This window comes from Lytechinus pictus, unplaced genomic scaffold (assembly GCF_037042905.1).
Source record: "Lytechinus pictus isolate F3 Inbred unplaced genomic scaffold, Lp3.0 scaffold_19, whole genome shotgun sequence".
Taxonomy (NCBI): Eukaryota; Metazoa; Echinodermata; class Echinoidea; order Temnopleuroida; family Toxopneustidae; genus Lytechinus; species Lytechinus pictus.
This window is the reverse complement of record NW_026974140.1, coordinates 16,631,753-16,693,423: the sequence shown is the minus strand read 5'-3', so window position 1 is coordinate 16,693,423 and position 61,671 is coordinate 16,631,753. Positions and strand designations below refer to the sequence as shown.

The window sequence follows — 61,671 nt, the reverse complement described above, 5'->3', positions numbered from 1 at the left end:
GGGGAAAAACTTTAGTATATTGCACAGATCTGTCCGAACAAGTTATGTCCGATCGGTCTATGTGGGACAAACAAAATTAAAGCACGCTTAGGTATCATGCATGTTGCAATTAAAGCATTCACATGCACACTATGATGGTTTCGATCTAACTTTAATGTGAACCTCATGGGCATGCATATTGCCTGTGTATGTAATTACTTTTCGCCCATTTACCGAACATCTGCAATGCGGATTAATTCTCAAACTTTGTTTTGAATGTGCTTCCGAGCTTTGTGTTCAAATTTCACGAAACATTATTTTCACCAAAATGGACGTTTTAAAATTTTGGTAGGTGGGCCTCCTGGGGGGGGCCACTTCCATTGACGAGTGGATACCATGCGCGACCGTGGGGTCCCGAAAAGCACCCTAAACGAGTATTTTCCATATTCTGAAAATGCACCCCGATACCCTTGGCAAGTATTCCCTGAATTGAAACCCTAAAGAAGTACAGCGATATTTGTCATGGACGTCGGTTTTACCTTTACCTAAGTACATCATTGGGTTTAGTACAGCCCCACCTCCCACACCTCGCACAAATTGGACTCTAAACACGTTGCGTTGACTGTTGGGGCAAAAAGTACATCCCCTATACATTTTTAGTTTTTTTTTACCCTCACAAATTTGATCATAAGCACGTAGATTTCATAGCGAAATAGATACCCTTTTTTCATTATTTTAGTGTTTTTGACACGTACGCAACATGCCTTATCTTGAAAAAGACATCCTTTTTACGTGTTTTTTTGGTCACGCATGGTATCTACTCGTCAATGTAAGTGGCCCCACCCCCCCCCCCCCCCCCCCCCGGTGGGCCTCCAAAAAAATCTGAGAGTCAAAGTGGTCCTCAACTAAAAAAAGGTTGAGAAGCGCTAATTTAGATCTTATACAAATGTAAATAGACAAATTAAGTCATAAAATGTCATCTTGAATTGGTTTGGAATTCATATCTGACCAAAACAGGCAAATGATCAGAGGGGAAATGTTCATTGGGACAAGCATGTAAAGGTTTAATCAGGTCTTTGCTAATCATTTTCAAGATTCCTAAAACAGAGAGGGCGTTACAGTTAAACCATTGATAATCTAAAGAGACTTCACAATAGAGATCCATGTTTGGTATCTTAGGAGGCCATTCAGATCCGTTGAAATCATCATAGTTTGTGAATGGTGTTTCATCACCCTGCATGAAAACAATATAAGAAGACAAAAATACTTTATAGTAAATAGTAACAAAAGAGAAAGTTCCCTTTTAAAAGTTTAGAGCAAATTATTTGGTCAGACTGCTCCCATGGACAAACTTCGGTGTGAAAATAAAATTGATGTTCTGTCATACATGAGCAAGAGCACATACATGTACTAATACAAATGGTTGATTTTTAATAGTCACAATAGTCGTTTTTCATGATGAACATTTATTAGAGCTATTGGATGTTTATTAGTCATTGCTAGACCCAGTTACAAATATCTCATTGCCTATAATTCCTGATATTCTACCCTCCTAAGCCGTACAGAATATTGATGGGGGAAACAGATTTTGCAACATTGTTTAAGAAAGAGGCGATTGCAACATTGTGAAAGAAAGAGGCGATTTCAACATCATGGCTGAATGAACACACATTGAAGTTATCAGCAAGGATTGCCAAAATCCACTCTTAATAGTATGGAATAAAAACAACTCTTATGAACTCTAAAAAGTGGCAATCTTTACTATAATGTGGTCACTCAACCATGCAACTGTATGGCTTGACAGATCAGTTTCTTTTTACACAGAAATTAATAAGTGTAGAAATATTTCTATTTTGCTAAAAACTTTCCATTATAAATCTAACCTCATCTAGAAATTGGGGAACTCTGTGTTACATTTTTTTTTTTTTTTGGGGGGGGGGTGTTATAGAAAAAATAAAATGAAACTCCATGCAACAAATGCAGGATACAGCTACACAAAAAGCATTAATAATAATATTATCATCCACAGCGTTGCTACATACAGGACATTGACTTTAAAGGGGTACTCCGGGCTGAAAATATTTATATGTAAATAAATATAGTAAAATGCTGAAAATTTCATCAAAATCTGCTTACAAATAACGAAGTTATTGAATTTTAAATGTATGCAAAGTTTTGTGAGTTATATGCATGTCATGAATAGTCATTAGTTGAGCTGATGTCACATCCCCACTTTAAATGTTATGACATGAAATCATACCCATTTCTTTTTTTTTCATACATGTGTGAATGACACATCTCCCTTATAAATGAAATCAGTTGTAGCAATGAATATTGATTGCACTATTCAGTTGTCAATTCCTTTTTTTAATTGGAGAAAAAAATTTGAATAAACCTAATTTCATATAATAAAATACAAAAGAACAATTGGGGATAGGACATCATCAGTTTGCTCATTGAATATTCATAAAGACATGCCAGGAACTGTTTCAACAGAAAAATGCAAATCTTTAAAATGATACGCATGTAGCTTTGTTATTCCTTGTACAACTTTGTTCAAACTTTTTAATGTTTTTTTTTTTCTGATTTTTCTTTATCTATTCTTTTTCTGTTAAAATCACTTTATTTTCAGCCTGGAGTACCCCTTTAAGTTCCTGATCCTTGATTGTATTGTCTGCAGACTCAGAAATTGGAGAATTGGAAGGGAATCAAGCAGGATATACTTGTTATGTTAGATTGTAGCTTCAATTTAACCATAGCAAACATGGTCACACCCACTTGCCCTCCATACCACTCTCTTTCTCTTTCTTACACACTCTCACTCTGTCATCTTTCTCTCTCTCTCAAGCTCTCTGGCCTGTATTCTGAAGTTGGGTTTTATTAAAACTCTGGTCTGAAGTTGTGGTATAACTATGGATAGCCAATTGTGACATAAATCTTTAACGGCAGAGGTTCAGTGTATCAGCTCATTTGACTTTCAAATCATTCCTGTCTGGGAAGGATAAATTAGATAATTGTCTTCACCATTAAAGAATTAGGAAAGAGCGCACAGTAAACATATTAAGAAACATACCGTGTGACAAATTTTTATCATGTTTGGCTTCCAATAATTTTAGCAAAGAGACCACAGTCTAAGTTAATCCCAACTTCAGAATGCAACCTCTGTCTCTCTGCCTGACTCTATCTCCCCCTCTCTCTATTATTTCCTCTTTATACAGATCTGGGACCTGTTTCATAAAGAGTTACAACTGTTGTAATTTTGCCATAATGGCAACTACCATGGTAACCTCGATTTTGACTGGCTGCTGAGCCCTGTTACCATGGTAGTTGCCATAATGACAAAGTTACAACTGTTGTAAATCCTTTATGAAATGGGGCCCTGAAATGCCAATTGTACTAACATTATATGCAAGCAGGTGGGTATGCATGCATGAATGACAAGGGGCTCAAATTAATATTTTTCTTTCTTATTGACTTGAAATTTGAAAACATGCTGAGATTATATTGTACATTCTTGAAGATTTCTCATATATCCTTGAATTTCACACAACACCCCCATCCACTATTAAAGTTCGAGTCAGAAAGTAAAAGAATTTAGAAATGACAGTTGATAATAATTTAGTTTACATTTAGCATTTTTAAAACAATTATTGACTGGCCTAGAGGGGAACATCAAACTTTTCCCTCCCGATATTCAGAAAATGTAGGGCAATACAGTCTTGTAAATGACCAGCTCAGATGTCTAATACAGGTAATAATTACTGTATATAATATTAACTGGCATATAGAATCAGATACAAACCTATATTTCCCTCTCTGAATCCAATATTGCCCAAGCCAAAGGCGTGGGCAATATTGGATTCAGAGAGGGAAATATAGGTTTGTGTCTCATTCTATGCCAGTTAATATTATTATTATTACCTATATAGTGAATTGATTCAAAACTTCATAATATAAACATCTTTGCAATAGTCTAATAACACAGTCACACCCGCTATATATTGAGAATTTTTACCACACATTTGACTTATTTTTTTTATAAAGGCTCCCCTGAAAAAATCATCCATTGTAGGCCTACTTGTAATGCAGCATGCTCCATTAATGTGAGTTAAAATAGATGCAAACAATCATGAACACAGCAAATAAAATTCGTCTGCACCATGACTAGCGAATCTCTTAGCCATTTTCTCACGTCACATACACACTGTGCATACACAATTTTCATAGTTATTTGTCTATGTGCATGGCATGCATCGCACTATGCGCTGCGCTGTATAGAGCCGCGCTGCGCTACAACTGCGGTCTCTTCACAAACTGGTTCCAACCGGATTTCGCGAACATTGCCCGCTGTTAAATTTACACACAAAGTCAATGGGAAACCCGGAAGAGAGAAAATACGGCACGATATTGACCGCTGCGAAATCAGAGAACGCAAAATATGGATGATTGCCACGGAGACACCTCGTATAGGTAATAATAGTTTATATACTTCTGTTTGTATAAACCTAAACTAATATATAATTGACAAAATATAGGTAAGCATACAAAACAAATAAGTGTAATAAAATATTTATTTTAATAGCTTTTATACAAAAATAGACATTCATATTAATTAATCATTAATATACAATTTCACTAATAAAAAATATTTAAAAGACAAAGTAATCGATCAAAATGTTTCAGAATCGTAAATAGTTATTTAATGAAAAAAAAAAGAAATGATTGCAAATCTGGACATCATATCCAATCAACTTATTCAATCAGGATGCTTTCTCCTTTTATTCTTCATCCCATTCAAACTGTTAGGCTGAAGTCAGGTTTAACTTTATAGACCACGGTCTAACTCTGTGCTAAAATTACTGGGAGCCAAATGTTAAAAAATTATGTTTATATTGTATATTTCTTATGTTTACTATTTTGTTTCCTTTTGCTTTCATTATGAAGAAAATTACTTCAGTTCTCATTCCCAGATTTGGGTGTCATATAAATTAATAAACTGAATGTGTACTTTCAGGGATTTGTGCTCCTATTGGCTCTTCATAGTTAAACCACAACTTTAAACCAGGGTTTAATTTAAACCCGAGTTCAGAATACGGGCCTTAGTATTTAAGAATCATAGAGGTTTCTTTTCATATCATCCACTTATACGAAAAAAGGTCAGTTACAATATTCACACACAATAGTGAAACATATTTTACAACCAATTGACAGATATACCCAGTTGATTTCCACAATATTCATAGAAATGGCCTCCAATCCAAAAGCAGCAAAATAGCTGTGTAATAATTTGAAATGAACAGGAGTGGAAAAAAAATTATGTTCAAATGTCTATACATGAAGAGAATGTATTTTTAAATTGCATTAATAATTCTGAAAAGTATGGCTTATGTTGGTGGAGGGGGGGTCACACTTAAAGCATAATTTCAAAGAGTATCACTTGACAAATAATAATGGGTTAGGATGAAGGAGTGAATAATATCAAACACTAAATTTATTTAAGTTGTCTTTCGTTTTCAAGTATAACAAATTAATCTAAAGACTAACCCTTTATCTGATTTACAAAGTGAACCAAGGGAAATATCAGATAATGTAAAGAAGGTACAGTATGTATATATGCAGCTATTTACTATGTAGAAAAAAATACATTGAAGATTATACCAGAAAAGGAAAAAAGCAAGAAAGAGGGGCAAGATACAGTGCCAATGTGCGATGTCGCTTTATGTAAAGCACCCGGGTATCCGGCTATCCAGTCTCTTGGCCATGTTAATTATCAATAAACACACTTAACTTTTACTCCGACTGATTATTACCCCTTATTTATTTGTATTGTCTTGGCGGCTTGGCACAGAGATGGACAGTCGGGAGAGGAGAAAAAATATATGAAAATAAGAACTATTAATATCAGATGTTCTTAATAATGATGAAGTGAGAAAGTGATTGCAATGCAAGCCCTGTAGAATTCAAGTCGGGACTCGGAATACCTATTTTGGGGGCTTGGCTAATCGCATCAAATCTTTGCTTGATTATTGTGCAATGTCTCTTGAGAAAGTGAATAAACATGATGAGAAGCTTGAAAATATGGATTTTCAAATGATAAACCTCCTTATGTCTGTGAAGCAGCTTCAAAAAGAAAACAAGGACCTATATAGAGATCGGAAGAACTGAGGAGAAAGAACTTTGTGGTCTTCGATATCCAAGGAAGAAAAAAATTGTGTGTTATTTTTTTTATGTTTCTAGAGATGAAAAAGTAAAACCATTTTTGTGTATATGTTTGCCCTTCTTAGTTAAAGGCTCAAGGCAAGTTATATATGTCTGTGTAGTGTGTTAATTTCCATTGGTTGGAAATAAATCTTTACCAAGTGAAACACTATGTAAGGGTTTTTATTCAAGTTTCGTTGGAAATTTCCTTTTTTTTTATATGATGAACTATACATTTTAATGTTTTTTAAACAAGTGTTAGGGGATGTGGTAGATTTTGATATGAGCATGGATATTATTAATGCTACATCAACAAACTTGAGAAATGGAAAGCTAGTATTCTCCCAGAAGTGATAGCTAACTGGACCAAGTTTAGAGGTAGTAAAACAAGAACTTACTATTTTCAACGACTTATACTGTGGAAAATACCTTCAGTATGCAAGAACTCCAGGAAGTGCATTACACGAGTGAGAAGTTATTGAAGCTGATGGGGGAAAGTTTGAGCAAGAGAAGAAGGGTCCTGTGGAATAAAAGTAAAACAGAGTCTAGGTCACGAAGGAAAATGGTGGAAAACCGTTAATTGCCAATCAATTGAGCTGCTGCACCTGGCCTGATACCCGAATATCACTTATCAACCAAAGTGATCAAGGCATAACTCACTTCTTCATTCATGCAATATTCTCAAGAAACATGGAAGAATTAGAGATGAAACTACAGAAAAATATCTGGGACCGACCATCATGTAGCAGATCAGATCCCCAGAAATGGAAATCACCTACATCCACAGCCTCATCGACAGTGACAGTTGACGATCATGACCATGATGACGGTGTCAAACGATCGAGTAGTACCAGTAACGTTGTCATTAGCAAAAGCAAAGTAGATGCAGCAGGAAAAGAGTTGCAGGCCCATTTTAACAATGGGTTGAACAATGTGTCAACAACGAAAAACAAACATGAAGTGCTGGAGCTATCTAAAAGAACAGGGGTGTCTGCATCACAAATAAAGCGGTGGATCCATAACAGAAAGAGAAAGGGGAAGCCAAGGAGTAGTGGAAGCGTTACCCAATATACTAGAGCCTATGATGCTTATTTGAGTACTGCATTTAAACCATTGTTGAGGGAGGAGAATGAAAAGTCATGAAGCAAGCACCTCTCACTTGGAAGAGGGCTGTCAAAGGACAAAGTTGTGTTTGCAATGTATAGAAAAAAGAGCAGAACAAGCCAAAGAAAAGATGACCAATTTCACTGACAAACAGAAGACAAACATCGCCAACAAACTAATGGACAAGGAGAAAAAAATTCTTTGAAGAATTCGGTTAGGCGTGTGTAATTCTAGCCTCTGATGGTGAGAGAATTCTGGATGGGTACTCCTCAAAGATACATTCTGTTACACAAAAACAGACGGGAACCCACATGTTACATGAAAGTTTCAGCGGAACAACAGATGACAAACAAGAATGCCTTGATAGGGATAGCCTCCGCACAAATGTTTCAAAAGTATTTTAAAGGTATTTCAGGATGCAAGAGGGGAACAGTGCCAGACACCAAGATGATTACTTTTATGTAGAGGGGATTCCAGAAGAGGTCTAGTTTACAAGAACTTGCCTTTGTGATAAGAAGACACTGGTTTCATTGCTGAATCACATGTCTTTGATAAAACTCTGCCAATCAAGTTGTACAGGAATCGAACATGGAAATTGAAATGGACTTTACAAGATGAACAAGACCAACCATGTGATGGCCACACGAGAAGCACCAGAAGCCATCCCCCTGGCAGATATAGATGAGAGTGATAGCGATGATGCCCCACTTGCCCATCTCAAGTCCATCAACCAACCAAACAGGACAAACTGCCATGTACTAACAATTCTAATGCTATCCCTGATGTTAACCCTGTCTTTGCTCCTTCAGTTACCCCTGCTGTTATCCCTGCAATTATCCCTGTCAAGTACAAGGACCTACTGCAAGGCAATGATACTCTGCAGCAAAAGCAAAAATCAGAAAGAACATAAAAAGAAAAGAAGAGTGGTACTATGTTGAAAAACTTCTGGAGAAAAATGGCAACAGATATAAAGTGCAATGGAGAGGATTTCCTGTCAGCGGCAATGTGGGAACCTTGTGAGAACCTGCCCAAGGCACTAGTTGACAGTTTTGAACACAAGGAAAAACACTTAATTACATGATTAACAGGGTACGTGCAATATAGTGCTAACCCACACTTTTGTCAAAAAACTTTGATACTGAAAGTGGAATAAGAGAGATATACAGTTTCACTGGAAAGAACTGTAATTGTGCCTTCAAAGGCAAGGGAAGGATTACTCCACTGAAGAAGCTTGAGTGGAAGTAATGGTATCAAACTTGCTTCGCCAAAATTGGAATGGACTGGGATGTAACTGATTACCTCCTGACTTAACTGGAGGAATTTGTTTACTTCATGTATGAATTCCAAAGAATGGAAAAGGCTTGATACTGTCCAAATCCTGATGGTGAATAAAATTATTAGCAAAGGGAAATCTATCAAGTCCTAATTAAAAAGTGGATATATCTCAAATACCCCCAGGCAGAAAGTGTTTGATTCCTTGGATCAAGCGAGTTAACTATAGAGCAGGAGAATGGAAATGATAATTCAAGCCAGGAGGAAACATTTGGACCAAGTCAAACGGCTTTTTAGAGCCAGAGTGGTCCAATGGCCCAATCTTGCTTGTAAACTTGATGATTTCTTGGGAAAGTTTACAGAGACCTAAAACTTACAAGATGCTTGAGGTTGAATCTGATTAATCTTATAAATCTTGAAAGTTCCCCATCTTTCAACAATGACTCTGAGCAAATGTATCATCATAATCATGATTCTCCTTATTCCTTTTCCAAATGTTGACATACAGAAGATATAGAATAAGAACTAAAGAGATAATATTGGGTAAAATATTGCAGGCAAAATTACACACGAACAATACATTGCTATCGACTTGTTAAGAGAATAAATCCCACACCACCCTCTAGTGCCAAAACTAAGAGCTAGAGAAAGACCTTCAAACAATGATCAGACTACCTATGATCTGGCTTTTGAAGTAGAAGCATTGATACCCTTTGGCAAAGCTTCCTACTTGGCAAGGGAGAAGAAGAAGACAGAAGATGGTGGAATAGGTGCCAACACTCAATCTACTTTTGGAGTGAAAGGCATAAAGTAAACCAATGAAGTATCTAAGTTGATAACTTTTAATCAGATCAAATGACTGAGGAATAGAGTGATATGGGATAGAAATAAAAATTAGAGAAATGTTAACTAGCAGCAATACAAATAAATCATACAAAAATAAAAACTTTTGTGTGAAGCTTATCTAAACTGATGAGGATGAACATTCAATTAATAAAAAAAAAAAGGTATTGATATTTCTGAGACAGTCTTTTTCAATTACTAGTAAATATACCCATTCGGCCTTTGAGACTGGGGAATTTGTTAACATTATTCTCACTTAAAGGTATAATTCAGTATTATTTATTATATTTATCACTGTTGACAAATTAAATAGTTTTTTTTTTCTTAAAATTTGCATGTAAACAAGAATAAAAACATTTGCATGATTTTAATAATTATTGCACCACTTCAGAAACATTGGCAGTTCTGAAATTTCTCAAAAATATTAAGAAGTCAGTTCTTTTAAAGGAGAATGAAACCTTTGGAACAAGATAGCTTGTGTGAAAACAGAAAAATCAAAGAAACAAATCAATGAAAGTTTGAGAAAAATCGGACAAATAATGAGAGAGTGAAAAGCATTTGAATATTGTGATCACTAATGCTATGGGGATCCTCAAATTGGCAATGCAACAAAGATGTGTGATGTCACTTGTGAACAACTCTCCCCATTTTTTTGGTATATATTTCACTTAAATTGCCTCGTTTTATCACATCTATCAGTAGATCATGTGTTCTTTCTATAGGAGGGCATGTAATGGAGATATGATTTTTAAAGAATACATCATGGATAAAGAGTTTGTATCACCATAAGAAAAAGCAAAAAGAGACATTTTGAGGGTATTTTATAGTCCATCAAAGGGAAAGTTGTTCGCATGTGACATCACACATCCTTGTCACATTGCCAATGTGAGGATCTCCATAGCATTAGTGATTGCAATATTCAAATGCTCATAACTTTCTCATTATTTGTCAAATTTTTCTCAAACTTTCTTTGTTCTTATTCTTTGATTTTTCTGTTTCGACACAAGCCTACTTGTTCCAAAGGTTTCATTCCCCTTTAAGCACCAAACTGCCATGTATGAATGAATCAAGGTACTGTTAGATAATTTATTTTCTGATTTTGAAACGGAAAAGGCAAAAACAAAATATTGAGTGAAAATTGATTCTATTTTCGAGATTTAAAAAAGAACAAGTGGAATGCCTCTGGCGGTCTCACCTGCATCACGCGATTCAATATAGCAGCAGTGCTGACTTTGAAAACTACTATAACTCGCACAAGATGTTCAGTGATACTTGGTTACTCTTATGTCCACGTTTTATGATCTAGACCAATACACTTACAGAGATATGATGGTAATTCAACAAATACCCCCAACATGGCCAAAGTTCATTGACCTTACATGACCTTTGACCTTGAACATGTGACCTAAAACTCGCACAGGATGTTCAGTGATACTTGATTACTCTTATGTCCAAGTGTCATGAGTCAGATCTATAAACTTTTAAAGTTATGATGGTAATTCAACAGATACCCCCATTATGGCCAAAGTTCATTGACCTTTGACCTTGGTCATGTGACCTGAAATGCGCACAGGATGTTCAGTGATACTTGATTACTATTATGTCCAAGTTTCATGAATCAGATCCATAAACTTTCAAAGTTATGATGGTAATTCAACAGATACCCCCATTCGGCCAAAGTTCATTGACCCTAAATGACCTTTGACCTTGGTCATGTGACATTAAACTCATGCAGGATGTTCAGTGATACTTGATTAACCTTATATCCAAGTTTCATGAACTAGGTCCATATATTTTCTAAGTTATGATGACATTTCAAAAACTTAACCTTCGGTTAAAATTTGGTGTTGACGCCGCCGCCGCCACCGCCGTCGGAAAAGCTGTCATTTTTTTTTCAAAAATGAAATATGTAAAAACGGGAAAACAGAAAAATTGTTAATTTTTCTGTTTTTACATATATTAATTTTTAGTTTTTCCTTTGAAAAAACAAAAAATTGAATTGGAATTTTTGTTTCCTAATCCTAATCGTACCATGATGGCGGTATGATCAGATAATTTGTGTTTCTGATTTCTAAACGGAAGGCGCGCTCAATTTTCTGTTTTGTGAAGGCGAAACAGAAAAAGGAAAAGAGATTTAAATTCAATTTCTGTTTCATGAACACAAAACAGAAAAGGAAACTAGAGTTTCGATTCAATTTTCTGTTTCGTGCACGCGAAACAGAAAAAGGTTACAAAAATTTCAATTGTTTTGTGTTTTTCAAAGGAAAAACTAAAAATTGAAATATGTAAAAACAGTAAAACAGAAAAATCAATCATTTTTCTTTTTCCCGTTTTTACATATTCATTCTTGAATCAAAATATTGAAAAATTACAGTTTTTCTGTTTTAAATCTCGCAAATAGAATCAATTTTCACTCAATGTTTTGTTTTTGCTTCTTCCGTTTCAAAATCAGAAACATATCACTTATAGATACATATTTACACTTACCTTCTTCTCTTAGTTTGTTTAATGCTTTATCATATATACTTATATGTCTTTTGCACATTATCAGTTGTTCCCCATTCTTTTCCTTTTTTCCCCCACTCTTATGCACCAGTTTATTATGCCTTTCTTTGTAACCTGTTTGACCCACCTCTCACTAATTCTCTAGTTATTCATCCCTCTATCACTGTTTTGTTCCAGATCCTGTTTGATGTTGCCTGCCTCATTATCTTAATCCCTCTTGGCCTTACTTACACTAACTTCCCTTTGTGTCTGCCTACTCCTTTTCTTTCATCCCCTTCACTAACCTGATTGGTCTTCTCTACTCACTAATGCCCCTTTTGTCTCCTTGTTTCTAGTGTTGCTGTAGCTTGTTTGTGGTCTATATTATGGTTGTTCCACTTTATATGTTTGTCATTTTGCCTCCGATTCTGCTAGGATCGAAAGCTTAGGCCCCTTTTTGACTTTCAAAATCAGAAAAACGAATTATCTAACAGTATCTTGATTTGATTCACACTGATTTACATAAATTTATATCTGCACATGACTGACAAGTGATCTGAAGAAAAATACTTATTTGGACAGGCATAAAATGGAAAAATTTCTCTTTCATCCACCATTTCTAGAACACCATAGCAAGACAAACTATGAGAATCAAACCACTGGTAATCCAAGGGAGCTATATACTTCTTCTCGCCATACTTTAAAGGGTCCGTTCTGAAAACCTTGCGAGGGCGTTTAGGTGGAGGTGGTTCAATGATCTCTGCTGGGTCTTTAATCACATCTGACCACTCCACCCCAAGATAATCATCTACGTCTGAAAAGGGTATTTCTTCGCCCTAATTTTTTTTGGTGAAACAAAGGGAATGAAATAAGAAATAATAAAAATATGATATGGAATTACCAAAATTATAAAACAAGAATCGTCTTTTAAAAAAATATATGATCATTGATATTTAATTGTGATGTGATGTAAGAGTTCTTCATATTTGACCCTGATCCTTCATATTTGACCCTGATTCAGCCAAGTATGCTGAATTTAATAACATAAAGCCCATGCTAAAATTGTTAAGGAGATATATGAAAGGAAATTAAATTTCCACCATCCTTACATATACATGTACATGTATACGACCATACATACTCATTGCTGTACTATGAATTACACATTAAACATGTGGGGAGAGAAAGTACTTTCATCTTGGCCCTCCGGATCACCAATATTCTTTTTCTGTGCAGAAATTTGAAGATCTTTTATGGAAAAAGACAATGAGCATTCCTGCTTTAACTTGTGACTGCAAGTGGCTCAGACTATAGAGAGAAAGACATAATCTCTCCTGTGCCACATTTATTTCAGTGCAACCTTAAGAGGGGTTTTGCATAGACTATGCTAATTCAAATCACAATAACTTTTAGTAGGTTTAGAGTAAAGAAAACCTTTGTGTGTACAGTGAACAATGCAATACAGGCATCACTATAGTGTATGTGTGTAATAACATACTTTATACACTCTGTGTGTATTGTGAATGAAATGTGACTTGAGTCAAATGTGGCAGCCCCCTGTATGTTCCTCTAGTCGAACAAAGCGGGCGAGTTAAGGTGCCTTAGATAATCAACAAATTCTCAGAAACTCATTCTAAAAATGACAGAATCAGGGTAAAGCTAATCCTGTTTTCTGCAGGCAAAAGAATTTAAACAACCTGCTATTCTGTCAGGATTTACCTGCCAATCAACACCTAGTACTCTCCCTTTGTTACTGTCTTGCTTCCAATCCTTTATTAATTTTACTCATGATGCATGAGTGCACGTAATAAAGCATAATCCTATCCCAACTGATGAATTCTTTAATAAGCCAGTTCGTAGTTCCTTTCTGCGCATGATCAAAAGATTCTACGTATGATCAGAGGAAGGTCATTTGTACTAACGTGACATGGTGGTTTAAAATCTAATGAGATAAGCACCAACTTTGATGTCTTGATTATTCATCTATTCTTTTGAATAGTGGTTTTCATTTACATCCACAAAAAACAACAAGGCGTCCACGAACGACTGGTATTTCACAGTTTGCCAAGTACATTGTGCAACATGCTATGATATGCATTCAAAGTAGGAATGCAACAAATACCTTCATAAAGTGTTCATTGGTGTGCTATTCTAGTCACCTGGTCTATTCAATTTCTTCATCCTGCTATGTAAGGCAAGCTTACGTAACATCTTGCTTTGAAATCTGCCTATCATAATGAAAGAAATGAAAGGTCATTTGACTAAAATTGTCCATGAGTAACTACGAACTGGTCTATTCATCCGTGCAGATAACATCGGGTTCCAGAGGGCAATTTAAGCAAGTATTTGATGTGATAATGAAGAGATTGAAGAATATTCAATGAAGCAATCAGAGGTATTAGTGGTAGGACAAAAGGGGGTGCTTTCAACATTCAAGCTTTAAAGTGTTAAAGGCAGCAAGCAGCTATGATTCAAAGATGGAATATTGCTCACTTAACCACTTTGTAAGATAGTACTAGCATGTACGTATACGGAATTATAAAAAACACGATTACTTACAGCAACTGTTTTGTAGGCACTTTTCAACCCAACCGAGTTATGCTTGAAACACAGAGGCAAGACATCAAGTAGACTCTGAAAAACATTTAAAAGGAAGATGATGAATATTCATTCCTCCAGAAATAAATTATTATAAAATATCGGACTCAAAATTTCAGTAATAACCTTGTCATCTATTTGTCGAAATGAGCCGTCATATATTCGAGAATGAGCAATACAATGCTCTGGAAATTATTGAAATCTTTTACGAATTCCATAGGTTAACAACAAAATTGTGTGGAATTGAACTTAACTACATGCTAGTGGATTTCAAAAATTTTACCATATTAAGGCAAATTGTTTAAAAAGAAAGCCCACTTATCTCTGATTTGTCATTTTCTGAAGTTTTTAATACTATAATTTATCATGACTTCATACATCAGAATAAGACATAATTCTTTGTATCCAGAAATTATTTATATACGGTATATATTAAAAAAATAATAATTGGAGGCATATGATAGTATGTAGGCTGTCATTCTAACATGCTCGTCAGGAAAACATTGCATAAAGTGATTTCACACTCAGATAAATGTAATTCACAACTGAAATCAAATTTGTATGAAACATACATCCTCAGAACGTTTCATTATCATCATCACATTGAGAATACAGCTCTTACTTTTCTTTTGTTTCCAATCTTGATTGGGTATTGACGGATAAATTGCTCTCCATCAGTATTGAGTTTCCCATCATGCATCAGCTGATATCCAGTCATATGAGGTTCCTGGTTGAAATCTCCACATAGGATGTGGGCGTGGTCTACACCCCCAGCAAAATCTATCATGGCGTTGATAGCTAAACCTGCCTGTAGGAGATATGAGAGGAAATACAATGACACAAGGTGACAAATATTATCTATAAATGGTGAAAATCTACTGATCAATAACACAAAATTCAATCTAGCAAAATCTTTAGTTCCATATGTTACGGTATCATAATTTCTAAGATAATCTTTAAAAAGACTTTTTTTAATTACTGTATTATGGATATTACAGAATTTCTAACATAAATGTGTATATGATTTTCTGACTTGAAACACTGTCCACGCAATCTGTCTGACAAGAACATGTTTGAATTACTTCAATACAATGTTTGCATATATGATTTCCTTCATTGCATCTTTTTAATTCAAATGTATAAAGCAGTGCTGCAGATTCACACAAATTCTGCTTCCAATTCAATGCATACATGGGCCATTTCTACACACTTGTTTTATGATGCTAAAGACAAGGTTTCCACTGTTTATTATAATATATTCATGTATCAGACACCACAGATCTACAAATTAATAATAATACTAATAAAATAAATTGAATAATGTTGATTTAACAGATATACATATCCTCTTTTATTTAAATCTTGGATTTTTTATATCAAAACTTGTTCACATTTGTTCTTCATACTTCACTTGGTGGGGGGGGGGGGGACGGGGAGTACATTTATGAGTTTAAAGTGTCAATATTTTCTTTCAGTATCAACGACAATTTTTTCATTTTGTTAGAAGAACTCCAAACTAAAGGGAAGGGGAATGAGGCCATACTCCTGTACCTGTACTGTTATAACATCAATGTTCTTATAGTCATCAAACAGTAGATGTGTATTTCCAATGCAGACTGTTTTCTTTGTTTTGATATCTTGTAGCTTTGTAAAAAGAACCAGGTGATCCCGTTCAATGTAAGACAATACACTCTCCCGGGCATCGTTGGAAAGGTTAGCCTTTTCACATGCCTGAAAGAAATTAAATAAAAAAAAGTAACCAAAGCTGTTAGATGTAGAGGCAGAGATATCAAATTATAATAAGGATAGCAGTTCAATGAAAATTTGAACAAGAGTGTCGCTAAGGCGAGCACATATGCCCGCCTGTATCACGGAAAATTGAGTTATTGGTCATTCAAGCAAGAAAAATGGAAGGTGGCAACTTCACCTTTGACCTTCTGACCTCAAAATCAATAAAATTCCTGGGATCTATGCTAGTATCATAGGGCAAGTCCAAGGTATCTTGTTATGGTAACACATGGGACATCAGAGCCCAAAACACGCTTTTTTTTACAAATCCCATGACTAAACCATAGTTCTTGGGTATAATTTAGTAGGCGGTCCTCTATCTGAAACTGGAACTAAAAATGAGATGACTCATTTCATAATTAATTCATGGTAATATATTTGTATTTTAACCTTGACTTTATTCGCAAAATGCTCTGAATTCATCATGAAAATTAAGACTCACACTGTGACATCTCCTTAAGCATTAAATTAGTATTGGAAGTGCAGAATTGCATGTTTGTACAACTTTCAGTTTTCTGTCAAGGTCAAGTTGGATGAAGACATACGAGGTAACACGTGGGACAGTAACACATGGGATGATTATTCTTTCATGCATTTTCATTTTAAAAATTGTGTAAACATGTTTTTTTTTACAACTTTACTTACGAAAAATCACTCTGACTTTAAGAATGAAAGAATCAGCTTATTATTTAAAGCAATATTTAAAAAATATATAGATAACAAAACACTTGTAATAAAATACTAATCAAAGAATGATGTATGATTAGCTCTAGATAATTAACTAAATAAAGCTCCAAAGCTGCTGAATTTCTGTTGAGAGTCTCTTTGTGATCAAATGTACTTTTAAAAAAATGGTATCAACTTTGTTTTCTTATGTAATCTATTAATTTTTAAATTTCTTATGTATTTCTTTGTTTTTTATACTTCTGTCAGGGGAAATTGTCTGTGACACTACTACAATCGCAGACAACATAAAATATCTTATTTGAAGTCTTTAAAATGTGAAATAATGAAATATTCATCAATTTTAGATAGAAACATGATTTGTATTGGTTTTGTACATTGGATCACTTTTTTAGCAATTCTGGGACTGACACTTTGAACATTGCATGCCTGCAATTGGGAAATGCATGCACTAATGGGGCAAATTTGGTTCCAATTTAAGTTACATGAGACTTGAGAGAAAAAAAGGCCATGAAGCAGTTGGATCCATGTATAAACATACAGGAGTCATGATAGCATTCAACTTTCCTGCATCCGCTCTCAGCTGGAGATGTGCTAAATACCTCACATGTACAAAAGCGTCCCAAGTGTTACTGGTAATGTCCCGTGTGTTACCAAATGTAATCAGTCAATCACATTAATTATATGAATCCAATGAAGTTTTGATGTGATGTTTTAGACATGCCCTAATATAAATTAGATCTTTGAAAAGTTTCAGCCAAATTTTATTGTGTAATCACAAGCAATTAAGAAAAATTGTTGTAAAAAAGTGACATATGGGACGTGCCACTTTTGGAACGTCTCTAATTTGCATATTCAATTAGCCACCAAACTGAAAAATCACTTTACAAACAACACATAGGCCTACTCTAGACTATATGTCCCTGCACTACTTTGGTCATATACACTGAAAACATTTAAAATATATCAAAAATTTATAGTAATTTTTCCGTCCCATGTGTTACCAGAAATGATAATTTATGCAAGTTTAGTTGTTAATCACCGTCTACATAGCGCATGTGCAATGTGTTAAGGCCACCGCACACCTTACGACCCGACTGGCTTGCAACTGACTGAGTAGAGATGAATCGCAAGGCAGTCATAAGCCTCGACACCGCACACCTTGCGCTCCGACTACCATACTGTCTGCGACTCACTTATGCGCTTTTTGCTTTTTTCCATAGCAACTGAGAAAATGGCGCTTACTACTGCGTACGCGCATTGTATATCATGTACGCATCGTACAACTTTGCTGTCTGATTGGCTGGAGCTTGCGATCCAGTCATATGGATTCGACATGTCAAATCCTTATGATTTTCCTTGCGACTTGTCTCTGACCGGTCTGCGACTCTGAAGCTGACAAGAGCTGTGACGTCACATCTCCCTTCACTCAGTCGCAAGCCGGTCACAGACTAGTCGGGTCGTAAGGTGTGCGGTGGCCTTTATGCTTTTAGCTTAAATTTGGTACATATATGAAGGCATTTGAACAGTTGAAAAATCACCTCCTTGGGGACAAATAGCTTGGACTTGCCCCATACACATAAAATTATATGACCCTAGGTTAATTTCAACTAAAGTTATCGCGTTATTAAGGACTTCAGAAGGGTAAGATGAAAACATTTCACTGTGATCTTGACCTTTGGACCTCAAAATCAATAGGCTTCCTGGGATCCATGCTATTATCATACACACCAAATTATATGAGCCTAGGTTAAGTTTAACTATAGTTATCGCGTTTACAAGGACTTCAGAAGGGTAAGATGAAAACATGTCACTGTGATTAAGTTCATTAAGTTCATTTTATTTGTCTTCCAACTTTGAGTTTGAATACATGACAAACATATAAGTGTGTATGAAACAATGAGCAGAGTACATGATAAAACATACAGGTATATATAAAACAGAGTATGCAAAACACATTGTTTTTAAATACATTATACAGCTTAAGACAGAAAAGAAATAATTTTAAAGGAAGACGAGGAGACCTAAGTGAAGCAATGCTTGTAAATTAAGGTTCCTCATTACGAATTCAAAGAACATTGGATAAACAACAAAGAAATGGCAATATAATATAATATGATAACTAAAGAGAGAGGAGGGGAGAGAAGAGGGACACATTTATGTACAAAAGGGACAAAAAAGGGGACATGAGGACAGAGACCAGCCAGGCCCGGGAAAGGGGGGATGTTAAGTATTGATAATTTAGCATTAACTGATAAATAACACACGAAAAATAGGCTTTACGAATCACTTCCATAGTTACTCAGTAAATAAGATTTCAATTTTCGTTTAAACACTGTAGAACTGACAGCATGTGTAATGTCAGGGTCAAGTGCATTCCAAAACCTGGGTCCAGTGCAAACTAGAGTGCCCAAAGTGAACTTTGACCTTTTATTTTTAACCTCAAAATCAATAGGCTTCCTGGGATCCATGATAGTATCATACATACCAAATTATATAAGCCTAGGTTAAGTTCAACTGAAATTATTGCATTTACAGGTACAAGGACTGCAGAAGGGTTAGATGACAACATGTCAGTGTCATCTTGACCTTTTGATCTCAAAGTCAATAGGCTTCCTGAGATCCATGCTAATATCATACACACCACATTATATGAGCTTAGGTTATGTTAAACTGAAGTTATCGCGTTTACAAGGAAAAGATAACGGACGGACGGACACTGAGCATGATACCATAATAACGTCCCATAGGACGGGCGTATGAAAAGACAAAAAGGACTTAACTTAATCAAAGGCCATGGTCTTGAATGCCATACTGATTAGCAGCAATGCTCCTCCCATTGGCCTTGGATAATTTCTGTGGACTTATTTCATTTTTTAAATTTGTGTTGTAATAGAAGATTGGCCTTGCTCTAAAACTATTGCTATTTTAAGGCTTGGAAAGGGTTTACTTAAAATGACAAACAAGTCATATAGCCAAAATGGCTTCTCTCTTTTCATAAACTGTTCACTTCTATGAATAACGGAGGTTCTACGATATATACATTTACTTTTCATGACCAGGCTTTCATATCCATTAAAGTTGTCTTGTAGCTTAATTTTCCTAAATCATACTTTAGTCTTCATTCCATCATCAATCTTTTATAAATGTAAATGATATGGTAAAACCTTACTTTATGATTTCCTTTTCTTTTCTCCTTCATTTTTCCCACTCATTTGCCATGACACATTCACTTTTTCAAATCTTACCTTACCTTAAATTACCTTATTATCAATACCTCACCTCACCTCATCCTCTCAAGAAAGTCCATAAACCATACTTACCTTTGCTGCCAGCTCATTATAAACCACTCCCTTCTGATCAGTCATTTCAAATCTATTTTTCTTGTAAAATGTTGCCTCTCCTTCCATTACACCTCTTACTTTCTTCATATAAACACAATGGTAACCAAGAGAATACATCTCTGGATTGAGCTGATCTACAAAATAATCTGGTCCAACCTGTTTCAATTATGATAAAGGACATTAACAGTACTGGAAACAATAAAATAATGAATTTCAGATTATAATTGAGCCATAACAAAAAAATAATAAAATAGGTTAGGAAAAAGAAGGAAATCATTCTGATAGCATTCAAAAGTTGAACACTTCTATCCAAGAAAACCTATCACACTACTAGTAAAACACAACTTGTATATTTCACACTAAACTTAATCATGTACTTTCATTAGAAGCAGTTGACTGTAGATGTCATGTCCTCTGATGGTTTTGATAGGTAAGATAAAAACCAGTCTAGATATTTTAATTTACATTTTACTAAATCTTATCGTTTCATACCTAGGATATATCATAATCAAAATGCTTTTGTGAAATTTGGTGTTCTATCAGATGATTGATAATCAAACAGAAAAGACCTGGCTCCCATACAGTAACATACAGCATAAAGATTGACCATGGGGCTGAAATCTATTCATTTGATTGGATTGATTAATCAACAATAAGAGTATAAGCCCTACAATCAATCGCAAAACTTTACGTCACATGGTCCTGTACATAAACTGCAACTGATCGATCTTCATAAAATACTGACCTCTTGTAAACAAACAATGTCTGGATCATGATGTTTAATCTCTTGTAATAAGGCTTGGTGTCTTTCTGACATCTTACGGAACCCCTGAGGGCAGTATGGATACCAGTCCTCCTTGAAATGACAATCAGCAAGGATGTTATAGTTCATAAGAGTAAATTCATTACTCTTATCTCCATGACAACATGCTGGTGAGAACAGCCATTCCCTTCGCAAGTTAGGTGGCAGAACTTTATTGTCGGGTTCCATCTTGATCGAATCTACATAAAACTGAAAATGATACATGCATGTATGTATGCATTAAAAAACTTGACTTATCTCAATAACTCATCAGTCTTCACAAATATTCCTGATCCTGGTGAAAACATTGAGTTTAGCTCTGAGAAAACAATTTTTCATGATAACATAGAACCAGTTTTCATGATGTAGTTATAACGTAACCTCAATAGGCCTGAAGGAGAGGGGTCACTCACGTCACAGACTGAAAAATACACAGGAAATAGATCTAAAGTTGTGCTGAAAAGTTAGTGAACCCCACAACAAACTGCACTCCATCATGCTGAGTGTAGACAACACTAAAATATTCAGCATGCGAGCCCTGAGAAACAAACTTTATTGATTGCAATATCACCCGAATTGAAAATTAAATATCTAGAACATGGCAAAACTTAAACACTTTAAATATGTTCATTTTCTTGTTGGGTTCACTAACTTTTGAGCACCACTGTACACCATTGGGGGTCAAATTTTGAGGTGCTGGAACCAGCAGGTCTGCGCAGTCCCCCTTGTCTGCGCACACACGTATCTGCACGATTCTAGTAGTAGATACGAATGACCACAAATGCCCGGAATTCGACATGTTATTAAGCTTCTAGGATGTCTTTTCACAAAATGAAATTTGCATCAATGTTTGTTGAATATATTTGTATATTTTTAATTGCATTGTTTATTTTCTCCTTCTATCTCAATATTTTATAAAACATTGAAATGTATTGCCATGTTCTGCACCCAGAATTTGACAGCCCCCGCCCACTGTTCGACATAGCGCATCGCGCGTTCAAAAGTCAATGTGTGCAAGAGCCGCTAAAATGTGCCGCACCCCATGCAATATGCTACCCGGAAATTGCAGTGGCCAATCTTTCCCGCATTGCGCTCAGACCCCATGTCGAATGGAGGCCTAGGCGCTAGCATGCCGTCAACTTTATTTCTGTGCAAATTAATCGTGGCAAGGTTTCCACTTTTTTTCTTTCTTGATTGGTAATTTGAAGATATGATCCTGAATTTACAAGAAATCAGAACAAAACCACAGATTTCTCAATTCTTAACACATTTTTCGGCAACCCCACTTCTTTTATCTGAGCTAAGCCACCACATGCTATGAAAATATGGCGCAGATTACGCATTTTCAATGGAAAATTTTGACTTTTTAAAGGGGATTTTGGAGATCAAATAGGGACCTCCATATGGTGAGTGATGCCTGTGCATATAACAATGTGTTTGGTGTGTGTTGTGGTGATTGACTTTCTGGCTTGTGAATAAGCTTGCCATGTTGAATGGAGGTACCCACCCATGGAAACATTACATGTACATGTACCACATACAGAAAATCACAGGCACAACACATGCAACACTTACATGTGATTGTGTGACATTTCGATGCCTAATCACTTCGTTAATAGATTCAAACTATTGTGAACTTACTGAACGATATGAAGTCACTTTCCCACTTTTATCCTTCTCTTGATTTCTCAAAATCATTTTTCTTGATGTTCACGAGTGCCGTATATATCAGGAGTGAAACTATAGACTTTGGTATACCGTTTGTTGACATGAACGAACAAAGGCTTGTTCTGTTGGTTTCGTTTAAGGCACATAAAATTTTTTGTTTAATTTGTCATCACTTAAATTTTTTTTTTTTAAAGTGTTATCAACACCAATAAAAAGCTTAAAGTATGTTTTCAAAGTTATTTCATGTATTGGATTACTAGTACCCATATTTTATCAAATAATCATAAGAATAGCGTATGTAATATAGACAGTTATGAAACTATCGACGAGCTGACTTAAGGTTGTGAATTCTAATAGCGCCACCATCATCGATAGGGTACGTAGGCAAATGCACTAGATTTGTGCTGTAGACTTGTGTCCAAAAAGTCAATAGGCGAGTTGGCCTCAAAGATTCTTTTTTTTTTTTTAGTGAACAATGTAGTTAAATGTAGCAACATCTTCTCATTTTCTGGCAGCCAAGTTGATTATCTATCAATGTGACTTGTTTCCACTGGGGGGGGGGGGGGGCACTCAAATTATTTTTTGATGGGGATGTGTCTCATGAAACTCTGAAATGGGGGTCTAGACATGTACACTACACATTCACTAACTCACTGCTACACTACAAAATCATCCGGCGACATGGGCAAAATCTTGAATAAAAAGTGAAATCACCAAATCTCGCGTCAAAAATATCACCATCGGTACTTCTTTTTTCTTAACATCGTAGTTAAGAAACAAGGGGTCTAAAAAAGTGGATTTTTCATGGTTTTCCAATGTTCGTGGATTTTGAAAACATGTCCTCACTACAACTGGCACTTTCGTGAGCCCATGTCAGCTGCCATTTTTTCAGGAAGTCAATCCTACGATCGAAAAAATAATAAAAAACATGAAAAATATGACACCTCAATATGTAACGCCTTAAGTGCGGCCGTTGCATGTACGCTCGCTATTTTCACATGCATTTGCAATGGGACTGCACTTAGCAGCGTTCGTGCACCGTTTAGAGGTGAATTGCAGCTGCCTCACGGAGCTTGCGGGAGCGCCATAGGAATTGTACATCGGACCGCGCACCCGAGACAGGGTGGCCGCACACAGAAGAATGCTATCGCGGTCAGAAGTGGTGGTCGATCTTGACCTTCGCGATTGCTTCCGGCCAATTTTCGCAAAAAAAAAGGTGAGTAGATTCAGTCCTTTTTAATTTTTATATGAATTATGATATCGTTTTTTTCTATATGGATTTGTTTTGTTCTGTGTATTTATCCACATGTGAGTAAACAAAGTTATTCAATTCAAATTATTCAATAGTTTGTGCAAAATAGTTACAGGATAGGAAAAACCCTTTAGCGGCCGCACACCGGTACACACTGACACAGGTGTCACGAGACCTAAACTACTTTACTCGTTAGAGATCTAACTAGATTCTATTTCAAATTTTTAAGAGATTTTTGCACACTTACTCATGAGAATATAAGGATTATTAATATTATCCACTAAAAATTGGTGTCAATCAAAAAAATAATGTTAAATCTTTAGGCCTAGGTGCGCAGACATGGGGCACCTTCACTGTCGATAATAATATTTTAAAGATAATTTCTTTTAATCAATGGCAGTCCAGATGGCAAAACTCCCCTAACACCCACTATAAAGTAATCCAAAAGTCGGTCTTACAAACACCGGCTTGCTCATTAGAACGATCAAGAGAAAGATATTCCGTCGACTCCGATTAGGTCATATAGGACTAAATGAAGATCTCTGGCGAATGAAAATACATCCTACGGGACATTGCAATTCATGTACGGAGAAAGAAACAGTTGAACACTACATGGTGAAATGCCCTAGGCTAAGTATGTAATTGAAAGGTCAATGCTTCTTGTCGAGGCAGACATCGCCGATCCTGAGGAAATCCTTAGGCTCCTGAATTCGCGGGACCCTGGTGTCCAAAATGCATTGTTTCGTTTCGTTCAGAGAACGATAAGCTTTCAAAAAGAATAATTCGATAGCAGGAAAGAGTTAATTTTTATTTATTTTTTATTTTTATCCGTGAAGGAAAGAGAAAAATATCTATTTGATTAGTATCTAATTACTCATTTGTCACATAGATACAAATATGTGTGCAATTGTGTATATTATGTCATTTATATGAGTATGATGACCACATAAGACGATGGTCATTGTTCTGTCTGTTTTAGAATAAGATAATATCTCTCTTCTCTCTAGGTTATTTTCCTTGTATTTAGTAGAGCTTATCCATTTTGGGGAAGAAAAAAAAGAGAAAAAGGGAAAAGAAAAGAAAAGAAATGAAATGAAAAAGAATACAGATGAAGAAATGGAAGAAAGGAAAAAAAAGATATAGGCCTAGTATATGCATATGTGAATTGTGTGTATAGGGCCTACATATATATATCTTGTTTACTAACAACACCATCTCCATGCATGTCCATCTAACTTACAACCTTGATTTAACAATGCACCATTTCATTTACTAAAGCCCTCATTTTGGATGCCCCCATAAATTTCTAATCATCCGAAGATCCCCATATCAAAATTTATATTTTTTCTTTACAAAACAGACATAGGGCCTACATGTATTTGATTGGTATATGCGAGATCTTTTTTTTCACGGGAAAAGATTCAACAGTTTATTTCTCTATTTCTTTTTCGAGTTTCAAGACTTTGTATATAGAGTATCCCAAAGGGAGCCCCCTGTCTACACCGGAGAGACAGGACGATGTCTGGACGGTGTCGTAAGAAAGGACGGGATCATGCGGTAACCTGTAAATTACGATAGTCTTTAATAGTCTTTATAATATTAAAGGAGAATGAAACTCTTGGAGCAAGTTAGCTTTTGTGAAAGCAGAAAAATCAAATAATTAGATCAACAAAAGTTTGAGTAAAATAGGACTAGCAATAGAAGAGTTATGAGCATTTGAATGTCGAGATCACTAATGCTATGGAGATCCTCCCATTGGCAACGCAACCAAGTCCAAGATCTATGATATCACAGATGAACAACTCTCCCCTTGGCTTTTGGACACTGAAAATATACCCCAAAACATCTCTTTTTGCTCATTCTAATCATATGACAAACGATTCATCAATGATATAATGTTGTGAAACCTCTGTACTTGTCCTCTCATAAAGAGAACACCTCACCTTGTGATAGATTCTATAAAAGTGAGAATATAAGTGAAATAAGTACTAAAGCAATGAGGGAGTTGTACGTGTGTGACATCACAGATCTTGGTCGCATTGCCAATGGGAGGATCTACATGGCATTAGTGATCTCAATATTAAAATGCTCATAACTTTCTTATTATTCATTCAATCTTCCTCAAACTTTCAACAATATGTTTCTTTGATTTTTCTCTTTGATATGGTCTTATGGATTCAGCTGGTTTCAAGGGTTTCATTCTCCTTTAATAACAATTAAAAAAAAAAATACAAATAAAATAAAAATTTAAATTAATTTTAAGAAAAAAAAGAAAGGAGAGGAACGATTTTAAAGCACACGTCGAAGAAAAGAAAGAAAGAGTTGGCGGTAATACTAGTCAAATATGACTGGGCGCCATTAATATCCAACAAACAACAACGATGGCTGGCGATTTAGATCACGTGCTATTCAAATACATGTACCCCGGAAACGTGATTAAGAAGTACACTATCCGTACTCAATACATTGTACACGCCAGTAAAGGCAAAGTCCTCCATGGCTTACGTTACCGCAGTTCTAACACAGTCAGTAGTACAGTACCATATACGGATCTAGCACTTCTTGGGAGCGGTACTGTGCTCTAATAAAGTTAAGTAATTTCAACAAATAATACCTGTATGATGGGGTGTCCAAACTTCGCGCACTTTTCAAAAATATTCATCAGGCTTAATTTTGTTCACAAAATATTCATAATCTATACAAAACCAATTCAAGAAATAGTTACCACATTGACGGCAAGATCGTAAACTATAAAATCATGGACGAAAATGTAAAGTAGGTCAAGGGGATTCGCCGGTATCGCGATCTCAAAATTCTATTCCGATCGGCGAATGCGGGCTGTGCTGGAAAACCGTTCAGAAAAGTGTGACCTAACTTCGCGCACCAAAGCTTTTGTGGAGATTTAAACAAAAACTCAAGTTCAAAAAGTGAAAAATTAAATCAGATTGATGGCAAAATGCTATGAAATCGGTTAGTACCACATTTAACTCACATTTTTGATGATTTCTGCTTGCAAAATGGTGATATCGTGATGCTTGTGATTTCTTCAAAACGGGCGCTAGCGGAGACAAATTTGCCGATCTTTTGCCAATATTTTCATGAATACTGAACTCATCCTAAAGAAATTTTCATTAAACGGTAATTTTAGGTCGCTTTTCACGTTGATGATGTCAGATTTTAAGGATATTGGCTAGTTTTTGAGATAAGGACCGTCCGCGAAGTATGGACACGCGCGAAGTTTGGACACACTGCCATACTAGAGAGTAGGGCGCCGAGAGTAGAGTCTATATCAGGAGCATCATCATATTTCAGGGCTCTTCTAATTCTGGATTTTTATTCTCCCACAAGCGCCACGCCCACTGCAGCATCACCCGCCAATCAATCTAAATTGCATGCATTGAGACACGCCCATATATCGGCGTGCGGATCCACTGGGGAGGCGGGGCTAGCTGGGGGCAGTAGCGTACCTACGGGGGGGGGCAGACTGCCCCCCCCTGACGAGTCACAACCCATCCAAGGGACATATCCCTGCCCCCCCCCCCTGACGAGTCTTGAAGACCTTTTTTTTTTTTTTTTTTTTTTTTTGCTTGTCAATTTTTGAAATGATAGGAGTACGCGCGAGTACCGGTAATTATAAGAGTGAGAAATGAAGAAAGGGTGAAATGAGGGGAAATACTAGTCTTCATGGGTAACTGCAAACAGTCCCTAATAGGTCTCTTTTCAATCAGGCAAGTATATTCAAATTTGCAGCTTGCACTTCGTGCCGGCCCTCAGTAATTATAGTTACAGTATGCATCTTTATGATCACAAACATTGCTGAATGTTCAATTTTTAGGACAAAATACATTTAGGTTTTACAGCTCGCTCTTCGTGTTCATATTATTTAATTAGTTAATTATGCTGTGAAAATGGGATTGACTGTTTTAATATTGCTGAAACTTATTTTGTTACAAGGGAGACATCTTTTAAACTCATGCACAAAAATATGGAGTAAGTAGCTGGGTGCATGCATTGGCCTTTCAATCTGGTCTACTTCTTATAAGCATTCTAGCACCGCATGTCTAAATCTCTTGCTCTCTCTCTCCACTGTTTTTTTTTTCAGATCTCTCCTCTATACACCCTCCTTATTTTATATGTTTGACTGATATCAATGCATGACATTCTCATTTTGCTGCATTGTTTAATAACTGAATAATTGATTTTGAAATTATCTTTGTATGTTTTATAAACTGGGTTCCAAGAGAAACTGTCACTTTGTGACTTTGGATTCTGAAACCAATTGATTTGAGAGGCTATAGTCTCTCTGTTATTGAACCAATCTCTTAATTATTGACATGTGCTTACTGCTTAGTAAAGATTATTGAAGCTAGCATTTTAAAATACTGTTCCTTTTGACTTAGTTGAATTTGTGCAGAGCCCTTAGTTTGATCAGCTTCTTTTGGAACCCAGTTCATGTAAGAAATTTTAATAAAAGGACATCTGTTTTTATTATGTCAACCTTACTGAGAGCCAAATTGATCCCAAAGTGTTTAGTTGGTTTCTCTTTTTTTTTACAAACAAATAAATGAATAAGAATGAATTGGTCAGGATAAATATATAAATAAATGTGAATAAATACAAAATAATGAATTCAGCATTCAAAATGCATTAAAAAATCATACTAAAAAAATACAATATCTTTAAAATGACACAAAATTCTTTGGAAAATAATGACAAACTAGAGTAAAAACATTGTTGTGAAATTGCATATATTGAAATGATTCCTCTTCATTTGTACAAAATGAACAATACAGTAGTTGAGAAAAGAAAGCTGATAGACTTATAAAACATTTTTACAAAGTACTATTATTGAACTTCTTTATAAGCTTGGGTGAGCGGTCTGATGAGCTACAATCCCCGTTGGATTGCTCATTGTACTATCATTTAAAATAAGTGAATATTAATCTTTGTTATGATAGATTTATAATATGAAATGGTGGCATTCAGATCATATACTAGTACTTATAATAGTTTATTAACATTCAAAGTCAAGGATTACTGTGATAGCAGAAGAAATTGCCACTGTGTAAGGTATAATATTTGTATGTAAAGGGCAATTCCATAAAATATGTACGTCCAACCCCATACAAGTGGGACCTTCGTGAATATTTCTATCTCTGATTTTTGGTTCTTTTGACATTCTGTAATGCTCTTCAAATGAACATGACTTGGTCAGTTTATGAAGTGAAGTAAAACTTGAGAAAATGGGGTCGGATCTCGGATGTACAAAAAAATTTGATTATTTTAAGGACTTGCCCTAAACATTAGTTGTCAAATATCAATTAAGTAATAATAGTAATTAATAACACAGTAAAAGTCCACCCTGCTGTCAAATTAGGCTTAATAAAAGCAGTTCTAAAGAAACAAGATAAATATATTAATGGTGTGGTGTAGATCCATCATAGCATAACAGAGTTATCACTTTTTTCTTCTTCAAAGTTTCACTTTTCTGACATTACTTCGGTGCTAAGCTGTGTATCCAAATTCTATAAATTTCTATTCCACTATATTTAATGAGGTAATTTAAGCATTCATGAAATAATATTTCCTATCAAATATGAGCTACACAGGTTATATCATGTAAAACTCTCATAGCGTTAGATGGGTTTTTCTTAAAGTTTTAATAATGTTTCAATTGTTTTGTTTTATTCAAAACCAACTAAATGTCTGGGTCGACTTTCCAGCCAACACAAAAGACAAGGCAATAACAAATCTATATTTGGCATAGCAATGATAGCATAAACACAATATCTACTTTAAAGGGCTAAAGAATCACATAAACCACAGATGAAATAATAATTAAAAAAAATAGTAACCCATGAAGGGTGCCACTAGGATAAAATTCCCATGCTCAGGAAGAGGAAGAGGATTTACCAAAAGTATTATTATGAATGTTGAGACAGTAATTTATGAATGGAAAAATTGAAAAAAAATCTATGATTTTTAGAGGTATAAAATTAATATAAATATTACAAATGAGGCTGTTAATAATACAAAGATATAAATACATTAAGTTACATTCTATTTACAGGCTTTATATTTTGGCAAGTTCAATTATTCAATTAATAATAAATAAAATGTACATGCACAATTATTCAAGGTAATTTTGATTTCAATTATCGAATAATGCCAAAAGAATGAATAGAATACTGCGCTGAGTACTGAATACAAACTTTGTTAAAATTTCACTGATTAGTCTGAATGTCTTGTATAGTCTGAAATAATATACTACAGTAGTCAGTTAGAAGTGTAAAATGAACCAACTAAACAGTTTGCCTCCATGGCCATATTTTTAAAATGAAACACATCACTATTAATATACAGGATGCACATCAAATGTTTCTGTGTGTAAAAAAATGAGTATAAAACAGTATAAAAACAAATAACTTCCATCAATTAGTCTGTTCTTTCATAACTCATAATTGTCAGTCAATTAAATTAAAATCCAGAATGAAATAAATATATTTATATATCTCCCTTCTTGTTAGATCATAGTGCTCCATTACATACTCACTGAAGGTGAGTATCTATTTCAGTAATATTAATGTACATTCTTTATTTTTTAATTATGATTTTATGATGCATGATTTGCTTCTTAATTCTAGTGGTCAAGCAGCCAATTGTGAATTTTGCTTTCAAGTACAGTATTAATAATTTTATTACAATCCTCTCTCTTCTAATACTTTTATGAATAATTCAGTCTCAAAACTTGTTTAATTTAAATTTGTTTGAGAAACAAGACACCCACACCAATAAAGTCAAGAGTGCAAAGGAATCTATTGATTCTGTGTTCTTTCTTCTCCACGATATGCCACCCTTTCTACCACTTTCCAAAGGATGAAGACTTGCAGCATTCAGAAGCAATGCTTTCAGAACAAGAGAGTGCACAATGACTTAACTTTCACTCAGAATTCACCTAAATTGGCCAAACTTGGCATGGTTGCACCATGTAAGCTTTACACTAGCCATGAGGAGAGGTATCAAGAAATCCAAGACAATTATAGCTACTGTACAATTTACAACATGGCAGTTAGTACAATGATTCCAATTTACCTTCATTGATGAGGTCATTGATCAGAGATCAGAGTTCATTCAACAGTTCATCAAAGAGTTAATTGCAAAAGTTCATCGATAAGTTCACTAAACAGACTCCAAAGGGTGCATCGAAGAGTTCCCAAAAGAGAACTGTGTTGAGTTCAGCATAAACCTTCCATTCACATTTGTTCCTTCACCATATGTCACGCATATGATTCATCACTGTCCACATGTTTTGTTTTGGTTTTCTTCTTTCCTCCTTTCTTACCCGTTGATCCCTCCCCAAGGAGGTTTTCTCTTGATCCCCTCCGTAGCCTAGCACTCCTAGGGGTTACCCCACCCCCATCTGTCCCAGAGTCATCCATATTAAGTTTCTTCCTCCTTGGTGGTTTCATGGTTACAGAGGTCTGCGAGTCATCAAGCTGAGATTCGTTGGATAGATGAGGTGCTGCACGTGACCTGGAGTGACCTTTGGGAGGTCGTGTTCTGCGTGGGGATTCACCATCCGTCGTCATTACATCGCTGTGGTCCAGATTAGCAGCCATTCTCACAGTCTTCTTTTTCTTCTTCTTTGGACTGTTAATTGATACAAGGGAAGGGGTATTAACAAAGCTAATCATCATATGACACAATGCTCTGAACATATATTTTCAGTAAGTTTTAAAACAAAATCTATGGCATAAGAAAAATATTGTATTTAAATATTCATATCTATGTTAGATGATATACTAGGCTTGACTATAGCCACTGTTTATGTGTAATGTAAATGGGCAACTTTTGTAAAAATGGCCTCACACATTTGGCAAATACAAAAATAACATACAATTATGAATAGTTATGTATAGTTTTAAGTGTACTCAAATAAAGAGTGGAATACATTCATCATCCAATATATTCTTTCCCCAAAGATAATACATGTACAATACCATCAAATCATAGGTTTTGTAACGCCGTGATCAAAAGGTATATGGCATTACGGCAATCTGATGGTTGATAACTTTTTATAATAGCTGAGCTCAAATCTGGATTATGCCACTGAATGACATCATCACAAATCAACATCCACTCATTACCCAACTAATTTCATAACTTAATTCTCAAGTTCATTGATACTAATGTCATCAAGTTTCAATTAAAGTATGGGTAAATATAAGATGATTAAACAGCAGACTGCAAAATTGTGCAACCAACAAACGGAACTGTGAAACCCCACCGTTTTCTGACAAAAGATGACTTACGTTGCAAGAGATGAGGTAAGTTCTAATTCACTATCTTCAGCTCCTGATATAAACTTCAGTTCACCTGACTTGGTGGTCACAGCAGAAAACTGTGGATCAAGTAGAATACAAACATAATGTTTTTATCATACCAACAAATTATTGCATTAAAAAAATGAAATCTTGAACTTTTTTAAAAACACTTTTAATAGTGCATGGACAGGTCATAGATTTGCAAGTGATTAAGACCTGGTCCCACTGGCCGACGGACACAAAACATATTCATAACGGATACAGCGGACAAGCAAAATTTGGGGTAGCTCCATTCATTTTCATCCAGTCCAAACAATGGACAAAATGGGTGAACAATGAAATCACAGTGGACGGATGCTCGATGGATATAGAGCGCATGAAACATGTGTGCAAAGAGTACACAACGGATACATAACGTTTTCCAACGGATGGCAAGATTCTTTTCCATTTTACATCCTCTCTGCATCCGTAAGTGCAGTGGGAACAAGCCTTTAAGATTTAGGGAAGTATCTTGTCAATTGTCTGGCAAGACTGGCAGCTTGTGACATTTTTATCAACAAAATTTTCAGATTTTACAGGATATTGATGCTGGGAGAACAACTGTGTATGAGACCTTATTAACAATGATTTATCAGTTTGATGAACAGTGTTATTATTGTTAGTTCTCCAACATAGCTGCTTGTGAGAATGCTCTATTAGGTAGCAGTGATGATGTATAGCACATAGAAAACTTTGTGTTAAGTGCAACATAAACATTGCATAATACTGTAAATATCATCATTCATTCATTTATTTATTTAAAATACACAAAAAATTTAAACATACACTGTACAATTCAAATAGAAAGAAAACACTGTATAATATAAAGATACAAAAATGGAAATACATAAACAAGAGAGAATAAATGATAAAAAGTGAATCTATTATAGGCTGATGGCCTTTTTAAGGTTAGGCTCCCGAAATCATAATATAATTATAACAATCATAGATTATAATCATAGAAGAAAGAGAGAAGGTACATGTACTATATACATCTAAATATGTGAGTGGGTGAAAAGGCCATTTCAGCATCTTTGAATTTCTCTCACTTACCCTATCTTTGGACAGCTTCTTCGGTGTTGAACCAGCTCTATGTTGACCTTTAACCTGGCTCTTTCTCTTTGGTGAACCCATATCAGTCTCATCAAGCCCTAGTTGCTCCTGGTAACGAGATGCCATCAGAGTCTGGTCTTCTTCTTCCCCTGTTACATTCAAGAAATACACAGTCATTAAATGGATAAATTAGATTCAGAAGTCAAAAATCTTTGTAACATAATGGTACATGTATACCCTATGATTTCACATATGGTGAATGACTGATCTGAAAAAATACAGACTTCAAAATTCAGCAAAACTATAGATCACAGCTCTTTAAAATATATTAATGAAAACAAAAATTTATTCAATAAATTCAATTTAAAATGCATTTCATAGTACAGTTCTAAGCAGTCTGTCAAAGACTTTGCTATCATTCAAAGTTTCAACCAAGGTGTTTCACATGATAAAGACTAACACATAGCCTCTCTTATTCATATCATTGTATATTTGTTCCTGTCTTCCAATGAATTCAAACTGACCTTCATAGCTGACATAGTTTGCAGGGAAATACCCCTGTTGACCATTCGCTAATTGTCCCATCCACCAGTTCTCATTGTCTTTATGAAGTACTGTTATCTCATAACCTACTTCTAAACTCAGTTCATCAGATCGCTGGGCTTGATAGTTGTATAGAGCAACAACTTTGTTGTACTGTTTCTGTTTGTCTTCAACGACGGGTGCTTTGAATGTGAATATGGCTTTGCCATCAGATTCCTGAAACAAAATGATTCAAAGAAGAAATAAAAATATTCTTGTCTTTTCATAATTCAATTAAAATACATACAAAATAAAAGCAAATTTTAAACAAGGTCACTTACTAACAGGAATGACCACAGAAAAACTCCTAGCATAGGTGCTGCATAACTAACCATAAGGAACCTTGACTGCTAACCCCACATTAAATGCACACACTGAATTTTTTTTTACATTAAAAGTAAAAGTTGATGGACCATGCATCTGAGATAAGAAGGAGCCACAGGAAAATATTTGTATTTTAAAACGCAATTTACACGGGCCGCTCTGTACTGGAAAATGAAAATGTATAATGCAATTTATAAACAATACACGACTGTGTAATATGTATGATCTAATTATTGAAAGAAATATTGAACTCACAGCATTGAGATTGATAGTAGGCATAGGTCCTTTCTTATAAGGTGTACTGGTCCATCCAGGTCCTCCTCTACCACCAGTAAAACCAAGGGTTCCAGGGGTCTGAGTTAGAAGAACAAGATAGAAGTCATTATTTAACATTTCATTGTCTGCACTGTACAGAGCACTAAATATCAAAATAATAGGAAAGTATTAACCTTTATGAGCATTACATGGCAAGGGATGAAGATGAAAAATATGGTTGGGGTAAATGGATAAAAGATATTTGAAATTTTGACGACACCAAAATAGAATAAGATGGACCAAAATAATATCAAGGAGAAAGTTACAAAAATATATAATTCAGATGTAAAAATATCACAAGGGTCAGGGAAGAAGAACAGAAAGAATTCTACTTTAACAGAATACAGAGGGGAAGTAACAATTTAGAGTGTTACACAGGTTATACATCCTATTTGCTTTTCAACAATATCAAATTTACAGAGAGAGAACAAAACCTATTGAAGGATACAGTGGCCCACAGAATAAACTAAATAGAAATGTTTATATGGCACAAATACATTAATTTATACTAAAATACATGTATTGGTAGAAAGAAAACAAACAGTGACTGAACAATGAGAAAAGGAAAGGAAATAAGTGGAAAAGGAAAAAAAAATCAACTTTCAAAAGCATTTCACATATTTTTTTTTTCAAAGTAGTGAACATTGCCAAAATATAATGTAACATAAATCTATATTCACAATCCGTTTGGAGCATTCTGAAATCTATCCCGTTCACATATGAATGGAGATTCCAAAAAAGATGAACTGTATTATACCTGTGTTTGCCATGGTGTTGATGTGTAATCAAATGTAGATCCCCAGGTCTCGTATGGAGCTGATGATGCAGCGGGGGTGTAGCTAGATGTGTGCATGGATACATTGGTTTTATTTGGATCAGATGGTGCATTCTGGATGGCCTAATGAGGTATGAAGTAACAAATAATATGCAATGATGGGTGAAGGAGACAGAGAACTGACAATGGAGTTTCGTATCAGGGGCCGGTAACACAAGGCTTAGTGATTGATCATACAATTGATTTGTATGCATGATTGCATGTAATAATCAATGTAATCTAATGTGAAGATCAGCCCAACGATCAAGCGCTAAGCTTTGTGTTAAAGGGCCCCTGGTCACAATACAGAGTAAAAGACCAAAATGATATACAGTACATACATGATGTTTATGAGTGGACAGTTGTGAAAGAAATAACATATACCATGGAGTAACTACTATATTATTTCTCTTTAAAAAAATCTAATCAAGGAAGATTTCATAAAACATGCAACTCCTATCTAGAAATATGTATAACAAAAGGAAAATGTAACTCAAAATTACAAAGTAGTATATTTAATAGAGAAATAAATTTCAACAAGAATAAATCTTAAGTCTCAAATGAAATCTTCAATACTGATGAAGAGTGGAATTATATGAATATTTGCATATTGATTAAAATGATAAATGAAATGAATGACATATCATGCAGCAGATTGGAGATCTAAAATTTCAGTAGCCTATATCCTAGTCGGAGACTGCAGTTATCGTCTTTGCTGTTACACTAAACGTATTAATATATGCCAACAAACAGTGGTTGCAGAACTTCCACTGACTACATCCTATCATCCTGCTGTAGTCATTGTTTTCTTATTATCAACTATAATTTGGTGAGAATTTTTCACTAAAAAAGCTGCTTACGTTTATTGTAGCCACAAAGAAAATAGTCTTGACGCATCAGGCTCATAACAGCAATAGCTGCAGTCTCCCCCTAGATTATAGGCTACAATTTCAATTGCTGTAAATATTTTGCAAGCTAATTTAAACACTGCACTAAATTGAAGAATACTTTACAATTACATATCAAATCCAGTTCATACATTATACCTTCAGTGTTTGTTTGAGGGCCTGATATTCAGAAGATAGGGGTGTGTAGCGTGTTGCAAGGAGGCACAGCAAAGCAGTAGAAATTCATCCATTAACAAAGGCAGAATAATAAAACAAATAAAGCAGCCAGAGAAATGGAAAGAAAATGAAACTCAGAAACATCAACCATTTATAGACAGAACTTTTAACATCAATTTAAAACTAAGCAAATTGTTGAAATATTTGACAGATTTTTACATTCTTGCACTATTAGATACTAGTATAAGCAGCTTCTAGCATTCTATAAAGAACAATTACAATAAAAAAAATATTAAAAAAAACAATTTTTTTTTCACGAAAATTTAAAACCAAATGAATAAATTACGAAAGCCAACAGCACATTACCTTTTGCAAATCATGGAAAACTTCAAAACTCAAAGAAATTTGGAATTACTGAATTGTTCATTATCCAAAAATATATGTTAGAATTATTCACAAACAGAAAAACATCAAACAAAGCAGTTGAAAATGAATTCTCGATTAACAAACTTTAGGGAAAAAAACAAAAACAAACAGCCATTTATAGGTAGAAAAAAATGAAGAAAACAAATTCTGTATCCTCTACCATAAGAGAATAATGTTTAATACTAAGAACTAAAGCAGAAATACAGGAAAATGGGATGGAAATAAAACATGAAAAAGCAAAATTTCTGATTTATTTGCCATTTTTGGGGGTGGAGGATAGCATAGAGGCAGTTTCATTCAACAGCCCCCTTCTGGTAGAAATCTATTCCTTGAAATGCTGAAAAGTCTGATTTGACAGTTTTTGCAGAGTGACATGAGTGTCACATTTGACAAAAATTATTATACAAATAACCAATATGCATGAGAAAGATGGTATGAGATTTTTGTACAATATTATATAACAGATTTATAAGTGGGCTTCAGATCTCCTCACAGCTTTTTCAGTGTAAATATACTTAAAATTACGATAAAAGCAAGCAAAAAATTAGCAAGCATTGAGAAAATAGCCCCAAAAAATTGCTTTTGTTCTTCCTTATCACAATCTTCTTTATCCTCAATGGTTGACAAAAAAAATTGAAATGGGAAATCAATGTCTGAGAACTACTGAAATCTATGGTTGCTGAAAACCCTGCAATCTATGACTGAAAAACACTACAACAATGCTATCAACTGCAAGCAAGCTCTGAACTACAAAAGGTTAGGAAAAAACACCACAAAACTAGGAATGAAAGCCAGGCCATCACATACCATAACAGAGGCAAGTTTTCTCTTAACACGGGCAAGTCGTTCTTGTTTCTTATCTTCTATATCCTGGTCTATATCATGTTTAGTCCGTAGTGTACCAATCAGACGTTCTTCTTCCTCTGTTACATTGCCATCGTCTGCCTCCTTCCCAAGCTTGGTACGGGCAAAACCCATCGTCAAATGGGCAACTACATAGAAAATAGAAAAATATGATTGAAATGATGAATGATACAGCTTCTTTTCATCTAATTATCCTTTTTGAATGAGTTAGTAATTACAATTTAAATGTTTCTTCGTTTTTAAGAGAAAAAAAAATCCAAATACTGAAAAGCAACATGAAAGTCTTGGAGTTTAATGATTATATTAATTAGACTATTCTGAATAATTTGCATGTTGGTTCCTTCATTGTTGACAATTTCTCAAATTATTCATCTACATTGCAAGATTTAAGTTGAAAAATAAATAAGGGTATATGATTTGTAGGTACAACATCATCAGAGTAAACATTATTTCTAACACATGGAAGTCTACTGTTTCTTTCACATGAAGCTCTGAGAATTGGGAGTATTAAGCCCAACCCTATACTAACATCCATAAGCAAATTATCACTCTTCATTATCTGTGGTACATGTACATGACAACACATCCCCAAAACAGCTAAGATAATTCAGCTATCCAAGTACAGGTGGATTACAATTATAAAATCAAGACTGTATTTATTATAAGACAATTGATCACAACACCAAATAATTTCAATCATGTATCTACCCTTTGCATCATAGATGTAGATTTGAATTGGATGTCCTTCACCACGAGAGCATAGCGCCACCATGTGTTCATGAGGGTGATAGTCTACATCACATACAGGTTGCCTGTAACCAAGCTGTGTGTATGCAGCTACCTGCTCACCTGTAAGGTTCAAGCACATTGAATGGTTTAGAACTCAATAAAATAAGATGTCTTATTGCATATGAACTGAATTAATAATAGTATAATGTGCATATCAACAATTTGTGGTTGAATGAATGAATTTTATATCTTATACATCATCTCATTTTTGTGCATTTCTTTTTGTTTCTGCTGTTATCTCCCTACATCTAATCATGTTTATTTAGTCTATAGAATATAATTCATTTTTACCTATACAAGGCATTTTAGGGGATAAATAAAAGTCATATTTCGCTCGCTACTTTCAATCCGAGACAAAGGAGGTAAACATTTGCCATGTTGCCCTCCCCGGGATTTGCCCATAGAAATCCTGTACAAAATAGAGGGCAATATTGGCGATATTTCTGCTAGTGCGCTTGCGCAGTAGGAGCCGATTTCGATCGCTAATTTCAGTATTTCAGAAATCTGGCTAGAACCAGTTAACAAACCAACGCATTGTAGATAATGCTTGGCGCGGCCAGTGCATACACAAACGTAACCCAAGCGCAAGATTTTAACGCGTTGAGTGGTTGAGTGTATGTGCGCGGCATGCATGATGTGCGACTGCAAGGTAACAATTACGTCACAATTGTTTATTAAAGTTGAATTAAGAAGGGGGTGAGTTTCCATTAATATAGGTTCTACATACAATATATAGTATATATAAGTTGTTCAAACACATAGCATGTCACAATAATCATCTGCCTTCTCGATATTTTGCTTTGAAAGTCTATGAAATTAGCCACCTGTCAGAGCCCGAGAGACGAGTGTACAGAAAAGTCACTCGGAGTGTGACGTCACCGGGGGAATTTAGTATAAGAGGTGCCTGAATGTCATACAGAAATGCTATGCAGAGAGAGAAAGATATTTTACAATTTTTTTTCAAAGCAACTCAAATCAAACAAATAGGACTGATATGTACAAATCTTTACTTTCCCTGTATAAAAAACAGTATGAATAACCACCATGAACTCTTCAATCATGATGTAAGATAGCAAACAGTGAGTTATTGAATGATATTTTCACTATTTCTCATTTATTTTATCACGATGTTCAATCAAGTGAGTAGCTGGAAAGTAATTCCGGCGGCTAGCTCAGCGCGCGCTGAACGCATAATACTAGTACACACAACACCCAGGCATTGAGTGTACTGTTATGGTCTGGTATGTCGACTTAGTTCATGGCCGTGCAGCGATCCCCTGGCGTTTTTTCTTCTTTTCTTTTGTCTTTGACTCCACTTTTATATCCTCTGGATCATTTCCACTCATAGCTCATTCCACAGAACAATCTTGAACCAAACGTATAGTATTCTTTCTCGGCCTTCTGAGTTGTTTTCTATATTTAATTACGCTAGGGGTCACCGTCACACATACAAACGCAATTCGGAAGTGAGTTGAAGACAGAAAGATATATAGTAATTAGTATACATCTCTATGGTTGAAGACAACAAGAACAGTACGGTAGCTCGACAGCTAGCTGCGCCGGAGCGGGCGGCCGGTCGGCACAAAGCAATTCCGCAACCAACTGTGTTTTTTTGCAAGAGCCGCGTCACACGCGGATAAATATGTCATAATAACACGTCTGCTACGTTATCGACTGGTGAGAAGATCTCGATCAAATTTCATATTATTCACCTTGAAATTATTCCTTTAGGGTCTATGGTATCATTCTGAGGGGATTCACATATTTGGAATAATAGTACGGCCACAAATATTTTAATCATTTCCTCTTTGCAAGTTCTATGGCTCGCAGATACAACTTCAACTGCAGTTATTCCATATGAAGGAGTACGTGCATAGTACACAAAACGGCACTGCCTTGTTTACTACACCGGGACCGGATACCCCCCGGTGACGTCACACTCAAAGAACACCCGTCTCGGTAGGCATTGCAGGAGCGAACTCAGGGAAAATGGGTAGGGATAAATCGTTCAAATTCACTATTTTGAAAAAAGAAAGTGGGGGGTCGAATCACCTATTAGTGTTTGGGGGGTTGTAAGGTTGCTATTAATGTAAATATCTCAATATTTGGAATCGTCTTCTTAATTCAACTTTAAGGGTTACTTCGCTAAGGTCGGGAATAACCTGAAATCAGAAGTAGTGATAAGCAAACAGGCATATAAATTGTTCCAAATAGTAGCTTGAATTACACATTGTTCAACCTTAGGTAATAATAATAATATTGACCGACTCTTCTTTCGGGAAACATCAAATATGTCGCCCTTAAAAGAACCATATTGTCCTCGTCTAAAGACTCTGGCCAATATGATTCTGTTGCGGGCGACATATTTGATGTTCCCCTCAAGGCCAGTCAATATTATATAATTATCAACCCATAGAATGAAGTCCATACTCCTAAAATGCAAATAATAAACAGGGACGTAAGATATATATCCCTCCCCCAAACAATAAATAATAAAAAGAAATTCAAGAGTCATATGAAAAATTAAAGATAATGCTAGTCAACTGAAAATGCTATGCATGACAATAGATAAAGCAAAAATTTGAATGAATTATATTAGTTTTATTTAGTGATCTTGACTCAAGATGATCCTTTAGGACCCTACTGTAAAAAGATACCATTATTGGTAACTGCTATTAGTTGTGACTTCCATTGAAACCCTTATTATATTTGCTGTTGAGCAATTCTTCCATGGCTCAGGGGAAACTAATGGCACAGTTATCATTCAGGCCCAGGTCACCCAGTTTACGGATTGGATAAGAAATTCTTGCCATCTTACCAGTATCTGTATTCCATACATAGCCATGTCTATCCTCACTGCCTGAGAAAACAAAGGACCCACAAGGAGATAGAACACTTCTGATCTGCTCCCGAAAGTTCAATACACCTACATAGTTCTGCATCATACAGAACCTGTACAGCCAAAAGAAGGACAAATCAATTTTGATTATATTACATCACAGTTAATTATTTGCACCAGAGGGAAGTAAATATGTTTATTTCATATTCAAACATTTCATAAGATTGTTTTCTTAATCAAGAAAAAAGTTGAATCATCCAATTTCATTCCATTGTTTAGATATTATCATTGCAAGTAGGCCTAATCGTTACATTGATTTTGATAAATGAAATGCTATTAGTAAACAGGTGTTTACAATTATGGGTAAAAAGAAAAAAAAAACCTTTACCAAAGTTGCTAAAATGTTATATTTTGCATCTTTAAATCCATGAAATGTGAATTGGCCATTTATTTTCCATATTTCGTTAACATTGTTTTTTAAAGAAAATAAAGCCTCACCAAAAGTTGCTAAAATTTCATATTTTGCATCTTTAAATCCATGAAATGGCCATCTATTCTCCATATATCCTTGAAATTGTTTTGGTTTAGTCAGAAACTATCAAGAAAATGAAGAATATTCACCTCTATCTTGACTCTGAAATATTGTTTTAACTATAGTCCCACATGTAGACTTTCAACGGTGTTGCAACGTCAACTGAGAAAGATCATTTTATCATTTTTTGTTGTTTTACACTCAGTCAACACCATGAAAGTATATGTGGGTCAATGCTTATAGTCCCGCTCTGCTATGCAGGCGAAACAAAAACGATGGACAGTGTATATCATATTCTATTGTAGACAGCCATTGTATGATTTATGTTCCAAACAAGTCAACCCCATCCCACAGAGTCCTCAAATTCTTCACACTAAATGCCATGTATAGTATTTCATCAACATCAGGATCAACTTACAGTCTTAGATCCAGCATACGTATATGATTATCTCTGCAGTGTACAAGAAGACGACGCCCACTAGGATGAACCTGTAGACTATTTATTGGAACACCCGTCACATCTTTATCATCAACATGCTGTTTTATCATCCAATTACCATTAGAACCTAGGAGAACAAGGACGTTAAGAACAAGTATACATCATACATCAGCAGACAATTGATTTCTTTAATCACATCAAGTTTCACATTCAAAAAGTAGTAGAAGGTGAGGTTGGAATGTCCTTAATGCTATAAATATGAGTTATTATAATTCCAATGGATCATCATCATGAGCAAATTAATATTTATATTTAATTCTTCATTGGCAGCATCCATGTATCAATTTCATTGTACACCTACTTTATACTTTTTCATACCAACACCATGATGATGAACACCATCATCACCATCATCATCATCATCACCATCATCATCATCACCATCACCATTATTATCACCATCATCATCATCATCATCATCATCACCACCAACATCACCACCATCATCATCACCATCATCATCACCACCATCATCATCACCACCATTATCATCACCAACATCATCATCATCATCACCACCAACATCATCATCACCATCATCATCATCGTCACCATCATCATCATCACCAACATCATCACAATCATCATCACAACATCATCATCACCATCATCATCATTATTATCACCAACATCATCATCACCATCATCATCACCATAATCATCATCATCAACATCAAAGACTTACCAGCACTCTTCCATACAATGATCCTCCCTTGACTATCACCAGAATACATGTGGGTCCCATCAGGTGAGAAGGCTATGCTATTGACAAAGCCTTCATGACCTTTCAATTCGTACATCAACTAAACAAGAGGGAGAAATAAAACACAATGAGTATATCATCATTTGTGTGACTGTCAGTGAACAGTAATTCTTGGATGGATGATAACCACAACCAAGGAAAGTTGGCCTAACAAAATGAAAAAATAATACATTCCATTTGAAAAGTCATCAAAATGAATTGCCTTACATTTGATACATGAATGTACCATCTTTAAAACTTTTGTCATCACAGAGCATGACATTATGGAGTTAAGTTTATGATCTAAAGACATGATACATGTATACAGTTGGATTCCAATACAATTATTGGCTTACAAAGAATGCTGCATCAAAATTTGAAATGGCTCATTCTAACTCCCTTGGAGACCTGATCATTATATACATTTCATTCAGTTTGGTTTTGGTTTCTCACCTCTCCAGTTTGTGAGTTGCTCTCAGTGCTCCATACCCTTATAAAATTATCATAGCCACCAGTGATGATAAAGGTCTCATAGCCAGGGTGATAACGAGCTGTGTATACAAAGGATGGGTGTGGGAAGACCTTCAGAGCAGCACTATCAGGCATGTCAATGTGCCATATTCTACAGGAAATCAAAAACATTAACAAATTTAAGGTTGACATTCTGATAACATGATGTGTGTGAAGCAGTGCATCATTGAAATAGCACCAGTAATATAAGAATGCAGACCAGTATGCTGATAATGGTTATCACTTTTCCTCATCCTCCTTTCACGATCATACTCACTCTCCTTCTGCTCCATTCCAAAATAAATTCTCAAAATTACCATCTGGATTCTCATATCGTCAATCCTCAATAAATTTCAAAATAGTGTCATCCTCTCTGTCATCACATCACCCTACCATCGTGATACTCACTTCTTTTCTGCTATTTTCTCATCACTATCATCATCACCAACATCATCACCATCATCTTCACAATTATCACCACCACCACCACCACCACCATTATCACCATCATCATTATCACCACCACCACCATCATCATCATCATCGTCATCATCATCATCATCATCACCATCATCATCATCACCACCATCATTATCATCACCACCATCATCATCATCACCATCATCATCATCATCCTAGCAATCTTACTTACCTTGCTGTGCCATCTGATGAAGCTGTAAGTATATCATTTCCTGAGGGACTCCATCTGATATCATAAATCAACCCATAATGACCAGGAAACTGGCATTTCTCTCTTCCATCCGGTATCTGATGAGGAGAACAAGATATTCAGAAGGATGAATATGACAAGAATACATAGGTCTACATAATTGGAAAACAAAAGAAACAAACAATTAACAATCACATTTTACATCAATATTACTGAAATATGAATATGACGCATAGACACTGTACTGGAGATGATTGTGCTGTATCAGATGCTGCCGGTGCTGCAGGTTATGTGGTGATCCTGTGGTGATATTCTTGGTGCACTATATACAGTCTGCTAGGTGCAGTGTGCAGGTGGTGCATATGTATCCCTCTGATATCATACATACAAAGGAAAAATTTCATATGACACTATAATTTTTTTAGCAGAACATGCGGTAATACTTTACCTCATATACTATCACTGGATATCCATCCTTGTCTTTACACCCACAGGCAATGTGACTGAAATGAGAGTAATAAGCATAAGTAACACTGAGAATAATTCATTTTTTTTCATTTTGACATTGAAAGAAAGTAAATAATAATAATTTTCCAGAACTTATGTAGTGCACATATTGCATTTATGTGATTTATTTTTCATTCAGCACTATGCAAAAATGAAACCCCTTCACACATGAAGAGCACATTCAAATGCAAGAGTCATACAGGTGAGTATAAAGTTTAATAATCAGTTGCCCCAACCTTGCTCCAGTTAAAAACGAATTAGCATAGTTCACAATACTGAATGAAAATATTAAAAAAAAACAAATAACTGGGTCAAGAATCATGTAGCAAGTATACTTACTGTCCATCGGGAGAGAACTTGATCACATGACATCCTTTCTTATCACCAGCCAATGAAAGGATCTCTTTATTTGGGATTCGGCAAGTCTGACCAGGCAGCTTAGACCACAGAGATGGAACATTTGTTCGACTAAACGTGATAAATTCAAGAGTAAAGAGATTACTTAAATACAATTTAAAGTTTGATGATTATCAATTACTGAAATAAAAAAGCTTTTAAAACAAAACCTCAAAAAATTAAGACCACTAAAAACAAGTGGAACGCCTCTGGCAGTCTCGCCTGCATTACGCGATTCGATATAGCAGCAGTGCTGAATTTGAAAACAGCTATTAAATAAGTATTCACAATAAAAATAAAACACTATATGATAATAACCCAACATGACCATTGACCATGATCATGTGACCTAAGACATGTGCAAAACAATCATTCACACTTGATAACCCTTATGTGACATAAGTTATGTCTATGTTTCATGAACTACATGTGTAGATTCATAGACTTTCCAAGTTATGATGCCAATTCAACAAATACCCCCAACACGGCCAAAGTTCATTGACCCTAAATGACCTCTGATTTTGGTCATGTGACCTGAAACTCGAAAAGATATTCAGGGATACATGGTTACTCTTATGTCCCAAGTTTCATGAACTAGATCTATAAACTTTTAAAGTTATGATGGCAATTCCACAAATACCCCCAACATTTTCAAAGTTCGTTGACCCTAAATGACCTTTGAACTTGGTCATGTGACCTGAAACTCAAACAAGATGGTTAGGGATACTAAATTTTTCTTATGTCTAAAATTCATGAAACAGATCCATAAAATTTCAAAGTTATGATTACAATTCAACAAATACCACCGACATGGTCAAAGTTGGTTGACCCTAAATGACCTTTGGTCCTTGGTCATGTGACCTGAAACTCACACAAGATGGTTAGGGATACTTAATTGCTCTTCTGTCTAAGTCATGAAATAGATCCATAAAATTTCAAAGTTATGATGACAATTCAACAAATGCCCCCAACATGGTCTAAGTTCATTGACCCTAAATGACCTTTGACCTTGGTCATGTGACCTGAACCTCGGGCAAAATGTTCAGTAATACTTGGTTACCCTTATGTCCAAGTTTCATGAACTAGGTCCATATACTTTTTAAGTTATGATGACATTTTAAAAACTTAACCTTGGTTAAGATTTCAATGTTGACGACGCCGTCGCCGCCGTCGGAAAAGCGGCGCCTATAGTCTCGCTCTGCTATGCAGGCGAGACAAAAATCTTAGTTTGAACTTCATAATAGTTTTAGCATTCATATGATCTTGTACATAAAGGCCATCGCACACCTTACGATCGGTCTGCGACCCGATTTTAGTATAAAACGTACTAAAATTCAATGCTTTTATTAAGACATGGAATATCTTACTGTGTAATATTCTATAACATCATACTAATACCTATGTTGAAATCTGTGGCTATGCTATCGCCCTTATTAAAATAAAAGTGAATTTCATACCTAGTCATTATGACGTCATAGCAATCGTACGATTGGCTACGATTTTTGGGATTAATTTGGCCTTTACTCCAAAATAAGGGCTTCCAATCTTCAAAAATTAGTATTCTTTCAATTAATTTGAACCTCAAATAATAATATACTTTTCATTCACAATTTCAGAAAATGAGCGAAATGCAACGTGTTCCAAAATCGCATCGTGGACCAGTCGTAAGGTGTGCGGTGGCCTTAAAATAGCAGGAATAATTTTTTCTATACCTGCACAGAGACATTCTTCTAACAATTGAAATACATAGCAGGAGAAATTTTGACTCATACATATTTTTGAACTTGACAGATGGCCAAGATCCCTAAGTTCCCTTTGTGTAACCATAAACAGGAAAGAAATATCACAATCAAATATTTATTTCAGCAATTACATACCTAAGGGCTTGATCTTTGTTTCTCAGTGACATGGTCTCTTTCAACTCCTTGTAAGTCATCAATCCTCGTTCCTAAAGACAAAACACATGAAAGTTATAAAACAAGATAAATAACATACAATGCCTAAGAAAACATGTAAATATCCTTCATTACATTAATATTTAAAGATTTAAATCATGATACAATGAATGTAAATATGTATGTATTATTTCAGTATAAGATCATGAATGAAAAATGATTGAATAATTTCTTTATGAAAAACATTGCCAGGGAAAATAAGAATCACAAATTGATGGATACCACTGACATAGCATACATGCATGATAAATAATTACTAGCTGCCGAAACCACAAAATAAAATAAAATCATTACACAAATGGCATGCTAACCTCTTGAGTAGCAAAGAGAGAGCGTGTAGCTGGATTGATGTCTTGAGGTGGCTTGATAGACTTTACTGTCACATAGAGAGTGGCTGGATAGGGCTGACGATGAATGTTTTCCCACCATTGAAACACCTGTTAGTGACCAAAGGTCAAAGCAAGAGGTCAAGTCACATATACACACATTGCATGAATTATTCATACATTCATTGTATAGGCCCTAAAATACCAACTAAAAAGTATGTCTGATAGTTGGCAACATTAGTCAAATTTTTGACTGTATATGATTTTTCTGTAAGGCAACTCATTCCCGACAGAATTGTTGATAGATTTCATCACATAAGGTTTTAACACTTACATACCTTAACAAAAGCAAAAAACTGAAACAATAACATCATTAAAATATTTTTTTCTTGAAGATGAATAAGAACGTAATGAATGTCACTGAATGGATGAAATGAAACTTACATCAACTTGATCTGGTTTTGCCTTGTAAGCAAAGGGTGGGTAAAAGAGTTGTAGACGTACTTTCTTCTCTGTGTTGGGAGCACCATTTGATCCAACAAGCTGTTATGACAAAATAGCAAGATCAATTATCCCATTACACTGTTTTAAAGAGGCATCAAAATCAAGTGGATAGGCCCTTGGGGCATTAACACAAGATATCATATTACAAATAAAAGAACTACAAGCATACATTGTTTTAGTATTGTTTAATCAACTTTTGTAATTATTTCTGTTTTATTGTTTTTGTACTAATTAGGATATAATTTCTTATAATAGGTGTGCTAAATGATACTTAACATTCTTTTTCAATACAAATGTGATAACATGTTCCAATTACCAAAAAAGAGGAACTAGCATAAACAAAACAAATGAATGAAATTGCCCTGGAGGAAGAGAGAGGAACATATATGAAATGAAGAGAGAGGGACAGTTGGTAAGCAACATCCATTTACCTTGAGGAATGCCCATGCAATTCTGTGCCATGTACCTTGTCCTTTGAGAAGTCTTGGTCTGGTACTCGCAATATTCATACTAACAAAATCAAGAATCTGAAAATAAATAAAGAATGATAATTATTTATTTATTTATTTATTTAATATTTATTTATTCATCTATTCATTTATTCATCTATTTATTTATTTATTTATTATTCATTTAATGAAGCATTTATTGATTTATGTATTCATTTATATATCTATTTATTGAAGTCACAACAAAAGCATAGTCTGCAGGCATAGACCCTGACTGAAACTTTGAACAACAAGTGGGTCTCCATGCAAAGACTAGCACATACAAACTTGCTGTTTCGAGGGCCTTCAGTACACAAGGCATTATAGGCTGCACATTCAGACCCTTAACTCAAGTGAACAGATTTTCTATTTTGCTCTTCTTACTGCTGGTTTGAAATTTCATGAAGTTGAAATCAAAAGATGCAAGGTAAATGGCTAAAAGGTCAAAACGATTCTGAAAGAAAAGAAAAAAAAAATACATGTATCACAGTCTAAATTTTTCACATCCTTGTATACTTACTTCAAAAAAGATAATTATTTTTGGACAATCATCTCTGTCCTGGATGAGATATTGATAGCTTTCATTGAAGATAATCTGATCCTCCCAACATGGTGTCATGGATCTAATAAATAAAATAAAAACATACTGAGCATAATCTTATCCTTTTCACAATAAATACATACATCATTCAAATTCAATGGTACAAAATACATTAAAGATGATTAATACTTCCTAATAGGAATTATTAATGACAACATCAAATAGACACTGAAGACATGCTTCTTATCATATCATTAGTCTTGTGAATCAGCTCTGATAATTATGTTATGTTTATCATAATTACGTTAAGTTTACTAAAGCAACTTGATATAAGACTCACTTAATGATAACACTACATGACCATTGATATTATATTATTCATGAGAAATGTTGAATTGAATTGAAAAAAACTTATGTCTGAAATCATTTTCTAGATTATCTTGAATCAATAAAGAAATTGAAATAAGTTTAAGTCTTTTGGTCTTTGAAAATGGTACAATAATGTGCAGATACCATCGATACCCATTTAACCCCATGTCACCCACTTACTTTCTTTTCTTGAAATCAAATGGTTGGGTTAGGATTGGCAAGATGTACTCTAAGTTCTCATTCTTCGTCTCATAGTATGATGTCACAGCTCTCTCCCTGCAACAGAAAAAGTACACAAATTCTCAGTATAAAAGCATGTAAATTCATTAGGCAGCAAATGTTCAATCATCAAATTACCCGGTATTTCAACTTAAGTTTGTATGCATTTATACTGTTTGATATTTTTAATGTAACAGGACCGTGTTGAAAAACAGTGTATTTTATCTGAACATGTTATCCTGTATAGATGTTTAAATACATAAATCAATCAAATGAAGATACATAATCATATTATGTTAAATAATATTCAAATCAGTGAAAACAGCATACAAGAGGCGTTCATAGAATATGCAAAATATCAATCCTCATCATTTTCTTTTTAATTTCTAGATATTTTGTGAAAAAAATATCAAGATATAAATAGGAGCAAGATTACTTTCAGAAAAATTGTACATCGCAAAATTTTCATGATGAAGATGCAATCAATCAATTAAATTTCAATGACCATAAATTTGTTGATTATCAACTGGTCCCAGATTTTGAGGTTCCACAAATATTTATTTAGCAAAGCAGAAGTCAATTGATCTAAATACTTCATCATAGCAGTACAAAATTGACATTAAGTGGCACTAATTCAATACAAGTTACAAAATTACATATTTACCTGCTTGATTTCATTACATATTTGCCTGTCTTCAAGTCCACTATATGAACTCTGACCAATGGATGAGCTATGTAGAGGTCTGGTTTGAGACGGTCACTTCGATGAATGATCACACCCAATACTTGACCGTCATCAGCAGGCATAGGTAGATTGGTGGCTATTTGAAAGTTATAAGAAATATTTGTTTTATACTTGGAGAAAAATCTACATCAATGTAAATAACATAAAGGAACAATAGCACCATCCTGCTGCATAAACTTCATCAAGCTGAAATGTTTAGCAAACTGAACTGTGTTACTTGTGTGTTACTTTCCACAAACAAGTGGAACGCTTCTGGCAGTCTCGCTTGCATTATGCAATTCAATATAGCAGCAGTGCTGACTTTGAAAACAGCTATTGAATAAGTATTCACAAACGAAAACACTTATATGATAATAAAATACTATGTCCATTGACCCAAAATGACCTTTGACCTTGATTAAGTGACCTAAGATGAATGAAAACAAATCATTCATACTTGATCACCCTTATGTCTATGTTTCATGAACTATATGTAGATCCATCTATCATGCCAATTAAACCAATACCCCCAACACGGCCAAAGTTCATTGACCTTAAATGACCTTAATGATCTTAGTCATGTGACCTGAAACTCAGGCAGGATGTTCCGTAATACTTGATTACCTTTATGTCCAAGCTTCATGAACTAGGCCCATATACTTCCCAAGTTATGATGACATTTAAAAAGCTTAACCTTGGTTAAGATTTCAATGTTGATGCCAACGCTGTCGGAAAAACGGCCCCTATAGTCTCGCTCTACTATACAGGTGTGACAAAAACCTGAACCTGTCATATGTTCAACCATTCAGTCACTGACAAATATCATATCATTGAATGCTTCCTTTTATTCACTGAAAAACATTTTAAAAAATGAAATACATGTACAGTACATAAGTAAATAAATTTATCGTTAGAAACTATGTATGTACCTTATTTAGATCACCTTAATTGTCATAAAAAGGTGAACTTACATTTCTTTTTCTTCTTTTTCTTTTTGCCTTTTCCCCTCGGTGTTCCGTTTCCTTCTTCAGCTTCCCCATCTATTTGATCTTCATCTGTTTCCTTGACAACCTGTTCTTCCTCCTGCTCCTCTTCTTCTGTGTTTTTCTTTCTCCTTCTTTTGGGTTTCTTTGGAGTATGTTCCAGTTCCGATACTGTCATAGTAGGACTGCAAAATGATAAATATAATGGAATTAACTATGAATATCATACTTTGTATTTGTTGCTCAATTAAATGAATTTGAATTGGGTTGCACATAAACAGCGAACTGCTTTTCTAAATAAAGGTTTACCATAAAAGAAAGATCCCCAAATTAAAATAACAAGTTTTTTTATTTCGCATAGATTCTGACACTTACCATTTTTCGCAAGGATCGATAAACATAATTCTAGGGAAAATTTTCAAAATCAACTATCATCTGTCTGTAGTTGGTAACAGTGTTGAAATTACTTTTCATTTTTAGGGAGCCATTTAAAAAAAAATTGAGAGCCATTTTGCATTTTACCAGATATATTTTCAGTTTTCCAGAGCCATTCTTTATTTTCATGATACAGCGCATAATTTTGCATTTAAAAATTCATTTTATGTTTAACATTGTTTATTTAATTGCTATTTATTTTTTCTACATTGTTATTAATTGTTAAATGATTAATTAATTTATTGTTGTTCATTCAATGTTTATATCTCGTGTATTAAATTTCTAACTTTTGCAATTTTGTCCATCAAATTGAATAGGATGAAGTTTATCAAATTTGAACAGAATTTGTACTTAGAGGAATCCTTTTCATAATTTTTAATTTCTTATTTGATAAAAGCTCACTTGAAAATTATTTTATGAAATATTGAATGCATCGTAGCCTGACAGCTAACGTCAACTTGTCAACTTATTTCACACGCTACGCCTTTATTGTACACCAGCTTAGCCACTGAGTGCGGCACAGCTCACAGTCAATCATCACCGCAACACAGGCTGGTGCAAAGCTGCATTAGCGCCAATACATGTATGTACTCAGGCACTGTCACTCACCAAAAAATTCCCCATTAAAAATCCTAATTTCACCCTTCAAATTGCGGGATTCGCGCCAGATTTTCCAGAGCATGCGGTGGTTAAGTCCAGATTCAAGAAGTGGAGTTAGCTGAAAAATACGTTAAAATAAAAAAATCTGTGATTTTGTTCCAAGTTCACGAACTTATTTTCTCGCAAATTTAAGATGGTATCTTCAAAATGCATTAAGACTGCAATTTTTTCTGTATCAAAGTTACCGCAAGACCTGGTGCCGCGCATTTTTTCTGAAGTGTCAAGCCCGTGATTCTAAAAAGTCCACTCAGTTAAACATCAGAAAGCGATGATGCATGGAAGTAAAAACTGCAGCAGTGCTGGCCTGGCTACTATGCAGGCGTGGATGGGAGTGATTTCCATGTTGGGAGTCGCTCGGTAGTTGGCAGTAATAGGCAGTTGCGAGAGCGATTCCAAAGGAGATGAGAGCGGAATCGCTCGTCGCTCCCGTCTATTTTCAATGCTGGTTGGTAAACCCATCAACATTATTGGGGAAAAAAGGAAAATCTTATTATTTTTCTAGAAAATATTGTCAGCTGTATTATAAATATAATCTGCAATTTTTATATCATGGTTGGATGAGCACACAAAACTTAATGACACAAATGTTTAAATCCCTTTTTAATATAGCAATATATGTAAATTATTTCCTGTCAAATGAAAAAGTGATATTTTGCTTTTAGCATATGCCAACCCACTAACCCATGCATAAATTGATGGATCAATTTTATTTTCACACTTAAGTTAGCCAATGAGTTTATAAACATTTCTGCTATGTGATTTCCATAAAACAAGTGGAACGCCTCTGGCAGTCTCGCCTGCATTACGCGATTTAATATAGCAGCAGTGCTAACTTTGCAAACTACCACAAAATAATCATTCACAAAAACACCATTCATATAATGACATAATACCACGTTCATTGACCATAAATGACATTTGAACGGTGACTTAAGACTTGTCAACTACACCCATGTCCACATTTCATTCACTCTATCTATAAACTTTCAAAGTCATGATGGCAATTCAACAATTACCACAACATGGCCTAAGTTTATTGACCTTAACTGACCTTTGACCTTGGTTTTGTGACCTGAAACTCACAGGGGATGTTCAGTGATACTTGATAACTCTTATATCCCAAGTTTTATGAACTAGATCCACAAACTTTCAGAGTTAGGATGGTAATTGAACAAATACCCCCAACATGGCCAAAGTTCATTGACCTTAAATGACCATTGACCATGGCCATGTGACCTGAAACTCGCACAGGATATTCAGTGGTACTTGATTAATCTAATGTCCAAGCTTCATGAACTACATGTAGATCCATAAATTTTCAAAGTTATGATGGTAATTCAACAAATACCCCCAACTTGGCCAAAGTTCATTGACCCTAAATGACCTTTGAACTTGATCATGTGACCTGAAACTCGAGCAGGATGTTCAATAATACTTGATTAACCTTATGCCCAAGTTTCATGAACTAGATCCATAAATTTTGAAAGTTATGATAGTAATTCGACAAATACCCCCAACTTGACCAAAGTTCATTGACCCTAAATGACCTTTGATCTTGGTCACGTGACCTGAAACTCGAGCAGGATGTTTACTAATACTTGATTAACCTTATGCCCAAGTTTCATGAACTAGGTCCATATACTTTCTAAGTTATGATGTCATTTCAAAAACTTAACCTTAGGTTAAGATTTTGAAAATAATTCTCCTAACATGGTCAAAGTTCATTGACCCTAAATGACCTTTGACCTTGGTCATGTGACCTGAAACTCAGGCAGGATGTTCAGTAATACTTGATTAACCTTAAGTCTAAGTTTCATGAACTAGGCCCATATACTTTCTAAGTTATGATGTCATTTCAAAAACTTAACCTTAGATTTGATGTTGACGCCGCCGTCGCCGTCGGAAAAGCGGCGCCTTTAGTCTCGCTCTGCTATGCAGGCGAGACAAAAACCTTTTGTTAAAAAACTACACCATTTTATGGGTAACTACTTTTATACACTCTTCAGATCAACTTACTCTATAGCAGTCTCCTCTTCATCCTCCTCTGTGACTTTTTTCTTCGCAGTTTTCTTCTTCTTTTTCTTTAATCCATCATCCTTTCCCATCTCTGTCATCTCCATACCCTGCTCCTCATCATCAACATAGCCTCTGTTCACATTGCCCTTCTTTGGTGGGAGTTTCTTCCGTCTAGCATTGGTAGTGTTCTTGGTGTAGCGTGGACTATCTTCTGCATTGAAGGTATTGTTGAGAGCTGTGGTGTCCTCGTTGAAAGACTTCTCAAGGTCGCCTCCCTTTTTCAGTGATTCAAGCTGTAGACAATGAGTAGTTTACAGGATGAAATGACACATAATATTCACAAGGCAGCCATGGATTATCTATATATTATCTGGAAAATATATAGCATAATAATCCTAAATCTAAATAATAATGATAATAACAACAACACTAATAATAATAACACTTTTATCAGAATAGTGTATCTACAAACTTTATTGATAATAATGATATATTATTATCATCCCTGTCATTTGATACTGACTAACCCTAACATGATGTACATGTATGTACTTTTTCCACTCACTAATTAGCATTCTAACAAGAGTTTTAAACTCAATTGCTAGGTATTCTACATTGGATATCCCCTCTTACTAGGTAACCACTTAGCACCTGGGAAGAGAGTGTGGATTGATGCCTTGCCAAAGATCAGTATAAAGCCGCAGTGAAATTCGAACACACACTTCTCTGATGTTAAAACAAGAGTCAGAACCACTACAACATGATCCTCCATATCAGTTACTGGTACTCTAAAATCTATCAGAAAAACAACTTTCTAAAATGTATAATCTGAAGCTTATTGAAAATCAGTTGTGGATGTAAAATTTGTAATATTTGTATTTCTGATTTTCAACAAATGAAGTGTGATATTTTTTTTTTAATTGAATATAAAAAGTTAATTTTTTGTTATGTATTATATATCATGACATGAATGCATATAAAAAAAAATTACCAAGTGCAATGTTAATCCTGCCAAAGGTAACAATACAAATATTTCAAATATGAACTTACCATAGCATCTGCTGTTTGTGATCTAGCCTTCTTCTTCTTCTTTGAAGTTTTTCCAGAACCACTAAGGAAATTAAAAAATAGGATAATATTCTCATAAAAAGTTTATTTATGATGTACTTATAATCTCAACACTATTTGATTGTCTAATGTAACTATAACTAAATAAGAATTGAATTTAACACAAACTACTTTTGAGAAGTTGAAATTTTGAACTCAGAAATGTATATAAGCCAGAGTTCTGTCAATGGCATAAATACCATACATACTAATGTATTCTAGACATAAAGTAAGACAATAAGGATTAAGAACTTGACAGAGCTATCTGTTTGATATGAGCAAAAAAACATACAAGAATGTTTCTTAACTTTCAATATTCAAAATTGTTTTCAATTAGAAAATTGCAGTATCAATTTATATCATTGGCAGCTCAACTAAATAGAGTACCGTAATAAAATAATAGCAATGATAATGACAATCATAATAATGATAATAAAAATGATATTATCATTTTCATTGATAACAATAATGTAATCAATATATCACAGTAAAAATTATAATGCGCAATTCAATAATATATTCTGTTAACCTGCAGAGTGTAATAAATATTATTTCAATTTTTATAATAAGAGAGGTTTAGCTTCAAAAGAAACACTGAGAAATAGCCACATTATCATCTGTATTTTATTTTGATAATAAAATAGAAATACCTAGCATCCTGGTCCATTGCTGACTTCAGAAGCTCATCAAATTTAGCCCGTGTCTGGTTATGAATTTCATGATGTTCTGAGTGAGGAGCTTAAACAAACAAACGTGAAAAATTAGTCCAGGTATCATAACATATTGCTACATTTTTAGAACCTGAACAGAACCTACTGCAAATGAAACTGCTGTTCTGTATCATTATACATGTATGTCGGCTTGAGCAATCAATCAAAAATTGATTGAACATTTTGAATCAACTGCTATCTAATTACTTTTTTAGTCTGTCCAATCATAAGAGCCATGTGGAACAGGCATAACAACTAGGTAGATATAAGACCCTAATAATTATACAGTATGGCGACAAAGAAGAAATGTGGGAACATCAAGAACATAAATAACAACACATGTACATTATACATCTCGCTGAATCCTAGATTTAATCATCCTTAAAGGAGAATGAAACCTTTGGAACAAGATAGCTTGTGTTAAAACAGAAAAATCAAAGAAACGGATCAACAAAAGTTTGAGAAAAATCAGACAAATAATGAGAAAGTTATGAGCATTTGAATATTGCGATCACTAATGCTATGGAGATCCAACAAAGATGTGTGATGTCACTTGTGAACAACTCTCCCCATTACTTTAGTATATATTTCACTTAAACTGCCTCTTTTATCACATCTATCAGTGGATCATATGTTCTTTCTATAGGAGGGCATGTAATACAGATTTTTTAAAGAATACTTCATGGATAAAGAGTTTCTATCATCATAAGAAAAAGCAAAAAGAGACATTTTGGGGTATTTTATAGTCCATCAAAGGGAAAGTTGTTCACATGTGACATCACACATCCTTGTCGCATTGCCAATCGAGGATCTCCATAGCATTAGTGATTGCAATATTCAAATGCTCATAACTTTCTCATTATTTGTCTGATTTTTCTCAAACTTTTGTTGTTCTTATTCTTTGATTTTTCTGTTTCGACACAAGCCTACTTGTTCCAAAGGTTTCATTCCCCTTTAAGTTTTTAACACCTCCTAATTGGAAATTGTACTGTTTGCACTTGGCAGAACATTTAAACAAAAATGGTGATTGGTTACAATTATTACAATGATTGTGAAGAAGATGAGGATAATGATTATGATAACTATAATGATTATAATCAAATCATGGTGATGATGATTATAGTGATGATTATGATTATGGTGATGATTATGGTGATGATGATTATGAAGATTATGATTATGGTGTTGATGATGATGATGATGATGATGATGGTGAAGACAATTCTTATGAACATGATGATGGTGATGATTACAATTATGGTGATGATTATGATTATGGTGATGATCATAATTATGATCATGATGATTGTAATGATGAGGAGGGGAGGAGGAAGATAAGGAAGATGATGATAGTGAGAAAGGAGTCATCTTCTCTTCTTCTCTACAAGTACAGTGTCTCAAATGAGGGGTCTAAGTGTCTCAAATGAGTTATGTACTGTACTCATTGTCCTGTATATTGCGATATCCAGGATGACAATGACAATGGTCCCTGCTTGATTTGAAGTGCAAGTCTGATACTTACACAGCGCTCTGTCCTCATCTTGGCTGTTGCCATCATGTGGCAGTTTGCGTCCCTTTTTCTTGACCTTTCCTGTGAACAAAGCAAATTACAAATGTAGCATTTAAACCGGCAAGACTTCCATATGTCCCCTCCACTAAAAAGGTTTATCAGGAATTATCTAACATGTATCTAAGAGATTTAAGAAGGAAAAGTTGGATACATACCAAAATATGGCTTTATTCTGTCAAAATTTCGAGTGTGTGTAATTCAAAATGGCATTGGTTTAGTCTATTTAGTCAGAAAAATAAATACCCAATACTCTTGGAGAGAAGACTAGTCGTAATATCGGTTGATAACCCATGGCTTTCAACAATTCATACTAGCTCAGTGAGTAAGGCGACATACGGTAGTGGAGATTCAACTGAAATCACCAACACACTCTAAACATGTACAGTACACATTCACATTCAAAATCTTGAATAAAAAGTGAAATTTTCTTCCCTAAATCACCATATCTCGCATCAAAAATATCACCATCGGTATTTCTTAACATCGTAATTAAGAAACAAAGGGTCTAAAAAAGTGGATTTTTCACGGTTTTCCCGATGATCGTGGATTTTGAAAACATGTCCACGGTAAAGACTAGCACTTTCGCGAGCCGATGTCGGCCGCCATTTTTTTCCAGAAGTCAATGCTGAGATCGAAAAATAGTAAAAAACATGAAAAATACGACAACAACACCTCAAAATATAGCGCCCCAAGAGAGGCCGTTGCGTGTACGCTCGCTATTTTCACATGCGTTTGCAATGGAACTGCACACTCAGCAGCGTTCGCTCGCAGTTTAAAGGTGAATTGCAGCTGCCTCACGGTGCCTCACGGAGCTTGCGGGAGCGCCATAGGAATCGTACATCGGACCGCGCACCGGAGACAGGGTGGCCGCACACAGAAGAATGCTATCGCAGTCAGAAGTGGTGGTCAATCTTGACCACCGCGATTGCTATCGGCCAATTTTCACGATAAAAAAAATAAGTACCATCAGTCCTTTTTATATGATATGTATGGATTAAACTAGTTTGTGCAAAATAGGTACAGGATGGGAAAAACCCTTAAGCGGGCGCACATCAGGGACTGTCTTTTTAAATTAGTGGAGGGGTCATAAGGAAGTCTTTTCTTTAAACCTCTGCAACATTCTGCTTGACAAGCATGATAAAGGAAATTGACGATAGGATCCCCCTTCAAAATTCTCCAAAAGTATAGAGGCAATGATCATCAAAAAAGAAAAAAAAAAGGAAAAGCCAAAAAAAAGGAAAAGAAAAAAAAAAGGAAAAAAGAAAGAAAGCTTAAAAACAGACAAAACAAAAATAAATAGGTCCAGTAGAATAAACAATGAAAAGAAGATGACAGTAGATCTAAGTAAGTTAAAGTTACTTAAGAAACCATCAAAAAAAGGAAAAGGAAAAGAATCTGAAGTTCTTTCAACAAAAAAGCTCAAATAAGTCAAAAAAGCAGTGGCAAAAATAGTCATTCTTGACTGGTTGCCAGCCAGCCAAACCAAACAAAGAAGAAGCATTGGCTTTACCCTCTTATGATTATGAACAGCCTCTAACGTTAGTTTAAGTTAGATCTAGAATTCTAAGTTAGATCTAAGTTAGTCTTTTTTTTCTAGTTCGGACTCGGAGTTGTCTTTATGGTAGGGGGCCCTAAAGCTATGCGGGTCCCACTCATGGGATCAATGCATCTCGCGTGCGAAGGATTCATATGCACATGGTGCACGCGAATTTTTCACACCCTTTTTACTAAAATAACTATGCCATTCCTTTTAAAATAATGTTTCTAATTGTGCTATGACACTTACCGAACCATATGGATCGTTTCTTGACTTCTCTTTGGTGTGTTTTTAAGAAAAAAAAAGCATTTTCTCGTGATCTTCACGTAGATACCGCAGGGTCATCGTGGTTGTAAACTTTTGCTTAAAGAGGGCGCGCGATATTATTCACAAGATGTTTGTTTACGGTTCTGCAGCTTGTACTGCTAGCTGCATTTTAGACGCTCGGCATTATTTTCCTCTTTCTGTTTTTTTTTTGCTGTCAAGCGGTATTTTCTATTGTAGCGCCATCAGCGATGATGAAATGTAAAGAGTCGCCTTGAAATGAAGAAAAATTATGTCACATTAATTCGTTAGTTTGTTTCCTATTTTTTTGCACTTTTTTCTTCTTCCTCATCTATGATCAAAGGTGAATACCTTTTTTTGATATCTGTTCTAAAAGCTGGACATTTTAAATATTTTGTTCAAGTAAATAAATCAACAGGATAGTAATCAAAATGCGATAGAGCTGCCCGAGCTGAAAATTCTGATACAAGGACTTGAAAATAAAACATTCTGAGCACTTTTTATAACCATGATGAGGAGACCTATATATATATATATATATCAGGGTTGTAATAAAAAACATTTTTTATCAAAAAAAACAAATAAAACGTTTTTTATTGTTTTAAAACATTTTATTTCCAACGAATGATGCAATTTTCTGTAAATCAATTAAACTATACACTATTACAGTATGTTTTAAATAAGAGATGACCACAATTTTGTTAATGAATTTCCAACAGAAAAGTTCATATTTCCCCCCAAATCACTAAATCATGGAAATTGAATGCCTACAACAACAAAAAACACTTTATAAGTAAATTGACATTTCATTCCTAATACATGTACATATACATGTAGTTCCAAGGTATATTGAGTCTTGTCAATGGGGGGGGGGGGGGGGCAAGAAGAATTTGCACAATGGAAGAAATTGATATACATGGGGTTTCAAAGCTTAATTTCATTACCGGTAAATCAATATGCTTTATTTCATTTGAATCAATTATACCAATTTTAGTGCATGAAATTCAAATTCAGTTCAAATCTATAAATAAAAACCTTGAACTACTTTTTTTTTTTTAATTCAGGAATGCTGATCAAATGTATATTAAAAAAAAATCAGTATAGAATGTTTTTTTTAGCCCTAATAAGATTGGAGGGGGGCTGATTCAGCACCCCTCCAGTCTGATTCAGCCCCCTTCGTCACTCAGACTTTTCTTTTTCAAGTCTCACGCAACTTTTGAGACCAAAATTGCGACCTATGCGGTTCCGAAATTATGCAACATTCTGTAAGTGCATGCAGACCCAAAATTGCTCAAAAACGTGAATTCGTGTACAAATCCAATGCAAATAGTGTTTTTAACCAAAATTCATAAATGTCTCATTATTTTTCCTTTACTGACTAAAATCAATTAATTTCACCTTGTTTATGGTCAAAATATAGTCCCTGACTATTTCCATTGAAAAAACAATAAAATACATAAAAAATAAATGTGATTTTGAAATTTTTTAAAGAACATTTGATCAGATTCCTACAAAGAATGAACCAAAAATGAGCATTTCAGGGGCATTATTTATAGAGCAAACTTGATTTTACGCATAAATTAGCAATGAGACTTATGCAAAATTTGATTTATAGTTTTTTAGATTATGCCATGGGTAACGCCGTGCCAATTTTTGTTGTGATCCCGTGATCGACGGCTCAGATCATAAGGGTGGGGGGGGGGCACCCTCAGTCTTCTTAGGAAACGAAATAGCCCAGTCTATTTAGGTTACCGGTAATGTTTTCTAAAACTTTTTTATATTTCTTATGTACAGATTTTTAAACCTTTTTTTTATTACTTATAGAAATTTTTGGCAATAATTTTCCAATCATTAACAATAAAGTAAAAATAATGATACAGATACAAATTTTGGCAAGAACTCACAATTTTGGCAAGAACTCACATTGGGTTTATACA

The 61,671-nt window shown here is 34.9% G+C and overlaps 2 protein-coding genes across 5 annotated transcripts; both read right to left on the bottom strand.

Annotated features, from left to right (window-relative positions):
* Positions 1 to 4,532: 4,532 nt before the first annotated feature.
* Positions 4,533 to 27,293, bottom strand: LOC129260794 (uncharacterized). 3 transcript variants are annotated; one of them, XM_064114346.1, is made up of 7 exons: positions 27,009 to 27,293; positions 21,040 to 21,306; positions 20,274 to 20,450; positions 16,030 to 16,209; positions 15,101 to 15,286; positions 14,440 to 14,514; positions 4,533 to 12,716 (listed from the first exon to the last, which is right to left on the bottom strand). In XM_064114346.1, exons 2-7 carry the CDS (start codon positions 21,283 to 21,285, stop codon positions 12,399 to 12,401), a joined length of 1,182 nt encoding a protein of 393 aa, XP_063970416.1. In that variant the 5' UTR covers positions 21,286 to 21,306; positions 27,009 to 27,293; the 3' UTR covers positions 4,533 to 12,398. The 3 variants fall into 3 exon arrangements, with proteins under 3 accessions (XP_063970416.1, XP_063970415.1, XP_063970417.1); XM_064114345.1 differs by lacking the exon at positions 27,009 to 27,293 and adding an exon at positions 26,742 to 26,996; XM_064114347.1 differs by lacking the exon at positions 4,533 to 12,716 and adding an exon at positions 13,946 to 14,108.
* A 1,454-nt stretch (positions 27,294 to 28,747) lies between these two features.
* On the bottom strand, positions 28,748 to 57,931 carry LOC129260434 (jouberin-like). Of its 2 annotated transcripts, XM_064114114.1 has the most exons (28): positions 57,865 to 57,931; positions 56,283 to 56,370; positions 55,576 to 55,636; positions 54,526 to 54,818; positions 51,403 to 51,599; positions 50,372 to 50,528; positions 49,669 to 49,764; positions 49,099 to 49,201; positions 48,522 to 48,617; positions 48,031 to 48,129; positions 47,572 to 47,697; positions 47,183 to 47,253; positions 45,249 to 45,377; positions 44,851 to 44,905; positions 44,385 to 44,500; positions 43,676 to 43,844; positions 43,166 to 43,283; positions 42,400 to 42,547; positions 41,429 to 41,562; positions 38,530 to 38,670; positions 37,765 to 37,949; positions 36,514 to 36,534; positions 35,411 to 35,551; positions 34,594 to 34,692; positions 33,957 to 34,191; positions 33,433 to 33,581; positions 32,329 to 32,417; positions 28,748 to 31,666 (listed from the first exon to the last, which is right to left on the bottom strand). In XM_064114114.1, exons 2-28 carry the CDS (start codon positions 56,297 to 56,299, stop codon positions 31,294 to 31,296), a joined length of 3,618 nt encoding a protein of 1,205 aa, XP_063970184.1. In that variant the 5' UTR covers positions 56,300 to 56,370; positions 57,865 to 57,931; the 3' UTR covers positions 28,748 to 31,293. The 2 variants fall into 2 exon arrangements, with proteins under 2 accessions (XP_063970184.1, XP_063970185.1); XM_064114115.1 differs by lacking the exon at positions 36,514 to 36,534.
* Positions 57,932 to 61,671: the final 3,740 nt, after the last annotated feature.

Bases quoted from the DNA above. Each gene is read 5' to 3' on its own strand.
- LOC129260794 (XM_064114346.1), bottom strand. From the start codon at position 21,285: ATGGAACCCGACAATAAAGTTCTGCCACCTAACTTGCGAAGGGAATGG. The intron at 14,515-15,100 runs GTAAGAGCTGTA...AATGTTTTTCAG, and splicing joins AGATTGGAAACAAAAGAAAA to AGTCTACTTGATGTCTTGCC. The intron at 12,717-14,439 runs GTAAGTAATCGT...AAAAAAAATTAG, and splicing joins GTGCCTACAAAACAGTTGCT to GGCGAAGAAATACCCTTTTC.
- LOC129260434 (XM_064114114.1), bottom strand. The intron at 36,535-37,764 runs GTATGTGATGGC...TCTGAATATCAG, and splicing joins GAAAACTTGCCTCTGTTATG to GCCCTCAAACAAACACTGAA. The intron at 35,552-36,513 runs GTATAATGTATG...ATACCTCATTAG, and splicing joins CCCTCAAACAAACACTGAAG to GCCATCCAGAATGCACCATC.